Here is a 71442-nt window from a genome sequence, read left to right as displayed (position 1 = left end):
AGTCTCACGGTCTCTCCTGCCCGGGCTGGCTTTGAACTGCGATCCTCAGATCTCAGCCTCCTGAGTAGCTAGGATTACAGGTGTGAGCCACCAGCGCCCGGCTTGATCCTTGTCTTTTGTGAATATCCAGTTATGGGAAAATAAAATGACATTAAAGTTTCTGGATGCTCTTGGTTCTCATTTTATACATATGAAATAATATACCTTTTAGGTAGGACAGTATATACCAAGAGTCTTTATCAATAATGAATTTAAAAGATTGAATTCTTATCATTCTGCCCAATTCAGAAAGTGTGATGGGATAAGATGTACACTGCCCAGCTTTTTCTCTGGACCCACATAGAGTTGTACATGGTTTAATTTTGTAGTATGTAGTGAGTAGTGACCAACCTGTGATTCTTCCAATGGCTCCATTGGTTCTTCTGCCAGCCTCTCCAGCAATATGGGAGCCCAGGCTGTGGCCAATGAGGTGGACGTTGGAAGGTGAGTATCCAAATTGAGACTATTGGAAAATGAAGAAAACCAGTTTTGATCATCCAAAACTATCCCTTTAACAGAAATACTTTGAGCTAGGGACAGTAGAGGAGCAATAGCAAGGATGGTTACTTGATCTACTCTATATCAGCCACCTTAAAGCTGGAGTATTTTCTATGAAAAAAACAACATAAGGTAAAAAACCTTTGTCACTTATCCAAAGACAAATAAATCAGAACAGAGATACAGTTCCATTTTTACGTTAGGTGGAAATTTGCTCCTGATATAAAGGCATAGATAGAAGAGAATGGAATCATCTTAATTATAAACAAGTTAGCCCCTGGGTGTCATTCAAGTTACAATCATGTTTTTTTTCCTTTTTGGTCTGGGACTAAATTTTAAACTCAGAGATTCATATTTTCTAGATGAGCACTCTACCTTAAGCCATACCTCCAGCCTTTATACTTGTTTTTGGGATAAGGTCTCATTTTTATTCAGACTAGAGTAGCATGTGTGTGCCACTATGCTCAGGTTTTTATTGAGATGACTCTTGTAACCTTTTTGCCCAGACTGGCTTGTAGCTGTCATACTCCAGATCTCTGTTTCCTGAGTAACTAGGATTACAGATACAAACTCTCTGGTACTCTGGTACAAACCAACTCTTTGAGGAATTAAACACAACTGCTAATATCTTGCAAATTGTTTTCACAAAGTAAATTACTGAAATATCATGTAGCACTGTGTGACTTTGTTCAATTTTTATGTACCGGTTAAAAATGAACTTGCATAATGATTATATGTACTGTTTTCTTTTGGGAAAAGTATCTCAGGGAGCAGTGCGTATAGTTTTTAAAGTAATCCAAAAGCAGTTACCCGAAGGACATCAACAAAATAAGCTACTTCTGCGCCCACAACCCGGGTGTTCTGTGTGGCCTGAGTGTAGCCAGTTCGTGAGCCGCCTTTCCAGTCTACACAGATGCAGTTCACACTTTCCACCTGTAACATGTTCTGATGGAAGAGAAACAACACAAAGGTAAGAAAATCAGAATCTTTACTCATTTGTAGTGTAGGTCAAATTCCCTCCTTGTTCTATACAATGTAATGTCATTTCTTAATATATGTCATCAACAAAGCACTTAAGTACAAAATCCCCCCAGAAATCTGCTAGAGGCATTGAGCATCATGAGGGCAGGATTCTTGGGATGTCTAGTGAAATCGACACAGACATTTGATTCTTAGAAAAATGCTTGAGATGTGGCAGTTGATTGCCTCATAAGAGCTTCATAAAGACCATTAGACCACATTGTTCCTTACTAAAGAGCAATGGGGCAGCCTTAGTGTCTAGAATATTTTTGCCACACAGGTGCTCCATAAAATTACTGGCGGATTAGATCATTTATGTGTGAAATATATCAAAGGTTAAGGAGTAAGTTTGTTTTTTTTCAAATGATTAAGTCCAATCTATTTTAAGGGGAGAGCCAGACCATGTGCTCTGTGTTCTGCATTCGACTTGTGTCAAAGACAGGTTGGAAATGAATGGATCCAGCAGAGTCTGGGATTTTTTTTTCATGACAGCCCTGAAGAAATGAAAACAGTGTGCCATGGCAGCCACAAAACAAATGATGAAAATGTTAAGAAATACAGAAATAAATAAGTCAATAATAGTGATCTTCTAGAACCATCAGTGAATAGGACCATTTGTAACACTTGATTTTCGGTCTGTCAAATCCTCATTATCACAAGGAACAGAGTCAAATGTAAATTTAAAAAAACTAGATCACTTCTGCAGAAACAACAGCAGAAATAAAAACCCATTGGGTGATCACTGACATTACTGTATGAGGAGATCAGATTATGAAATGAAAATGGAGGGAGAAGTTTGGGACAACAAGAACTCTTAGCAGGTCTTCACATAGAAATTAAAAGTGAATGAACAAAGGAGCAATCCAAGGGCAGCTAGGATATACCTGTGCGGCAGCATATGTTCTTTTGAAATAGCAATACATTAATTTTTTTATTTTTTGATTTTATTTGTTGGTCGTGGAGCCTGAACTCTGGGCCTGGGCGCTGTCCATCAGCTCTTCAGCTCAAGGCTAGCACCCTACCACTTGAGCCACAGTACCATTTCCAGCTTTTTCTGCTTATGTGTTGCTGAGGAATCAAACCCAGGGCCTCATGTATGTGAGGTAAGCACTCTACCACTGAGCCACCTTCCCAGCCCTAATTTTTAAAATATTTTGGCAATACTGGGGTGTGAACCCAGAGCATATTGTTTATTGGCAGGCATTCAACCTCTGAACCATACTTCTAGCCCATATGAATTATTAAATAACCACTTTCAGGAGCCATCAGATGCCAACCAACCTCACTGTAATGATTGTCCCAGAGCCTCTGCATCCACCTCCTAACCCCCGCCCCCACCCCAGGGGACCTCCCAGGGGAATCCTGGGCATAGCAGGGGCCAGAAGATCCTCCAATATGATGGCGACCAGCAAGCATTTGTCCTTCTTGGTTGTTGATTTTCACTCCTAGGACCACCCCAACCTTATCTTGGGAGCTCTCACCTTGCACATATTGCTCAGCCAGTTTTCTTCCCCCTTGTCTGTAAATCCATGAATGATAAAGCGAGTTTTTCTGTTTGTCTTGAAATTGGAGTTCCTGATGCTTGATGCATCTGCAGTGACATCCTGTTTAGGGGAGAGAAGTGTTTCAGGTGAACTTCTTTGTAGTGCCTTGTAACTGACTTCATTGTTTCATAATATAATATGATATTGTAATAAATTGTATAATAGTTTCATAATGTAAGTTCATAATTATACTATTGGGACTTTTGTTGTTGTTGGTCATGGGGCTTGAACTCAGGGCCTATCCCTAAGCCTTTCTGCTTAAGGCTGGCATTCTACCACTTTGGGTTACAGTGTCACTTCTGGTTTTCTGATAGTTAATTTGAGAAAAGAGTCTCATGCCTTTCCTTCCTGGGCTGGCTTTGAATTATGATCCTCATATACCAACCTCCTGAGTTACTAGGACTACAGGCGTGAGCCACCAGCACCTGGCTAATATTGGCATTTTAAGTGTACATACATACACACAAACATACACCCATATATGTAGACTGGTTAAACAACAGGTTTATTTGACCATGACATGCTATCTTCCCATGTTGTAATTTAGACTGGCAAATCAGTACAAGAGACAGACAAACCCACTTTTTATCCAGAAGATACACTCATGATAACTATATTAGTCCATTCTGAATATTGTTTCTTAATAACATTACAATGGCAGCTAAATGTTGATGTGTGTTCATGGGGTCATCGAAACCCATTTTAGAGTATTTATTAGTGGTATGATGCATTTAATATACAATATTAGGTTAATCGAACATTTATAAAGAAGATACATAAAAGAATGCACTTATTCCCTGAAAGTCTAGAGAAATGCAATTCCATAATCTGATTAGTTCTCCTTATAAAATTTAGATACTAGCGATTTTTTCTTTTTGGTTCTGGTCCTAGGGCTTGAACGTAGGGCCTGAGCTTTGTCTCTGAGCATCTTTTGCTCAACACTAGAACGCTACCAGTTGAGCCACAGCTCTACTTCCAGCTTTTTTTTTTTTTTGGTAGTTTAGAGGAGATATGAGTTTCACAGACTTTCCTTTTCCATGACAGGCCCAGAGCCCTACAAGGGCAAGATGGTTGGGGAGAAGGGCCTAAAGTACCCTGTTTGGCTGCTGCCCAGGGCTCTAGGTCCCTGCACACCACACTGCACTTTATGGCTCCTCAGACGTCCCTGCTCTGGCACATACAGGCTCTGGTGTGGCTCAGACACCTTCTAAAGAAGACAAACACCAGGGCAGTGGAATACGCAGCTTTTATGCACTTTAAAGGTCGTTAAGGACAGTTTGGGGGTCCAGGAAGAATACTGCAAAATGAGAGGGAGGAAGCGCCACAGAGGATCCCTACAAGGTTGCTTCCTGGTGGAGTGAGGCAATCCCTGAGACCTCAAAACTGCAGAACTGTCAGCTCGCACCTGGAGGAGGTGTAGGTACAAGACCCAATCTGTGAGCTGTTGTGTGGACTGCGTTCTCTAATCAGGGCTCGGAGATTCAGATCCATCCCATGCCTTCCTTCTCGCTCTCTTTTACAGGCTCTCTCTCCATGTGATGTCTAATACTACATTATGGTGCAGTAAGACAGTGCTCTGTACGTGCATTGAGGATCCAGAGCCTTGAGCTCTGGAGATATCCTTGCCTCAAGAACCGTGAGTTGAATGAGCATCAATTTTAAAAAATAATTACCTCTCTGTGGTGTTCTCTTACAGCAGTAGCACATAGATTACAAATAGACTTCTTACATAAAAGAGATGGCATTAAGCCTGAAAACAGGTGAATATTCTTACTTTGTATTTGCTTGGATTCTCATTAGTATACAGGAGGAAGCGGGTGTTGATCACTTTGGGGGACCAGGGCAGCATTTTCAGGGGTCTCTCCACAGTGCCGCCATACGGAGCATCGTCACTGAAGCAGCCCAGTCTGTCGTAGCAGACTTGTTTTCCTGAAACGATCCAGAAGGATTTCGAGGATATTAGCTCACCAAGAATTCCTATTTCAATGATCTCTCAATCAAAATATAAGTTAAATTACACCAGATACAGATTTGTTTCCACTGTTCTCTTTCTACTGTTACTAATGAAATAGCTATGCAGAGCAATGCCGTATTACAGACAAGCTGATGCTCCTCATTCTACCTCAGGGAGCGGCCACCCTTTCTTCTTGTCCTTGCTAAGGAAAAGACAGGGACTCATTTTAGCTTCTCAAAACCGATTCATCCTTTGGCAATTGGTACCTAGGAATGGAGTAGCTGTGTGTGTCAAGCTCCATTGGTGGACGGTGTGGAGGTCTCAACTGCCAGGAGCCACCATCTGGTTTTGGAGATTGGATGGCACAAACTTTATCTCCATTCTGTATGAGCACATAGGTATCTGGCTTGTGTTTGAGGGTCACCCAGATCACTGTGGTGAAGCAGGTACTCACAAACAATTGAAGAAAACATCCAGGCTTGATATAACTACAGATGGCATGTTTCTGCCTAAAGGGACATCTCAAAGGTAATCTCCATCATAATAGCAGGGGTTAAAGCAGTAGCTTTTGTGGGGATGCCAGATGTTGGGCAAGGTGATTTCTTTATCTTACAGAAGCCTCACAGTCATCCCATGAAGGGGCTATCATTTGACCAAAAAAAGATCCTGCAGCATAGAGTTGTTAAGTATTTTGTTCAGGATTGTTAAATTGTAGGTGACTGGATTCCAAACTAGGAGTGCCAGGTTCAGAAAATAAATGTGCACATCAAAACTGAAATTAAATGTTCATTAGAATGCTTTTGGGATTTATTTCTAAAATGAATATATTGCATATTTATGTCTGTTTTAAATATTTCTTGTTTATTCAGAGCTGGAGTTGGGTGTCATAGATCTTATCTGACAATCTTATCCCAAGCCTGGTGCCTTTAATCCTGCATCTTCCTCACTTGACTACACAGACTCATCATGGCTAATCTCAATCTTTTGGAATGAACTGAATAACAAGGCTTCCTCATCTCCAAATAAGTATCTTTCCTCACCTACTACTGCTCCCAGCAGCAGTGACAGTGTCCACAGCAGCAGCATCTGCAGAAAGGGAAAAATACACTGGATTCAGGTGGGCTAATTAAGTACATAATTCCAGTTCATGCAGACCTCTGAGGAAAATGAGCAAATTCTTTCAAATTAGCCTGGAGAACATGTTCCTGACTCACCGTGGCAGATCCGCTGGGTTCTTGGACAACCAGCTACCGCTGAAAGTTCCTTTTATAGGGCAACCTTATCTTTCTTAGCAGTGCCATGGAAAAGTGGCATGAAAAGAGAGAAGGTTCCAAGGACATAGTTATAATTTTAATCACAGATAAGCCCATATTGATAGAACAGGCAAGGTTCTCCAAGTTGCTTGTGGGAAGATGCAAAATGGTAGATTGGAATGTTTAGAACGACTCATTTGAAATTAGTAAATGTGTATGCCAAAATTTGTCAAGTAACAATTCAGTCCTCAGACAACTGAAAGGTCTATAAGAGTCACATTTTTTCTGTGTGTATACAATATGGTAAAGGAAAGAAAGTAAAAGAAATGTTAAGACGGACCAAAGGAACAAGCGCAATACATTTCTTGGATGAGAGACCTATCAAATTCCCACCAGGTCCTTCATCTCCTAGCCCCTGCCCCTCCTCAGGTGGCTTCTCCAGCCCTCCTTAGGTTGGCTCACCTGGTCCTCTAACAAACTTCTCCTCAGCACTTCCCTCACTTGAGAAGTGCCGTTTGGTTCTGGGTCATAAACCGGGAGAGGACTATAATTGTCTGGGTCTTTTTGTCACAATCAGTATCTAGCTGGATGCTGGTATATAGGCCCTCAACAGGTCCCTGTGAAGGAATAACCAAACATAATGGGATAAGTAGAAAAAGAAATATTTTTGCATAATTTGTATGTATGTTACATACAAAGTCTCTAAAGGGTCTTTTAAGTCAACTAACAAAAACAATAACAGCGCTCTAGAAGCTTCTAAGAACTGAAGTGTTGCATCTTTATATTATTTATGCAGAGTAATGCTAGGTTGATACTACAATCATATTCTACCATTCTAGGTATCTCATAAAAAGTTACATTGTGGGGGAATTTATGTCACACAATATGGACTATAGAGTTAGGAGCATTTCACACAAATTCTGAAACACTGAGTCCATAAAAATTTACTCTCCAATATTTCTTAATTCAATCCTGTTGAAATCTTAGCTGAGGGGTGAACTTTTATCAGCCATGTTGTTTATTTGGATCACTCACTTTTTGGGTAAAGAAGGCTGACATATTTCCACAGGTATAAGATCCAGAATCTTTTCCTCAATAACTCCTGCAGCGTGATGGGACTTCTGGCCATGACAAACACATGTGTGGTTATGCCTGAGTTCTAGTCCTGTTCCTAAAAACCCACACACAAGGTCCTCCATATGCTTCCATCAGTTGATGAAGGCAAGCACAGCAACCTGAAGAACTCAAAGAGAAAAGAAACACCTGTTCCTCACTAGGACAAAAGCTGGTCAACGTGACACTGAGTTTCCAACTCACAGAATCAGGATATAAACCCTTATTACTTCAAGCCACTTAAATTTTCGGTTAGGGCAGTCACCATTATCTTGACAGATTTCTTGATTGTACCCCTATCCTCTCACTTTCATGAATATTCAGACACAAAGCATCCAGTTCTGGGCTGTACATTTCACCATGAGAAGAGATGGTTGCCAGGCACAGGTGGCTCACACCTGTAATCCTAGCTACTCAGGAGGCTGAGATCTGAGGATCATGGTTCAAAGCCAGCCTGGGCAGGAAAGTCCATGAGACTCTTATCTCCAATAAACCATTAGAAAACTGGAAGTGGTGCTGTGGCTCAAGTGGTAGAGAGCTTTCCTTGAGCTGAAGAACACAGGGACAGCGCTCAAGCCCAGAGTTCAAGCCCCATGACCAACCAAAATAAAAAAAAAGAGAGAGAGATGGTCTTCATGCTTAACACCAATACATTCTACAAGTTTCCCCATCAACACCTGGCTTTTAAACAATCTTTCCTGCCATCCCCTAATTTAAAAAAATAATTGGGGCTGGGAAGTTGGTTCAGTGGTAGAGTGTTTGCCTCACATGCATGAGGCCCTGGGTTTGATTCCTCAGCAACCACATAAGCAGAAAAAGCCAGAAGTTGTGCTTTGGCTCAAGAGGTGGGGCGGCAGCCTTGAGCTGAAGAGCTGGGGGACAGCACCCAGGCCCAGAGTTCAGACCCCATGACCAAAAAAATAAAAAAAAAATCACTCAGCCCTTCACCTCACTATGGAAGAATTTTAATTTAATAGACATTTTTTCATGCAGTTTCTCCTGAGGAACCATTGTTTCACAGGCAATTTGGACTATAGGTCAAGGTCAGTGAAAATTCATTTGCATTGCCATAGCTATAATTATTAATGTAGACTTGAAGCAGCTCAATGTTCTGCACACTCAGGTGCCTGAATTGGAAGTTTCTCATCACCTGCCTATATTTGCAGAGGAGATAAATATTCCTTTATGTAATATGCTGACTCTGGCAACCTTGTGAAACCAAAGTCCAGGCAAAGGAAAGAAAGGTCCTAGAGCACCTGTGGCCAGATAACAAACACATTATACAGATGAGACTCATTTACTCAGCCTTCGCGAGCCTGTGCTATTTGCCCCTTAGAGAACTTAGCCGCTGCCAGGGTGTCCTGGGAAAGGGAACATGTTTGCCTAGAATGGCAAAATTCCCCAAAAAGAAAAATACTTTGATGACAGGGGGTTGTTAGTGGTCTACACCTCCCAGAACAATCATCTTGTCAAATATGAGGGTTTTGAGTACCTAGTTACCCCAACCCAGCCATCAAATTTTAGTTATCTGTCTGATATTATTCATGAGTTAATTTCCTGAACCAAAAAACAAATCTGTTCAAATTTTACATCATTATTTTATGTTCTCATAATTTTAAATTTTTGTGTCTTATCCAAGTTTGATCTTATGCATGTGTGTAGACATTTTTCTTACGAAGTCTGTTGAAATTCAGTTTATACAGTCTGTTCAGAGACACAGAGGTAGCAGAGTTCAGCCAAGTCGCACAAATTCTTTCTACTAGCTTCAGTTGAGCCTGTTTGTGTCAATACACAGATTATCCTGCCCTGAGCTGTGTTCATCTAGATTTGATCCGAAAAAGTATTCAAGAATGTGTACAGAAGAGATATTAGTATGTGAATGTAGCCACCTGTTTAAGATGAGAAGACTTTGCTTTCCCAAATTAACACATAGTTTAGGTAATCTAGTTGTTTTTTTTTAATTTCTTTTTAGCTGTTTTCACTTCCATATAACTAGGAATAGAAGTTTCAACAAATAAAAATAAATCTCTATGATATTGAATATGATAATCTTTTATTTCCTGGGCAGTATCATTGATTTTGTAACTTCTGTTTTCTGGACTGTTTTCCCTCGTCTTTCCTCTATACACAGCCAGTCAGTACTAAAATGAAGACTGGTCAAGCCCCTATCGTTAAAATCCCAGTTTCCTTCTGCTTGTGGGTTTTTTTTTTGCTTGGCACTGATCAGCAGAGATATAAAGCAAATCACTATAAAAATGTTAGGAAGGTGCAGGAATTTTAGTGGTGAAGCACATGCCTAGTATGTATCACACAGTTAAATCCCCATTGCTGCCTGCCAAACTGAGAACATTTCAATGAATTTCATTTAAATAATTTATACAACCTAATACATCCAGATTGTTAGAATTTCCCCATGTGCTACTAGATGCATTTCAAAGGATCAGTAGCCTCCTATGATACCAGCTACTGTGTTGAAAAACGTAATTTCTAGGTGGCTTACTCTTCTAAACAACACAAATAAAGTCTTATATATACTCTTGATTGGCTTTTGTGAGATTTATAACTTGTATTAAAACCTCCTGACCATTATTGAGCACCCATGGCTCACACCTGCAATCTTAGCTACTGAGGAGGCTGAAATATGAGGACTGTAGTTTGAAGGCAGACCAGGCAGGACAGTTCATAAGACTCATATCTCAAATTAATCACAGAAAAAGCTAGATGGGGTGCTGTTGCTCAAGTGGTAGAACGAAAGAAGCCCAAGGACAGCTCAGGTACAGCATGCAGGCCGAGTTCAAGCTGTAGGAATATAAAAACAAAAAACAAGAAAACAAACCAAAAAATCAAAACCAAAAACCTCCTGCCCATTCTTCATTCACTGGGACACCTTCTAAGTATAAATTCTTGCAAGATTTGGGATGAGGTTTGACTTTTCTTGCTTTTGCTTCTTCCCTAGGTCTTTGTGGTATATTAGTATTTCTTTAATTGTGACATTTCTTCTTTTTAGTGTAGGCATTTGCTACTATGAACCACTTTCTTGGAACTGCTTCGACTGTTAAGGTTTGATTTTTCAATTTTAATTATCTGAAGAAATTTTCACTTTCCTTTTAACTTCTTCAGTGGACTATGGGGTGTTTAGGAACATGTTTTTAATTTCCATGTATGTGTAAGTTGCTAACATTTCCCCTGAATTCTCTGTTCTCTTTTTATGCCATTTTGATTAGAAAAGATAACTGCAATGATTTGAATCTTTTTAAATTTTCTGTTTGATGACGTCAGCTCTTCAGCACACATGAATCTGCCATGATTTGATGCAGCTGAGAGAAAAAAAGTCTTCACCAGAGCTGAGCTACAGTCACTTTCATGACTTTAAAGCTCCAAAACTGAGTTAAAATTTTTTTCTTTAAAGAGCTAGCTACCATAAGTATTTTACTATTTTAATGGAAAGCTGATTAGTACAGGTTGTGTGTGTGTGTGTGTGTGTGTGTGTGTGTGTGTGTGTGTGTTTGTGTTTGTTTGTGTCCTAAGACATGCTCTAGAGCATGTTTCATGTGCTGTTGGAAAAGCCACACATGAAAGAGCCACAGCTATGTGGTATTGATTAAAAAACAATTTAAAGCTTTTCACTTTGCAAAAGTGAAAGATGTCTGCTCTCACTTCTGTTTAACATAGTGCTAGAAACTCTAGACAGCTCAATTAAGCAACAGAAATAAACAACTGACATCCAAACTGGAAAGGTAGAAGTCAAATTGTCCCTTCTGGTAGACACGTGATCTTATATAGAAAACCTTAAAGAACAAGGATCCAAATTAATAATGAATTGAGTGAAGTTGCAGAATGAACATATAAATCAGTCATATTTTCATACATCAATGGTGAACTATCTGTAAAAAAACACAATAAAAGAATTCTACTCAAATAGCTATAAATTACTAGACTCCAATTATGGTGACACATGTGTGTGATTCCAGTACTTTGGTGGAGGCGGACTGTGAGCCTGAGGCCATCCTGTGCTAAACAAAGAGACTGTCACAAGCAAAACAAAAACAAAAATTTTGGTAATGACTTTGGAAGGCAGTACTGAGTTTCCTCAAAAGACTACACATAGAGCTCCCCTATGACCCAGCAATCCCACTTTTGGGCATTTACCCAAACGATCACAAACAAGACCATACTAAAGCTACCAGCACAACTATGTTTATCACAGCATTATTCACCATAGCTAAGGTATGGAATCAGCCCAGATGCCCCTCAGTAGATGAATGGATCAAAAATGTGATTATATATATATATATATATATATGTATATATATATATATTTATATATATGGTGGAATTCTATGCCTCCATCAGAAAGAATCATCCTGCCCCATTTTTTAGGAAATGGAAAGACTTGGAAAAATTATATTTAAGTGAAGTAAGCCAGGCCCAAAGAAACATAAGTCCTGTCTAAGACAAGCAGAAAAGCTCAAAAGCTATGTACATATGACCATATGAGATGATGCTAAGCAAAATGAGCCCCAAGGTAGAGACACAAGTGGTTTTTATCTTTCTTGCTGTTGTGTTTTTAATGTACTTATAATGTACCATGTGATTTTTTTGTTTCCTTTGTATGTTCTTCCATGGTATAACCCTTGTTTTCACTGTATTTGATTCCAGTGCCCTGAATCTTGTTTAAACATTTTTATAATTTGGGGAGGGGAAGGGAAATAACAAAATGCTGAATTAAGGTTACAGGATGACCCATTGTAACAACAAGATGTACAAGACACTATGTTGAAAAGAACTTTACAACTTCAGGGAGTGGGGAGGGAGAAGTTGGGAGGTGGGGAGGAAAGGGATGGTAGGGGAAAGACAAAGGAGGAGGTAACAATGCTCAATAGGAAATGTACTCATTACCTTACTCATGTAACTGTAACTCCTCTGTACAGTAGTTTTACAATAAAATATATACAAAGAAACAAAAAAATCCATGAGCTAAATAATTTTAAAAATCTGGTAATTAATGTGACCAAGAAAGCTAATTATCTCTACCATAGAAATATAAAACATGGACATAAAAAATTAAAGAAAGCCCAATAAAATGGGAAGATATCCCATGTAAGTAGATCAGAAGGATACTGCTAAAATGTTTATACTACCTGAACTAATCAGCTTTCCATTACAATGGTGAAATACTTGTGGTAGCTAGCACTTTAAAGAGAATAATTTATTTAACTCACAGTTTTGGAGCTTCAAAGTCATGAAAGTAACTGTAGCTCAATTCTGGTGAAGGCCTTTCCCCTCTCAGCTGCATCAAATCATGGCAGAGGTACATGTGCTGAAGAGCTTACATCATCCAAGAGGAAATTTGAAGGTAGAAGGAGGGAGGGAGGGGGGAGGAAGGGAAAGAGGGAGGGAGGAAGAGGGAAGAGGGAGAGAGAGAGGGATAGGGAGAGAGAGAGGGAGAGAGAGGGGGAGAGGGAGAGGGAGAGAGAAAGAGATCTAAGAAATTCATCAAAGTCCTAAGGATCTCTCATTAGATCCCACTTGCTGCTGAGAAATAAATCAGAAAAAGAACAACACTCCTACAGCCTAAAACAGATGAAATCTTTGGAATAGTTCATGTGTGTGGTGTGGGGTGTGTGTGTGTGTGACTGGGAATTGAACTGAGGCCTGAAGGAAGCTCTGTACCACTGAGCCCCACCTCCAGCATCTTTTTACATTGGCTATTTTTAAGCATTGGCTTTATGTCTGATTTTGCCTAAGCTACAGTTCTCCTACTTGCATACACCTGAGAATGACAGGTGTGTACTGTTGCATACACACTTTGCCATTGTGAATGCCCTGAATCTGGGATAACAGGTGTCCGGCACTATGTCCTATCTCAGATTGAGATGGAGTCTCACCAACTGCCTCCTCTGCCCCCATCTCCCCAGTGTCACCTCCCAAGCAGCTAGGACTACAGGTATCCACCACTGTATCCTGCTAGGAATGATTATTCTCCGTAACAATAGAGTTTAAGTAAATGTGGTTTTAATTCTTGTTTTTTTTATTGTGAAAATACTGTACAGAGGGGTTACAATTACATGGGCAAGATAATGAGTACATTTCTTATCAAGCATTGTAGCCTCCTCCTTTGTTTCCCCCTCCCATCCCTTCCAGTCCTCCCCCCACCCCACCCAATCCTCCTCCCCCCCACCAAAGTTGTGAAGTTCCTTTTCGACATAACATCTTGTACATCTCATTGTTGCAATGGGTCCACCTGTATCCCTATTTAAATGACTTGTTTTTGCCCTTCCCCTCCACAAATTATACTGACATCAAATGCAGTGAAAGCGGGGGTAATACCGTGGGGAGGGACATACAAAGCAACAAAGAAATCATCTTTAAATGTGTTAGAAACAATCGCATGAAAGAAAAAAGCATTTGAATACATATCTTAGGGTTCATTTCCCTGACATCAACTTATCTGATCTTTTCTGCTTGACTCAGACATATATTAGTTATTGCAAATAAGGGAAACCATGGGACCTATGTTTCTTTGGGCCTGGCTTACTTCACTTAATATAATTTTTTCCAAGTCTTTCCATTTCCTAACAAATGGAGCAATGTCATTCTTTCTGATGGAGGCATAGAATTCCATTGGGTATATATACGGTTTTAATTCTTTAATGATGTTAAAGTCTATTTTTCATGGTATAAGTGAGTAAATTGATAGGTAGCACCTTTATCTGCTAATTTTAGTATTCATATTTTCATTTTTAAATATTTTGTTGGCATTCTGCTATGTAGCATAGGCTGGCATAAAGAAATCTTGGTGCCTAACCTCCCAAGTGCTGTGATTGCAGGTGTTCACTACCATGCCTGCTTTATTAGTATTTTTAACTTAATAGGACATTTACATAAGGTCCTCACACAAAATATAACATTAATTCAGCATTGACCTGTATAGAGTATTGTGCTAGTCTCCTTTGAGAAAAATACAGTCTTTAAAAAATGTCAACTACATCTTGAACATACCAAAATTTTGATGTCTAATTCAGGCCTATATTCTCTACTCCCTTTGCTTACTTAATAGGGCCATTTGAGGTCTGATAAACATCTCAGATGTGACAAGATGAAAAATGACCTTCTGATCTGCTCCTGAAACATTTCTCACAGAGCATCCCCCAATCAAAACAATTCCATCTTCCAGTTGTTAAAGTGACTAAGGAGGATGGATCATTTTTTAATTTAGGTACTCATTCCTTCTCCACATGGTCCATGTACATTGGGGATTCTGGTCTCATCCCCTGTCCAAGGCTAGCCTCTGACTGGCTTTAGCCAATTACCCTATTCCATTTTATTGTCAGAGAGAATTTTTGGCGTTTTGTCAGAAAGATTGAGAAAAAAGACACTTTCTCCTTTACTAGATATGAAGGAGGAAGTCTGTGGCACAAATTGAGGAAGATGGCCATGCTCCAATTGGGAATGGAGCCAGTCATCATGGACAAGAGAACAAAGAGACAGGAAGATAATAGTTCTGGAAGGCTCAATAAGCTGTTGGACCAACAAAACCAGTGTTCTACATCTTCTGGACTTTCCAGTCACGTGATACAACATACATCCCTTTTGCGGGCACTAGTTAGGGTTGAAGGTTTTGGTTCTTCAAGAGTTATACATCCTACTTACTCTAGGTTGATTGTGCTTAGAACAAGTTTTCATATTTTATGAACTTGAATATACAGTAATTTGATGAACCATGGAACAAAGCATGTTTTGAACTTCTTATATTTTTATAGTCCTGTGTCTTTGTTGTTTTCTAACTCATAAGTACCATTCCCATCACATCATCGTTAACACAACTCATAACTCTATTGTCTTGTAAAACATAGCATAGATATCTTTCTTTCTTTTAGGTGTTTATTTTAACATAGCCTAGTTGTAAATACCTGACTTTAGTAGACTCATTTTTTCTTTCTATTAGTGGTATCATAGTTAAATCTCTCAGCAGTATTCTTAGGAATGTAACAGCCTTAATATGATAAATAGGTATGACAGATGAGGTGAGAATTTGTAATTAAAGGTGGAGACAGAGTTATTATGACAAGGGAAAAAACCAGCAGCAGTGGGAATGCAAAGAAAGATAGCTAAGTCAATCTGGGTTGAAAGGGTAAGAGGTAAAGAAAGGCTTTCTGGATAAAATGAAATCTAGAGAGATATTTAAGAACTCACAGAAGTCAAACAAATGGAGGGAAATGGAATAGACAGGCAGTAAAGGACATACAAGAAAAAAAACACAACAGTTTGTGCAAATGAGACCAAAAGCCCCCTTTGGGGGGGCAGGTCCTGAACATGGAGTTCCAGAAAGAAACAGCTGGGGGGTGAGAATGGAGTTTAAGAGGAACTGAGAAGACTAAGGAATATGGATTCTGTTTAGAGGATCACTACGGAGAATTCTGAGTTGTGCTTAGGTAAATCCAATAGCCTGCAGGGAGAGAAGAGGTCTGTGGCAACCCAACTGGGAGACCAGTTAGGAGGCCTCAGAGAGCCTTGTCCTCATTCCTCATGGTGTCATCACCTACAGAGACAGCTAGTCAGGAGCAGAACTTAATCATGGAAAAGTAACATCAGCTGGCGCTTTCCTTTTAGGCCTACAACAAAGGGTCACTTCGGGCCTAGAAGGTTGCCTCCCATGATCAGAACCGCATCCATAATTTGAGTAGTTGACACCATATCAGTATCATGTAAGCAAAATTTCCAAGATCAAATGCCATGTGGTTTGTAGTGAAATTCATCAGTCTTTTGTGTTTCAACATACCAAACACAGATTTTGGATTTTTTACATCTTACCCAGAAGTTTCATTGGAAGTAATTAATGACAAAAGACAGAATGTAATGCTTCACAGGTAGATTTTATTAGTAGTAAGAGCCAGTGGTCATGTGTCAACAGGCTCCTAACAGGGAGTAAGGGTAAGCAGAACATCCTCCCTCACGGTACCTTGGCTACAGAAGTTGAATCTGTGGAGAGAGACATCAAAAGGTCACTCCTGTCACACAAGTGGAGTGCTGGGTATGAGCCCAGCTGCTGCTCTCTCCACCCATTCTTCCCCCAACAATCTGAGAAAGAAGGGCACTCTTGGTCCAAGGAGAGACGTTGAGAACATTGACCAGATACTTCTATGTCCTCTAACTGCTCTAGCTTCTCTGATCCTTCTCTTACTGCTTGAAGTCCACCTGCCTGTGCCACCCCATGGAAATTCTCTCAAAGCAGTAGCTGGGATATTTTATGGCTTTACCTGTTTATTTTTTTTGTCTGTTAGACATCATTATCTTTTATTGCTTGAGGTTCCATGTCATGAAAACTTTTGTTTCATGTATTTTGCCCGAATTTGTACTAGATAAGTTTGGAAGTGCTGTGGTTTGTACTCTCTGTTAGATGCAAGTTTTCTTGGGTTTTAGTTGTTTTTTTTTCTTGGGTTTTAATGTGAATAAGTGCAATTTGGTGACAGAAGCAGTCTTCTTTGCCTCAAAATTTGGCTTACTAATAAAAAAAAACTCTTACATGAAACAACAGTTTTCATGACATGGAACCTCAAACAATAAAAGATACTGATGTCTAACAGGCAAACAAGACACTATGTTGAAAACGAACTTTACAATTTCGGGGGTGGGAGGGAGGAATTGGGGAGGTGGGGGGGAACGGATGCTAGGGGAAAAATAAAGGAGGAGATAACAATGCTAGATAGGAAATGTACTCATTACCCTACTCATGTAACTGGAACCCCTCTGTGCAGTATTTTTACAATAAAAATATATATAAAAACTCTTGTTACCATTATTAGTTCACTTTCCCTGAACATCATTTGGCTCTGAAACACTTCAGTGTGGACCTTTCCATCAAAACCTAGATTCTTCTTTGATAAGTTCAATAAGTCTCTGATAATCTAAGTGGTAATGTTTTGAGCCTCTAAAGTTTAGGTTCACAAATGATGCACATTATTTACACACAGGGCATAAGTTAATTCTAATGGAATACTCTTTACACTTTCAAATTATGAAGTGAGATTCTCACTCTACCGCTGAATTTCAGAAAGAACACTTACATACAAATCTATCCAAGTCAGTTCCCTAAATTTCTATACTTTCTCCTAAAGATACGAAAATCTTTAGAAATCAGCTTTGTGGGGGGAATTGGGGGGGGAGCAGAAGTGAATCATTGTAGAAGTATGTGTACTTAAGGGAGAATTTTAGTAAAGATAGAATTATAAACACTACTCAGTCCTTCTCAACCCTTCAGTTATTACTTACACTCTTCCATCATTTCTTTTCACTGTGATCCTTGATGCTCCCACTTGGGGTAAGGTTGGGTTGATCACATTGTTATACCAAATAAATTTAACCTTCTGCAGGTCTCCAACATCCACATCAGAGTCGACCTCATTGATAAGAACTGTACCAGGTTGGAGAGAGCCCCTGAGGTGGTAAGATGTTTTAAAAGTGTGTGACTATTTACAAATACTAACCAAGTAATTCACACAATAAATATATATCATATGTAGTCTATATACATGTATATGTTTCTAAAACCAGCTTAAAATGTCCATACCTAAATTGATTGGTTTTCAAGTTAATGTTTTAATTAATTTCTCACATGTATTTTAGCTCAATGGATGGTTTGCTACCAATATAATGTATGAATCAATTTTTCAATCTAAGGTATGAATTAATTTCTCACATTTGTTTTATCTGAGTGGGTGGTTTGCTACCAATGCGTCATGTTATCTTTCATTTAATATACATAAAAGATGTGTTATATGTTCAATCAGCTTTTAGTCTCAGTTCAGTAATCATTGTATCATCTTTCCCCCACAGGTTTGTGGAGAGCAATGGTTTATTCATTATGTCAGACAACAAAAGAAACATTAATAGTTTCCTAAGAAATTCTGAGAGAAGAAACTTAGGAATATAATTCGGAAATCTATGTTGATGTAAGTGGGGCAAATTTTATTTTATCACACGTGACAATATTCTCATATATAATAGGAAAAAATCCTTTTTGTCAGTAACATATATTATAGCAAACAGTATTCCAACATTTTAAAAGTGAAAAGTAGTTATTTTACTCACTTAAAAATTTCATACTGTTTAGAGTTTCCTCCATTTCCAAACAAAGAAACCAGGATGTGTCCTGTAACTTTCTGTCCAGACAGTGTGACAGATACCTGATACCTCCAACCTGAATGGGAGGCAAAATTTGCAAAATGTCAGCTTTAAGAGAAAAGATACAGGAAACAGGTCAATTCCTATTGCCATTGCTGAAGAATTTTGAATAATTTATACATGATGCTGGTGATTCTTCTAATGAAAATCGCAGTTTTTCTTTTATCCAAGTATTCACAGGACAGGCATTGAGAAAAGGGAGGTTTGTGGTATTTTTTCAAACTTAAAGATAGTTTTAAAAGCCAAGGGACAAAGAAATCTTGTTTAAAAATTTGAACCTAACCACTTATTATTGAATAGTCTAGGAAACTCTATGGTAAAAGGTAATTGATCACAAAACATTAGAGTCTTTTCACCTTTTTGTCTAAATACTTTACATGGATTTTCTCTACCTCTTGAAATGTCTCTATTTAGGTAAGCAAAAGTTCCCCTGGTGTTCATCAATAGGGAACCACCAGTACTTGCCAGTTAGTGCTAGCCTGGCCAAAGTGGGGCTTAGATCAAATTTATCTTCAGTTTTTACAAGACTGCTAACACAAATGAGTCCCCGAGAATCAATTTTCTTCCCCAGTCATCCAGAAAAGAAACCAGGAGCCTATCTTCATACCTCACACATGCTCTATATCTATTTTCACTCTCCTCTCCCCCTCTCCCTGCCACCCCCGGTCTCTTGCTCTCACCTTACATTAGTTACACAGGGGAGCATTTCACTACTCCATTTCCATACATGTTTATAATATACTAAAATCAATCTTACCCCCTCTATCCATCTCCCTAAATATCTCTTGAACTAGCCACTCCTTTCCATTCCCATCACCACTGCTACCTTTCTTGAGAGTTAATTTTCTTTTCTTCTTTGTGACTATAAGTTTGAACTGAGGGCCTTTCGCTTGCTGGGCTGGTGCTCTGCCTTTGATCTATGTCTGCAGCCATGCATTTTTGCTAGTTATTTGAAAATAGAATTTAGCAACCCTTTTCTGCCCGAGCTGGTGTCAAACCACAGTATTCCTGCTCTCAGCCTCCCAAGTAGCTGGGATCACAGGGGTGAGGACTCATGCCTGCCCCATGGAAGTGGGGTGGGATCACAGGGGTGAGGACTCATGCCTGCCCCATGGAAGTGGGGTGGGATTACAGGGGTGAGGACTCATGCCTGCCCCATGGGAGGTTACTTTTCTGTTTGTACTGAAATTTAGAATTTTGTTAAAAGTTTTGACTGAGTAAAAAGAGACTGTTGCAGAAGAAGGCTCCTAAATTCAGAACCAGAAAAAAAAAAAGAAATGTATGTGTGTCACATTGATAGTCTATGCCCCATACTGCATTCTACTATAGTGGGTGTGGCATTTGGAGAATTTTCACACTGGGTGCGATGTATAAACATGTGCATGAAAAAACAATTTTATATATTATTAGTGGGCATGGAAACATAGGATTAAAAGTTTAAAGTTATGGCTAGTGTTGTAGCTCAGTGGTAGAACACTGGTTTGCCATATATAAGACAGTGAATTTGTAAACAGCACTAAGCAGGAGGTTGGAGGTGGGGAGAATAATTTAAGGTTAATAAAATAAGAACTTACGAGCAAAATTACTCTTATCACCAGTGTTTAGATAAAATCTCTGATATACTCCATTTGTTTTCCCAGAAAATCTGTCAGCATAATGACCCATTTGTGGGCATCCTCCATGTGCACAGGGGAAGCACTTGTTCTGTGAAAACAAAGGTGTCCTGAATAAGTGCTCTTTCTGTTAACAGTGTATCATCTTTTCCTCCATGTTGCTACAAGTCAAGTAAAAAGTCAAGTAATGCTAATTCTGTTCCTGATGGTAAAAGAACGTTAATAATGTCTCAGAAAAGTTTAATGATGCAGGAGGATAAATCAGTGGTTTTGCTGTTAGAGAATTACATATAACTAGGGACATTGTGTGAATACATTTGTTTCCTTGTTTTCTCCATAAGTTGCCCTTCTTGCCCCCAAGATATTCATGGTGCTGCATGGAAGTTGGAATTTATTTTACCACAGTTGCATAAGAAAGAACAAGATGGGATAATCAGTCTCTCATATGTAAAATAGAATCCATTATGGGGACAATAAACTTGCAAGCCAGGTATTTCTCAAGTCCTTTAGCCTCCATTTAGTGTTTAGGACTGCAGACTACATCTCAGAATTCTCCCCATGTGCAGAGAAAAAGGATCCAGTTGGTTATTAAAGATTAATAATGAGGCTGATTTCTGTAGAAATTTATAATATGGGAAAATATCCTCTCTTCCTGGACTAGGGAATATACTAAGAGGAATTAAGAGTAATGAATGGAGTTGGGAAGATGAACATCCACTTCCCACTGTGGAAAGACACCTAGTTACCATTTGAATCAATGGATCTGATGATAGGTCAAATAGATACATGCCAACATCCCATAAGCTAGGGAGAGAGAGAGAACTGGACAGGAACAAATGGATTATCTAAACCCAGGGTAGACAAGCTCCAGATTTCATCTCAGAAGTCTCAGAGCATGCATATCCAAAAGACAAACAACAAGATGACTGAAAGTCCAAAGGAACTGCACATCTCTGGACCAGTGGACCTCCAAGTTACTCTTATCTACAATCAACTACTTGAAAAAGCCAGAGTGGCGCTGTGGCTCAAGTGGTAGAGTACTTGCATTGAGCAAAAGAAGCTCAAGGACAGCGCCCAGGCCCAGAGCTCAAGCCCCAGGATGGGCAAAACCAAACCAAACCCAAAAACCAAAAAAACCATATACTGGGTAGATCACCAACAGAATGAACTAAGTCAGTATTCCCTTGAAGAAACATTTAGAATGGGGTATAGAGGCAAAGAACTCTCAAGATTGAGTGATTTTACTCAGATAAGCACTGAGCATTTTTCCAAAAAGATTGTTTATATTGTTGAATCAGACTGTTTCAATTGCATGAAATATGATTTTCTCTGCTTTATTTATAAAATGATAAAAACAAAACATTATACTAAAAAAAAGTGGGAGATGTTCAGTTCTAATTATGGAATCAGTCTGTATGTGATTAAAATTGTGTACCACTTTCCCAAATAGCTAGCATTTGTTGAATACTGATTATTATGTTTTTTTTTGTTCAGGGCTAAGCAATTAATATATCATGAAAATATTAATATATCATAAAATATCATTAATTCCTTTTACATGGGCATTGAATCGACCATTATTATTTTCATCTATAGATGAAGTTACTGTCTCAGAGCAATGAAGTACTTTCCTCAGTCATTTAGCTATTTTGTTTTTTTCTTTTTACTTTTTCTCAAATAAAAATTTTAAACTACAAATTATAACAAACAACAGATATTTCATATTCAAGCTTAGATAGAAGAATTCAATACCAAGAGGCTATCAAACAAGATGGAAATTCAAAGAAATATTGATGGATATGAAGTTGTCAAGAACTGTCTCTATGTCCATAATTCTACAATTACAGAGGTTGGCATTTAAGGAAAATCTCCCATGTTCAGCAGCTTCCTTTAAACATGGCTCTCAGATAGCCATGGACTTGTATTTTACTTGTTTGTTTAGGATTATTTCCAAAATGAATTTGAACATATACCTGATGTAACAGAAGTGATAGGGAATAAGTTATACAAAAGAGATTTCCATTTACAAGCCTAATATGTAAATTGTTCGTGTTTTTCTGCTACTAAAATGCATATCTACAATTTAGTATACATCCAACACTATAAATATTCACTGAATGATGTCTTCATAGTGAGCCATGCTAATATTAAGAACCAGTAGCCACAAAATACAAATAGAGTAACTGGAGATAGAGCTCAGTGGTATAATGCACCTTTAGTATGCACAAGGCCCTAAGTTCCATCCTCAGCACTACAAAAATAAAATTCAAAATTAAAATTCACATGGAAGGGGAAATATACTTACTGCAGAGAAAACACTATAAGAGGAGCAAGAGAATCCAGCAAAACCAGTAGGGTTGAGGATGCTATCTGAGTAGTACTTGTAGCTTCTTAAGTGATTACAGGCTGCAAAGTCACGAGTTCCTATGAAATCAAATATGATTATACATCAGTGACACATTTTTATTTTTCCAAGTCAACATTGTAATGAAAACATAGGTATTGAAGCTTTCTCTAATTAATGTGAACTCATGAAGTCATAGCATAAAATCATTTATGAAGTGTATTTGTGATTAAAGGTTCAACTAGAATTTAAGTACTGTTTAAAATGATAATATTTAACATCATTGTTACATGAAACAAAAATAACTTGATAAGGGAAGAATTGTCCCATATTGTTATAAGGGCAACTTGGTAATGCAGTCACTGAATTAGGTCCTTGGAAAGCTTATCATAAATATGATTCTATTCCCAAAGACCTCATTCCTACATGTGTTGATGTGGATCTGTATCTCAAGAGTACAATTAGAGATTCGTTGTTATATACAAACCTAAATTATTCTAAATTATCCAGTGAGTTTATCAACATTATACAAACTTTCCCTAAAAAAAAAAACATGTCTGCACAAGGATGGTTTTACCTTCCCAGATCCCATCAATGTCAACAATCTGAGAGAGAATATTCTTCTGACATCCAGGCATCTCTACTCCACCATTTGGAAAGAAGTCAAGGTGACCTGAAGGTTGGCTCATTCCAAACCCTGAATAAGTTAAAAAGTAAGAGTAGTTTTATGATATGATAGAGATTCGAGACACTATACATACATTAAAACTGTAGACTCAAAATCCTCTAGGAGGACAAGTTGAGGAACTCACCTAAGTTGGGGACGATTGGGGCAGCATCTGTATGAATGACATCCACAAACTGAGCATCACTGGGGTCCAATCGGATTAGCTCAGGTGCACCCTCAAAGCAAGGCTCAGCAGGATCCAACCCTAAAACATATATGTGTCATTAATTATGTCCTTGTTCATGCATCTCCACCTTTCTTCATAAGTTACAGACCTGAGTGCAAGTCTTGGCTACAGTCATGAGTTACAGATAGAAAGAAAGAAAAAAGGTCAGATAATGTGATGTCAGGAAAATGAACCCTTAGATATGTATTTTAATGTTTTTTTCTTTCATGCATGTGTTTCTAACGCATTTATAAGATTATCTCTTTGTTGCTTTGTATGTCCCTCCCCCACAGTATAACCCCTGCTTTCTCTATATTTGATGTCAGTATAACTTGTGGAGGAGATGGGGAAAAACCAGTTGTTTAAGGATACAGGTGGATCTGTTGCAACAATGAGAAGTACAAGTTGTCATGTCCAAAACGAGCTTTACAACGTCGGTGCAGGGAGGGGGGGAAGGAGAAGGATTGGGATTGGGGGGGGAGGGGGAGGCTGGGAAGGGATGGGAAGGGTAAACCAAAGGAAGAGGCTGCAATGCTTGGTAAGAAATGTACGCATTATCCTGCCCATGTAATTGTAACCCCTCTGTACAGTATGTTCACAAATAAAATAAAATAAAATTAAAAAAGAAATGAGTTCTTCCTGATATAACCATTTTGAAGGGAAATCTGCTCTGAGTTAGCTATTTGATTGAAAGTGGATTTTTCCAAATGATAGCACTGACCCTATTTATGGATGCATACTCTTTGAGAGAATCTTGGTTATTAGAAGCAGTTATCAGAAAAGATAAGAATTGAAGTGCTCCAATAATAATACAGTCTCCCAAGAGGACAAGGACCTTGGCTCTCCTTACTGAGTCTATAGCCTGGCATGGCCCAGTATCTGGTTGAACAGACTGTGGTAAACAGAGTAGAAACTGAGAGAAAAGACTCTGGAAGAACTTCTTTTCAGCAAATTAAGAGAAAGTCTAGATGCCTCCACTAATCCAAATACAAACAACTTATCTGGGTATTTCTGGGTCAGCACAGAAAGGTGGAAGATGGAGGAGGGCCATGGTCATTCCTTGAAGCAGTCAGGTCTCAGATCCAAGATAACAACTTCTTTGTTAAAGGTTACAGGATTGTTGAACAACTGTGACCCTATTAGTTCAATGCAGCCATTTTGAGTTTAGTAAAAATGGCATTTGATATCAAATTAGTAATGTCCAGAACAGAATTACCAGTCCAGTGCAATCTCGCCATCTTTTCCCTTCTCTTGTCTCTGGGATTCTGGTTGATGACACATGTGCTAATTAGCAGCTGCTGTTGAAGCAGGATTTCAATTAACTGTACACACTTAAGCTCTGTTGGTTAAATTCTATGCTTTATGGTATTTATTTCCTGAAAATGGGGAAACAGTCATGTTTCTGGGGCTTCTCAATTTGCATTTTAGTCACATGCAATATATTCAAATGTTAAATGGAATGGTGAAAAACAAAGATTTATGGCAATAAAACAATCTACCAGGACATGGAACATTCTGATTTCTAATTGAGGCACAATTTAGAAAATGTGAGAAGGTTACGAGGCTGCACCAGATTTTTCTCCTGTATCTCCTTTTGATCCCCATAGAGGATACATCTAATCTAATATTGCAGCCACTGTTGTGACCAACCTGTGATTCTTCCAATGGCTCCATTGGTTCTTCTTCCAGCCTCTCCAGCAATATGGGAGCCCAGGCTGTGGCCAATGAGGTGGACGTTGGAAGGTGAGTATCCTAATTGATTCTGTTGGAAAGCAAACCTCTTTAAAATGTTTTCAAGAGTTCAGAATTCCAGGTGGACACTGAAGAGGGCTCTCACACTCTTGATTTTCAGGAAGACATGCTGTCTCCTCAAAAAAATTGTTTTCAGAGGTTTTTTTTTTTGAAGTTATAATGATCAAAATGGGAATGGGTTTAACTTTTGAACTAGTGGGCATAAAACTCTATAACACTGTTTACTTTGTAAAATCTATCTTTGAACAATGTGATTTGTTAGGTAGAAATGATTAAGTGACAAGTTGGAGTTGAAACCCTAACGGAAGAAGTTATTTAAATACATTCAAGTTTCATTTTTTAATTAAAAGGTTTCCCAATTGGTTAGCATTTTGCCATTGTATTAAGTAGGTATCATCTACCTAGTTTCTTTTTTCTTTCTTTCTTTTTTTTGGGGGGGATCTGGTCATGGGGCCTGAACTCTGGGCCTGGGCGCTGTCCCTTAGCTCTTCAGCTTAAAGCTAGCGCTCTACCACTTGAGCCACAGAACCACTTCCAGCTTTTTTCTTTTTGTTTATGTGGTGCTGAGGAACCCAACCCAGGGCCTCAGACATGCCAGGCAAGCGCTCTACCACGGAGCCACCTTCCCAGCCCCTAGTTTCTTTTTTTCTTTTCTTTTCTTTTTTTTTTTTTTTTGTCGGTCGTGGGTCCTGAACTCTGGGCCTGGGCACTGTCCTTCAGCTCAAGGTAGCACTCTACCACTTGAGCCACAGTGCCACTTCTGGCTTTTTCTGCTTATGTGGCACTGAGGAATCAAACCAGGGCCTCATGCATGCAAGGCAAGCACTCTACCATTGAGCCACCTTCCCAGCCCCTAGTTTCTTGATTAAGTCCATTTAATTAACAATAAAAATTAAGTTCTTGAAATAAATAGATTGATGATGCCCAAATCTAGATTATTCTTTTGCATTTTTATCTGAAGGGAAGGGAAAGCCTATTTCAGTAGAGAAATGTCTTGATTAATTATCATACCTAGAACTTTTGTTTTCAAAACAGAATCCAGAAAACAAAGTATATGAGCTTTTTATATAACTTGGAAGGTATTACCTTAAGGACATCAACAAAATATGCTATTTCTGCACCCACAACGCGAGTGTTCTGTGAGGCCTGGGTGTAGCCAGTTCGGGAGCCACCTTTCCAATCCACACAGACGCAGTTCACACTTTCCACCTTAAACATGTTCTGAAGGAAGAGACACAAGAAATAGATGAGTAATGAACACATTTGAAGACTAGGATAAATTCCCTCCTCGACCTAAACAATATCATGTCACTTTTAATCCCAAAGCTATGAACAAAACTGTACTAGGTATAGGATATCTCCTGAAGTTTACCATTGGCTCCAAACCAGAGGTGTGGGCATTGTAGAAACAGGATTATTAGGATTTCTATTGTAAAAGATGCATTTGATCCAGAGAAAAACATATGAGTTGTGACATTAGTCTTTGTCTTATTAGAGTTTCTTGAAGGCCATCAAACTAGAATGTACTAAGACATTATGTGTCTCTTTCACTGTTCTCTGCTCAGTGTCTAGAACACTTCCTGGTTCACAAATGCTCAATAAAAAATTACTAAATGAGTGAATGAATGAAAGACTGTTAGAATCCCTTACATAGGAAAATATACTGATGTTACAAGGAATAAGCTCTTTTTGATGAATTCCTAATCATGTTTTACTCTACATCACTGTTATTTCACATAAAAGTATATCTAAGCCTCGCGCTGGTGGCTCCACCTGTAATCCTAGCTACTCAGGAGGTTGAGATCTGAGGATCGTGGTTCAAAGCCAGCTGGGGCAGGAAAGTCCATGAGACTCTTATCTCCAGTTAACCACCAGAAGACCAGGAGTGGCACTGGGGCTCAAGTTGTAGAGCACTAGCCTTGAGATGAAGAGCTCAGGGACAGGGTCCAGGCCCAGAGTTCAAGCCCCACAACCAACAACATAACAACAAAAGCATATCTGACAATGTAAACTGGTAACTTTGCTTGCTAGGGTCAAGCAAGGCTTGTAGAAGAGCAGCTCTGGTAGAAATTATTTGCTTGAGCATATATTTTACATACTCTCATCTTTTTACATAAAATTAAAAATATTAAAGAAATCATCTTTAACTTTTTTTCTATTACAGAAGAATAAAATCCAAACAACAGAAATAATTGTTCTAAGTAAGTAAAAGTGAATCCAGTTTGATTAGTCTTAGATGAGAGCACGAAGTTGCTGCTATAGAGCACAATTTAGGCTATACCTTTTCAAATATTATAGTTAGCTAAGAATAGATCAGGATTGTAAACTAGGATCTTCATCCTTCTGGTTTAATCCCTCCTTTCTTCATCACAACATATTAATGGTATTGTAACACTGTTGGCAAGGCCCAATCAAATATACCTAAAACACCTGCTTTTGGGATATTAGAAATAAATTCTATATTCTTACCTAAAATAATTATATTCTTTTGAATCACATTTTTCCTTCACTGCTATACAGCAAGCTATTATTACTGTCCACAATATTACTACCACCTACAATAACTATAAAATTTAAACTCTGCTTTTACTAATTTTCCTAAACTCATGAAGGGAATGAACTCTAGTGTGCTTCTCTATTGTCAGAATTGGTCAGGATCAGTCCATGTGCTCTACAGTTAACTGGTTCTGTCTTTGGTTCCAGTCAAACACAGGATAGAAATTAATGGGTTAAGCAGAGCCTGGGATTCTTTTCATGACAGCCCTGTAAAAACAAGTACAATCCAGTGCCATAGCAGTTGCAAAAGTTTGATAAAAATGTGAATAAATATACAAATAAATGAATCAATAATAATGTTCTTAAGTACTAGCAGTTACAAGGACAACTTATTCTACTTGATTTTCTATCTTTTAAATCTTTGTTATCACTGGGAGCAGAGCCAAAGGCAAATAAAAGAAAATGAGATCACTTTTGTAGGAAAAACAGAAGCCAGAAATGAAAACCATCCAGTGATCATAAATATTCCTACCAGAGGATATAAGAGTTATCAACTGAAAATCAATAGGCGCTTCTACGGCTACAGTTTTGAAATGTCTATACTAGCCCTTAAATCATAGCTGGCTACAGCCCCCAAATGCCTGCTGTCCTGTCTGTCCCAGGATCCCACTCCCACCGGTACCCCTGGAGCCTTCCTACAACTAGAGAATCCTCCAGTGTGGCAGTACTAACATTTGTTCTCCTTGGTTGGGGCCCTCCCTGCCTTACAGGTTGTTGATTTTTCTGCACGTGAGACAACTTTAACTTCTCTTGGGAGATCACCAGGTCTCACCTTGCACATATCGGACAGCCAGTTTTCTTCTCCCTTGTCTATGAACCCATGAATGATGAAGCGAGTTTTTCTATTTGTGTTGAAGTTGGAGCTCCTGATGCTTGATGTGTCTGCAGTGACTCTCTGTGTAGGGGAGAAAAGTGTTTCAGGTTAAGTGTGTATAGTGTCTTCTAGAATCACTAATATATGTCAGGTGGTAGGAAGATGAAAACTAGTGGGATTTGGGATCCCTGAAAGGATTTTTCCGTTACAGTCAAGCTATTCACCAACATCACTGTGCTTCTAGTTTCTATCATCACAAGATTTTTGTGGTTGTCTTACTCAGATGATATGTATTTTATAATATTTGTCAGTGAAATCTTATCTATTTCAAGTCTCATCTACTTCAAGTCTTCATATATACATGTATACATATACATATGCTCAACTGTGTATAGCTGTAACCTAATCTATATATTTACAATTGAAATTATCTATCTATCTATCTATCTATCTATCTATCTATCTATCTATCTATCTATGTGTATAGATTTTTCTCTAGTTATGATAGAGCTATGTCTCAATAAATCTGGTGTAATTTGAAAGTACTGTAGGCTGAAAATACATTGAAAACACCCAAACTACTAAATATCATACCTTAGTAACACATCACACTCCAATGCATCAGTCACCAACATTCATTATTAGTGGCTGACGGGGATTGTGGACCACTACTACTGTCTATTGCTAGTCCAAAAAAGACCAGAATTTAAAATTGAAAGATGATGTCTACAAAACACATAAAACCTTTCTACCACTGCAAGGTCAAAGAAACCTTAATTCATACCACTTTAAATATGCATTCTCTGTGTATGTATTGCAAGAAGTTATGTATATCTGAATGAATCTGAATATGTACAAATATTTATATACATATATACATTATATACACATATACACACATATATATATACATATATTTGTATACACACATGTACATTGGAAGGGTCAAAAAATAAATTTCATTGCCCTAGAAATTTTTTTCCCTCTTAAGAAGATTTAGATATTTAGTGAACAAATTACATAGAACAGCTTGGACTACATCCTGGAAAGAGGGCTTCTTACTTGATAGTTGTTTTGGTTCTCATTGGTGTAGAGCAGGAAGCGGGTGTTGATGTCCGCTGGGCTCCAGGGCAGTATTTTCAGGGGTCTTTCCACAATTCCTGCCCAGGGAGCATCATCAGTGAAGCATCCCAGTCTGTCGTAGCAGACTTCTCTTCCTGAAATCACCCAGAAGGGTTTCAAGGATATTAGTGTAACCAGAATGCATTTTCAATGGTCTCTCAGGCATAATATAAGTTAAAGTACATCTTCTACAGATTTTCTTCCTTTACGTTCCCAAATACCCTTTTATCACACTCATAAAGCACCTTCATAAAGAGCAATGGCAATTACAGACAGGCTCTGGTTCCTCACTTTTACCTCAGGGAAGCACCTCTCTCTCCTCTTGTTTCTGCTCAGAAAAAGGCAGGGAATCATTTTAGCTTCTCAAAATAGATATTATAGTTAAGCAGTTGGTGCCCAAGAATTGAGTTGCATTGTGCGTTAGGCCGTGGTGTGGATGTGTGGAGGATTGGACTACCACTAGCCCCTCTGGCTTTGGAATTCAGGTGGGGTGGTTAGTTTGTTTCATGCAGGGACCCAGTCTTCTTATCTCCACTATGGGTGAGCACATAGGTATCTGACAAATACGTGAGGACCATCCTAGATTCCTGTGATAACGTAGGTACTCAATCAATCAAAGAAAACATTCACAATTTAACACAACCTAGGGTGGCATGGTACTGCATAACGGGAAACCTCAAAGGAAAAGTTGTAGAGCAAGGTTAAGCCCACCATGATAGCAGCACTAAAAATACTAGCTGCTATGGTGGCTGCATTGCCTAGATTTTACCATGTGCCAGACACTAGGCAAGGTGATTTCTTTGCCATTTCTAAGCCGCACAGTCACCCCATAATGGGGATGTCATTATCCTCATTTGACCAAAAAATACCCTGAAACATAAGAGGTTAAAGATATTCCATAGAGTGATTGAGTTGTAGGTGACTAAGGAAGGCTTCAAAGGACTCCATTAATTGAAGCGAGAGGTGCTAGGTTCAGAATATAAATATTGATGATGAATCTGAACTTCAAATAACGGAGTATTTTTTCATGTAGCATCACATATGTTGGAATTCTTGTTTATTCAAAATTCAAATGGCACTGGGTGCCACTGATCTTATCTGACAACCCTACCCCAGGTCCTGTGCTCTTAATCCTACATCTTCATCACTTTACTCCTTGTACTTATCATGTCTTTATCCAGCCATTCCAGAATTCTGGAAAGGACTAAGCAGTGAGGCTTCCCCACTGTCAAATAAATACCATTCCTCACCTACTGCTGCCCCAAGCAGCAGTGACAGTGTCCACAGCAGCAGCATCTGCAGAAAGGGAAAAACATGGTTGATTCGGGTGAACTAACATGTTAAAAGATGGCTGTAATTCAAGTTCATGCAGACCTTTGGGGAAAATGAATTCTAGCAAATTAACCTAGAAAAGATGTTCCTGACTCACCATGGCGGATCCGTTGGGTTCTCGGACAACCAGCTACTACTGAAAGTTCCTTTTATAGGGAAGCCTTATCTTTTTGAGCATGGAAAAGTGGCATGAAAACAGAGGAGGTTCCAAGGACACATTTCTAATTTTATTCACAGATAAGCCCATATTGATAGTGCTGGTAAGGTTCTGCAAGGTGTACGTGGGAAGATGAGAAAGTGGGAACTATGGCAAGTTCTCTTCCAATGTGCTTATGCAATGCTCAGAATCACGAGGGAAGGTTGTTGTCTCTTTCCTTAAAGTTCTCTGAGCAGGTCCATTGACATCTCTTTTCACAGATTTGACCATAACCATCTTGCATTCAGTTATATGTAGCTTTTCTACAAGTTTTGCCCTCCGCTCAAACATAGAACTAATTCTTCAAGAGAGCTCATTCCCTCCAGAAAACCAGCTAGCATGTTGAGAGGCTACAAGACTTATTTCTCAACAGTAACAAAGAAGAAAGAATAAGTGAAGGAACAATTACAATTAGAGTGTCTGTGAGGGTAGCTCATACCTATTTCATGGGTTTTTGAAAGCAGAGGTGGGATGATTGTGAGTTCAAAGTTTGCCTGACCACATAGGGATACCATGTGTCAAAGTAACAAGCAAAAAAAATTAAAAAGAAAAAAAGAAAGAGAAGAAGGAAAAAGAGGACCACAAGGAAAAGAAGTAAAGGAAAAGAGAGGTCATTTATGATCTCACCAAAATCAGCTGAAATAATGAATAAGAGAAAAGATACACAATTCAGCTTGGAAAGTAATGGTATGGGAATCGTGTACAAAAAGAAGTGCTGGGTAAAAACAACTGTGATGTTTTAATTGTTGATATAGTACTCAAAGTAAATATTTAGAAACTCTAATAGGAGATGATCATTTTAAGGAACCAGAGCCATCTAGCCTGATAATGTACACATTTTTAATGGATCATTAAAATTTTTATACTTTTAAGTTAAAGCTGGTCATTTGCAGTCCCATGACAAAAATTAAACGTACAGAAAGGAACAACAGGTCTGTGTGTGTGTGTGTGTGTGTGTGTGTGTGTGTGTGTGTGTGTACAAAGGTCAAGAAAATTTGGCAAAAGATGTTCAAACAAGAACATAAGGCACTACCAAGGATTTCCTTGGGTGGGGGCCCTGGAAAATTCCTACCAGGCCCCTTATCTCTCAGCCACTGATCTCCTTAGGTGGCTACCTTAGCCTTTGCCTCACTTGAGACTCAACACATTCAGTTCCAAGTCCTAAGCAGAGAGGGCTGGGGTTCTCTGGGTCTCCCCATCACAAGTGAGCATCTAGCCCATTGTCGATGCATAGTTAGCAGGACCCTGTGAATGAAGAAGCTAACAAAAAGAGTTTGTTCTACATATCTGCTAAAGTTACAACTACTCATACCATCTCTCATAGTTTTGGATGTGAATACTCTTTTATTCAATTAAATAAAGGGAAAACAAAACTCTCTTGAAGCTTGTAAGAACTAAAGTCTTTCATCTTTCTGTTATTTACTGTGTTAATGCTGTATTGAACCCAGGATCATGTCCTATGGGAACCAACATTCATTCTGGCCATATCATGGAGAAGTTTATAGTCTTTATACCTTAAAAATTTATTTATATGACATTTGAAATGATACAAAATCTAACCAATAATTGGGTAAATTGTCATTTTTTTTTTTGGGTCCGGTCATGGGGCCTGAACTCTGGGCCTGGGCGCTGTCCCTCAGCTCTTCAACTCAAGGTTAGCGCTCTACCACTTGAGCCACAGCGCCACTTCCGGCTTTTTTTTCTTTTTGCTTATGCAGTGCTGAGGAATCGAACCCAGGTCCTTGAGCATGCAAGGCAAGAGTTCTACCACTGAGCCACCTTCTCAGCCCCAAATTGTCATTTTCTATAGGCTATTGGATTAGAATCAAAAGTCATTATATTTTGAATTATAGACCAGAGTCAATGGAGGTTATTCTATACATCAAAGTAAGTTCAGATTTTAAAATGTTTCAGAAAGACTCAATATTTCAGACCTACAAAGGCTAGGCACACAATCAGCCATCTATCATGCCAGTTTTCCAATCATGTCAGCTGATCCAGTCTAGATGAAGTCCTTAGCTGAGGGGTGAACTTTGATCAAATCTATTGTTTTCTTCAGACCACCTGCTAACTAGAGTGTCTGTGTGTATGCTATGGCTAACTCTTCATGCAGGAATAAAATCTAGGTCCTCTTCCCCAAGGTCCCTTTCAGGGAGATGAGACACGTGTCTCTTGCTAGTCCTGGCATATATTGTGAATGAATTCCAGTCCTGTTTCTAAAAACCCACATAAGGTCCTCCATATGCGGCTGTGGTTCTATGTCTTCATACAGGCAAGCACGGTGACCTAGAAGTCAGGTGCCTAAGGAAAGGAACCTAGGTTCCTTACTAGGTGGAAAGCTACTCAACAGTCACAGATACTCTGTTTACATCTCACAGAACAAAAAAGATACTCCCATTATTTTAGGTCACTGAGATTTCAGGGTAGAACAGTTACCACTGCTTTGACAAATACAGATTTCTTGGTTGTCCACTGGTTTTCTGTCTTCATGAATAGTTCAGACACCAAGTATCCAGTCATGAGTTAAGCTTTGCACCATGAGATGTGACTGGTTCTCATGCAGAATGCCAATACTTTAACAAGTTTTCCCATCAACATCTGACTTTGTAAAATCATCTTTCCTTCTATCATCCTCTAATTATAAAAAATAACTGCTCAGATCTTTATCCCAATGTGGAGGAATTTCAATTGGATGGGCAGTTTTTAGTTTCATGGGCAATCTGGAACCATATATATATACTTCTGGGTTAATGTGAAAATTCACCCCATTCTGCATGGTGCCCCAGCAAGCCGCAATTAATATGTAGTTGAAGCAGTAAAATGTTCCCCATACCTTGAGTGCACTTGGTAATTGGAGCTACCACAAAAATCTTGCTCTCTACCAGTCTCTGGAGCTTGTTGCTCACACCTCAGGATAGTAATCTTGATGGACAGGCTTGTGAAGGACAATAGAGCACCTCCATTCGATAGGAATCTCCATCCAGCTAACCAAAGGCACTGAAGAATGAGGGGCTTCCACTGAAAAATCATGCCAGTCTTCTGCACTCAACTGAAGGTTACATAATTCAACTATGACACAGAAACCTTAGACATTTAAACATAAAAATACCTGACTTTGAAGTGTCTCAACTGCCTATATTTGCAGAGGAGATAAACATTTCCTTAGGTACTACTCTGATTCTGGGGGCCCTGTGAAACCCACATCCTGGCGAAGGGAAGAATGGCTCTGGAACACCTGTGTGGCCAGATAACTAGTAGATTAAATAAACAGGGTCTCATTTACTTAGCCGTCAAAGAGCCTGGGTTATCCTCCACTTATCTTGCTCGATCATTGCCAGGACTGTCCTTGGAAGGAGGACACATTTGCCTAGAATCCCAAAGTTCCCCCAGTAGCAAATGTTGAGAAGGCCCTTTGCACCTTCTAGCATAACTACCGGTTTACCAAGTATGAAGGCCTCTGTGACCCAAGGAGTCATCCCACCATTGCTACCCATGATTTACTTTTTGGGAAAGACAAACCAGCACATTTACACTTCATGGCATTAGTTAGGTGTCCACACATTTATTGTACTTATATTTCAACTCCCACCAACCCTGTGAAAGAGTTAGCTATTTTTGTTTTGAAGGCAGTGAAGCCCAGATTGTTTAGCAAATCTGCCCAGCAACATACAATTGGCAAGTTGTGGAGCTTAGTCTAAAGCACAAGTTCTTTGCTCTAGCCTCAGTTGCCCTGCTTGTAGCAATCCATAAAAGGCCACATTCTCCCTCATTTGTGTTACTCCAGATTGATGCAAAAATAATAAAAAATGAGTACAGAGGAGATGCTAGTGTGAATATGGGGATACCTGTTTATGGCTGGGTATTTGCTTTCCAGAGAAAGTTCACAAACACATTTTCAATAACCTATTATTTTGTTTTAGTCATTAGTTCTTCTTTATAACTATTGCAGCAAATGGCAATTTGTGCAGAAATAATACTTCTGTGGTTTTGAATAGGACAATCTTTTCTTTCCTGAGCTACCAAAGTTATCATCTAATTGATGTCCATCTCCAAATTGCTCTCTCTTATGTCTGTCTCTAAACATGGCCTGGATGCCAGCTCTAAAATACAGGCTGGCCATACACTGATCTTATTAACACACTACTTGCCTTTTCTTGCCTAAGCTTTCTTGCTTGGCAACACTAAGTATAGATATAATGCAAATGGTGCTAAACATAATAAGGAAAATTTGATATTAATTTTGATAATTTTCAGAATTCAATACTTTGGAAATTCTATTATTTTTACATGTGGAAGTAGCTTCATTTCAAGTGTTCAGTAGTCACCCATAGCTTTTGTCTCCTGTGTTGGGTAGCAAAAGTCAAGTTCGTTCTTCTAAATATCGCAAATAATACTGCAGAGTTCTTGGTGTCTTATATTAGGTTTATAAGCTGATCAACTTAGTTGGATATTGACTTAGCCCATTTTCTCTTAAACTTTAAAATATAAACTCTGTTCAAAGAATAGGATCCAATATAGAGTACTTAAAGTGAAAACAAGGGTTCTTAGATGAAATTGTTGGAGAAGGGAGAAGGCAGGTAGGAATTCCAACTTCAATAGAGCAGAGGAAAATGAAAAAGAAAACACAAAGGAAAAATGAAAGAAGCTGAGCCAATAATCTATTCTTGTTTCCTTATAGTTTTGGCTGTCATCTTTTCTTGCTTCAAGGATGTATGTTTCCAGGGAAGATTGGTTTGTGGCTTAGGACAATGACTGGGGAAGATGTACCTTGAATATAGGTGGCACTCCCCAATATACCTAGGCCCTGAATGGAATGCAAACACAGAAGAGGAGCTAGCTTGACTCTTCCTGAGGGGTTTTCTCTGTTGTTGTCACCTGTGGACATCAGATTCCAGGTTCTTTAGCCTTTAAACCTAGATCTCCAAGGGATTTTCAGACTTTAGGCATCCGGCTGGGGCTGCTTCGTTGACCTCTCTCCTCTTCTGAAGCTTCTAACTTCTAACACTTAGCAGAAATGGTGAGACATGTCCAGATTTTAGATATATTTTGAAGATAATACTGACAGGATTTGTATGAGAATACGGGAAATGGAGACAATTTCATTCAGGATAACTCCAAAGTTTTGACTTGAGCAGCTAGAAACCTAGTTTGTTAAACTAGAATGGAGAAGGCTGCAAGGCAGTGGAGCAGGACTGGGTTGGAGTTTGGGGCATGTTGAGAATGAAATGCCTTGTAGAGTCTAAATGGTGGTAGAGAGTAGGCAGTTATTGTTGAGGTCCTAAGAGGGGTTGAGGTTAGAAGTATAAATTTGGGGTTTTATCACCTTTACATAAAGATACCGGTCTAAATGAGACCATTTAGAGAAATATTAGCACAAGCCTTGAAGCACTTGAATGTTAAAAAGTACTGTGAAATGAGGAAGACAATGAGAAAGGTGATTGGGAAGGGGAAGAATGAAGGAAAAGGGATATTACTGAGATTGGTAAGAAAATATTACAGTCACATGAGGAGATCAGCACCTTCTTAGATAATAACCCCTATTTTCACTGTATTTGATGTCAGGGGCCTGCATCTTGTATATACACTTCTCTGATTTGGGGAGGGGAAGGGAAAAAACAAAATGCTTAAATAGGATACAGGTTGACCCACTGTAGCAATGAGATGTACAAGACACTGTGTTGAAAATGAACTTTACGACTTCACCGGTGGGGTGGGGGAAGGGATGGCAGGGGAAAAACAAAGGAGGAGGCAACAATGCTCGATAGGAAATGTACTCATTACCTTGCTCATGTAACTGTAACCCCTCTGTACAGTGTTTTTACAATAAAAAATGTACAAAAAGAATGAGTCAAACATACGAATGAAGAACATGAATTACAATGGACCTTTGTTTAGGAATGTACAGTTTAGGAAAGCTTCTCTAGTTAATATTTTCACTTTCTCCTTCAGCAATCAGTAAGAATAGGAAGCATTTAACTGACCATGAATGGTGTTTGAGATTTAGAATTCATTGCTACTTTTTAGCTTGATAACCACACTCTTCTCTGTTGCAAACACAGTAGGTGTTTGGTCTCTATGATCACCAAACACCTACTGTGTTTGCAGCACATAGTGATCACAGCACATATTTTTCAGTGCATATTTGGGCTCATAATAATCACAAATTGTGGGAATTCAGTTATCAACTAGACAAGTGGGCTGTGTGTGCCAATTCCTATAGTAAACATGAATGGGGCCATCCATCTACATAGTCAGACAGCGCTGTAGAACCCTCCAAATAATTTAATACACTACACCAATGATACCAAATAACATCCAACAGCATCATCTGATAAGGGGATTTTGCTGATAGCTTCTTCTTCATTTTCTCTCCAAAAATAATGTGTATCATTATCATTGTAGCTGGCTTTATGTGAAAGCACGATTTGAAATGGTTTTCAGTACAAGGAATGCAACTTGGAATAATGTCTATATAGTACTGGGTTGAATTCTACAATAGTAACAAAATGAATGGATTTAGTCCTGGAAAGCGTTAATTTTGCTTCTACTAGGGGGAAAGCCTTTATTTATTTGAGACAACTGGATTATTATTTGGAAGTATGATGAAGGCAACAACATCCTCAGCTCCACTTTGGACAACTATTAATGACAAAAATTGCTACAGACTGGGGGTAGTGTCTAAGAAAGGGGCATGAAAATCTAAGTTCACCTGGTCACCATATTTTACACTTGCTTTGAGACATAAGGACTCACGCATGGGCTGCTCAGTGGGGCCGTGTCCATTGTCTAGCTAGTCTAAGCTAAGGTAGACAGAGTGGGGCCGTGTCCATTGTCTAGCTAGTCTAAGCTAAGGTAGACAGGCCACTATTTTCACCACAGCTTTTCACTACCCCGTCTCAAGTCATGGGGCCTTTCATGGTTTCCTTTCCCCAAATGAGAAAATAACCAAACAGAAAAAGAAGAATGGGCAAATGCAAATTTAACAAGTAGGAGTAAACAACTACATACAAACAAGGAACAGTACTTCAGTCCACAAGATCTTATTTTTGGTAAGGCAATGGTGCTAAGGTACCATCTGTGTCATGAATGGCTACCATTATTAAGACGGGTAAGGAATTTGTGTCGACATCCTTATAATTTTTGCATTTCAAATGGTTTTCTCACTTGCTTACTAGAACTGACAGTCCACCTAGATCAATTGCAAGAATAAGTCCAGTTACTTCCTTTTTCTCTACCCATGCCTTTGCAACATGACTTTTTAATTTCTTCGATCAAGAAGTAGCTTTATTCATACTTGAATTGGGCCTTCTGTCCTCCATGATTTGTTTTGTTTAACAGAACATGGTAAAATTCTCTCAGAACTTTGTTAGTTCTTAGCCTAGGCCTCAATTAGTCTTCTGGATTGCATTCAGCTATTTGGATTCCCTGGGAACACAAGATCAGATCAGGCTGGCCTGCTGAAAGATTACACAGCAGAGAGGCAAGCCAGATAAGGCTATTCAAAAGCAGCCTTCCACCAACCAACGTGCCTGCTCACCACAGACACATGACTGAGCCCAAGAAAGATTAGCAAAATGGTGTAGATCAGCAGAACAGTCCAATTGTCCCCTAAGCACTACTACATGCTCACTATTTCAAATAAATACATTTTGAATTGATTTGCTATGTAGCACTAAGTGATTAATCATCTATGTCCTATTTGATGAATAAAGAAAAAATTCCAGGAGTGACCCATTTTAAGTTTATTCTTCAAGGCCAACACTAGGGCCTAACTCATCATAAAAGCCTTGGCTAAATGTTGATTGGACTAACAAATCCATTAACTCCCTCCAGAATATTTACATTTATATATTCTTGAACATCTACTACCAGACTCTGAGGCAATACAGGAGAGATACACATATACAACTCTCATTGCTGCTCTGTCAACATAAATGACATTAGCCATAACAGTAATAACAGGTACTAAAGCCAAGAACAGCAAGTAAACTTTCATTGGTGTGTCTATTTTACTCATTTGGTAGTGACTTCCAGGAGCTCTGGAGTGAGGAAGATGTGGAGCTAGATAAGAAATCTTGAGTTATTCCTGGGTGGATGAGAGACAGCAAATCTTTTTCTGTGGTTTTCAATTCCACCTTGCAACAATAGAACCTAAAGGGTGCTGTTAGTTTACTGCTGTTGCAACAAATCACCAGGAACTTAGTCACTCAAAGGGAGACAAAATTTCTTATCTTTATAGTTCTGATGATTAGAAGTCTGAAAGGGTCTTACCAGATGAAACTCAAGGTGTCAGCAGGCCTGCATTCATTCTCAAGTTTCTAGGGAAAACCTAGTTCTTGGGCATTTCCTTCCAGAAGCCACTCACATCCACGGCAGGTGACTCTTTCCCCCTTCTAAGTCAGCCATGTTGGACCAAGCTGCAGGATGCTGCCATCTTTCTCTGCTATGACTTCTTTCACTTTTAAGGACTTTTGTGACTACATTGGGCCTGTAATACAAAGCGGTTCTTTGTTCCTTGGTGGCTCTGAGTTCTGGCACCATTTCGTTCCTGTGGAACCTTTACCTGTTCATTGTCCTTTTTTGAATATTGGTCTTAAACAAGTATATTCAAGTGATTAATTCATGATGGTTTTCCCATTTTATCTCTTCCTTTCTTTCCTGACTGACCAGTTACATTCAAACTATACAACCAATGACCCTCCACAAAGCCCCACAATCCTTGCTCTACCCTTCCTTGTCTACTATAAATAAATTTTGGGCTTTAGGCTGTCTGACTGTCTGTCTGTCTGCCTCTCTCTCTCCTTCTATCTCTCCCTCTCCCTGTCTCTCTCTATTTCTGTCTGTCTTTCTGTCTCTGTCTGTCTGTCTGTCTCTCTCTCTCTCTTTGTCTCCTCTCCACCTCCCATCCTTGTGGTGTAAGTGTTAGGTCTGCTTAGCCAAGATACCTCCATCTGAATGCCCCTGCCCAGGAATTTTTCTTAAATATCAGTTCAAAACAGAAAATTTCCCCTTTTCCTCACTCTCCCCTAGGAGATACTTAACACTCAGTCAGACCACAAGTAACACCTTGCACCCCAGATGATTCCAGGCAACATCCTGTGTCCCAGAGGACCTCAAACTACATTTTTAGTTACCCCCATAGCAACTCAGAACCTTTCTTTCCCTTCTTACTACCTGGCACCCAAGGGTAGCTAGACCCGTTCTTCTTCATGACCTGCTTGCCTGCCCCTATAAAACTCCAGTCTGTAAGTGGCTGTGGGGCCAGTCTGAATCCTTGCTGGAGACCCCTCTCTACAGGCTTTCCCCCTAAAGAAACCTGGGCTGGCACTGAACCATCTTCTTGCCTATTTTCTGTACTTTTTGGGTTCTAATTGTGTGTGTGTGTGTGTGTGTGTGTGTGTGTGCATGCACGCACATGTGCATGCTGTCTCTTCCTCTCTAGAAATGGTGAGTAATCAGGCTTTTAAATTTATAGGCCTCTCCTGATTATAATCCTGATTATAATTTATATAGTCTTGTTAAGAGTAGGTAACTGGGATTACAGGCATGAACCACAATGCCTGGCAAAATGTGGTCTTAGTAATGGTTAAAAACATCATGCTTGGAAATACCATTTTCCAGGAAAAGTACATAGAGAATGAACAGCTTTCAGCAAATGCTGACACTTTAATAAAGGCACATCTAGGCACAAACAGACTTCGAAACCTCCCTCCCACAGTGCCTAGGTAACTGCACTATTGCTCCATTCAGGGAAATTCACAGCCCACCTCCAATCCCTCTCCCCTGACCCAGAAGAGCTCTGTAGATCTCTAATCAAAATCTCTTACAGATCATGATGACAAGGGTAGAAAAGAGGAGGGTTGGGAATGTTACCAACATCAATGGAGTAAATAGCACCAGTGTCCTGTACCCAGAAGCTTGGGACATCATCCTGTCCTTTCCTTTCTGGTCGCTCAGAGCCTCCCATGGTTTATTCCTAGGAAGAGCAAGCTAAGCACCTAAGCAACTATTTCTCTGACTGCTGTCTACTTAATTGGATGTAGTTTTGCTTTTTCTGCATTATACTGTCATTTTATAAGATGAAGCCATGTTGCCAAGTAATCTTGCCTGCCTCATACTAAGGCCATTTTATAACCTCTAAGGTATCTGATGGAGTCCCATGTTCTTCACTCCCTTCACCCCTGTGCTCTACCATAGGATTGGGAAATTCTTCCATGACAGACCAGATAGCAAATATCTTAAAATTTGGAGACCATATGCTCTCTGTTGCTGCCGGTTAACTTGGCTGTCATTACACGAAAACAACCACAGACAATATATAAACAAAAAAAATGACTGTACCACAAAGCACTAATTTATGAACAAAGTTTCAGAATTACAATTTCAGCAAATCTTCACACTTTACAAAAACATTATTTTTCTTTCCATTGTTTAAAAAAAGTATAAACGACTTCGCTAGTTTTGAAGTGGCAGGCCTGTGGATCACAGTATGTAGTAAAGAATGTCAAGCCTTCTACAGTTCTGTTCAATGCTACAGTTCCCCAAACTTTCTGCAGTTATGTTACCTGAGAAACCAGATTTTCTGGGCTTGAATTCCAATTCCATCCCACAATAAAAGGACCCAACCTTGCTGCTTATGCTCTTTGTATCTCCATCGCCATGTTACATTTTCCCATATAACATGCTAGTACTATAGAATCCCGTGTTCCTCTAATGAATAAACCATATAGGAGAGGCATGTAGAATAAGGCTGAGCATACAGTAGGCGTTTAATAAGTATTACTATTGCTATTAATGTCATTAATCTATTCTGTTGTTAATCCTTCCAAATTTGGGACCTCATTTTTTTTTCTTTTAGTCAAGCTCAAGATCTTTCCCTCATCCCAGCTAATAGATTGCACTCCCAATTAACACTACACACGTAATTCATAATGTGACATTTTTAATTTAATTGAGAAATTATGTATACTTCCAGGTCTGCATTAAATAAATATTTTTTAAAGTTTTTATTTAAATTGTGAAAATACCATACAGAGGAGTTACAATTACATGGGCAAGATAATGGTTCCTTTTTTATCAAGCATTGTTGCCTCCTCCTTTGTTTCCCCTTCCCATCCCCTCCCATCTCCCCCCTCACCCCCCATTACCCTCCCTCTGCCCCCCCACCAAAGTTGTAAAGTTTGTTTTTGACATAAGGACTTGTACATCTCATTGTTGCAATGGGTCTACCTGTATTCCTATTTAAACAATTTGTTTTTTCCCTTCCCCTCCACAAATTATATCAACATCAAATACAGTGAAAGCAAGGGTTATACTGTGGGGGAGGGACTACAATGCAACAAAGAAATCATCTTATTAATATGTTAGAAATATTTTAAAATTTTAACTGTAAGAAATAACTGACAATTAAGATGATTGCATAATAAAAATAATTAATAGGATAAATAAAAATACATTCTCTCCTCCCCCCCCCACTTTCTCTTTCTCTTTCTCTCTTGTTGGTTGTGGGGCTTGAACTCAGGGCCTGGGTACTGTCCCGGGCCTCTTTGTGCTCAAGGCTAGTGCTCTACCACCCAAGCCACAGCACCACTTCCAGCTTTTGACTGGTTAATTGGAGTTAAGAGTCTCATGGGGACTTTTATTTTGGGCTGATTTTGAACTGCTATCCTCAAATCTCAGCCTCTATAGTAGCTAGGATTACAGGTGAGCCACCAGTGCCTGGCTCATTTTTTCTTTTGTATGGTGACTATAAACTTATCTAGAAAATATCAGCCATGTAGATGAAAAGTAAATATTTCAGATGAGGCAACCATTTAGATAATTGAGTTTCAATTCAATTTAATTTAAAGTTAAAGCGAATTTTCTCTAAAATACTTCTTAGATAAGTAGTTACGTAAAGTATTTCTTAAATACATAGTGTGAAGAAAATTATATGAGTCATAAAAATTACTGGAAACACTATTCAATTCCCTTTAATTCCTCCCTATAGCTTTATGAGTGATACTCTCTCTGGTCACTGCCAAGACATGACAAATACTTTTCCCAATTAAGCATTACAGGAAAGGCAAGGACATCCTGCAGAGATATCTGTTGTAGAAGATGACTGAATACTTCTTACGTGTTTACATAACACAAATTCTACACTAATGCTAGTTACTTTTGTCAATTACGATCCTGTTCAGGATATAACAAGGGATATATTTATGGTCCATTGGCTCAGAATCATGCTGAGTAACATTATAACTAGGAAAGATAATTTGTGTCCTATGATTCATTTTGTGGCTTACAAGAGCTGCTCCAAATATGTACAGCACAAATGGACGTGGGAAACAAACTTAGAGAAAATATTGGTTATGTTAAATGCATCTGATGCCATTCATGAATAATCTAGATCAGTTCAGTGGTCTAGATTATTTAGATAAGTATATTTTCTCCAACAGTTTTCTAATTTCCCCTTGCCCTAGAAAAATACAGAACACTGCAGTCTTTGAAACAATATTTGAAATCCTTTTAAATTAAAGAAAAGAAGAATTAGATAATATCAAGTTCATTAGCAGTTTGGCAAAACACAGCATTTTCCTGGGACATCTCTCTATACATGTGGTTCTATGGTTTTACACTCAAGTCTCTGCCTACAGTGGGAGAATTCTTTTTACATAGGACATTTCTTTCCTTCCACTTGGAAGAATCTAGACTCCTAATACTCAGAGCACTGTCCATGGACCTACCCTCTAGGGCCACTTGGGTGCTGATATGAGGCTACTGGACCTGTTAAATCAACACCTTCATTTTACAAAATCTCTAGAGAACTTTTTTCATAGTGAAGATTGAGAGATGTTAATCTGGATGCCTCCAATTTGACTCATTAAAAAACGGAATGTAATTTATAAAGAATAAAGTGAAGTTAATAAAATATTTATACAAAGAATGATAGCTGGTGTCCTTTGAGGTAGAGGAGGAATACATGCAGGAATTATTGGACAAGCATGTACATGACTTGCATCTACTACAAATACAGCAGCAGTAGCATCTTCAGGCTTCTTCAACCTAATACAACACTTATACCAGTGGATAAGTTGTAAAGCATCTTGTCCCTTTTTGGGTTTGCTCAGCTGGTTCCCTTTATATGATGGCTGGGGGTGGAGCTATTGCCTGATTCCAGATGCTTCTTCCTTCTCTGGGTACACAGAAAACTCACTGAATTGCTTGAGTGTGTGTGTGTGTGTCTGTTTGTGTGTGTGTGTGTGTGTGTGTGTGTGTGTGTGTGACAAATGGCACCTACCCATTTCCACAATATAACTTCTACCTCCCATCTGTGAGTCTTAGTCAGAAGCACAAGAGAGGTGTGTGTGGTCCTTTGCTCTGCCTGGGCTCCTCTGGTTCTGATTATGGGAGCTGGGTGCACCTGCAGGGCACTGATCATGCTGATCTCTTCTTTCCTATGAATATGGTGTTGCTATAACTCACGATTCATGTGTTAAGTCCTCCTTGGGGCAGGGTGTGGGACTTCATACTCATAAGGGAGCAGTGATTGTGTGTGTGTGTGTGTGTGTGTGAGAGAGAGAGAGAGAGAGAGAGAGAGAAAGAGAGAGAGCTGCTTCTATCTGTGGGTTGGTATTATGAGCTTTGCTAACCTCACATACAACATGTGTGGAGCAAGAAGATCCAGCATAAGCACATGCCAGCAGAGGCACATTGCCTGGGTAAGTGTGACTATGCCTGTAAATAGCAGCTTTATACTTGGGTCTTTGTACAGGATGAGACTCCCTTAGTATTTTCTGAAGTAAACACTATTCTGTCATTTATTGATACAGAAAAATCCGCATAAATTTGTTGGTACTTGTTTAGGAAGAAGGAAGAGAAAGAAGAATGATGAAGAGGGGTGGGGGTGATTCTGACAAATATATTGTACCCCAAATCAACAAGGTAAAGTGAAACTTCTTTGTACAACTAATTTATGCAGATAATTTTAAAAGTCCCACATAGTCATTGTAAGGAAAATCAAATTGACATGACAGATGAGAACTCCACTAGATATCTTTGAAAATGATTCGCTTGAATGTTAAAAACAAACAAACAAAAAACAAACAAGTTTGATTTGCCACTAACCTTTCAACACTGGTTTTAGAATCATGTGGTCTAGAATAGAAGATATACAAGAGCCCACTTTCCTGAGCTAACATGTAACCACCAAAACTTCACCACTATGTGATCTGTCCTAGGCCAGACTTCAGGATGGACAGGGTGGGACTCATCTGATGGCCCCATTTGACCTTCCCAGGGCCCTAGAAGAGTGAGACTGACTCCTCAGTGTATGATGGTTCTAACCTGAGAAACCAGGGAACATCTACCTATAAAACAGGTAAATTATCAGGACCAACATGTATTCTATCGTAATACAACTCAGGGGAATAAGATGAACTTTTCTTATTTTTAGACATTTTCACCCACATGGTCAATCTAGTAACAACTGGGATAGAAAGTATTTATTACCATTATGTTCAGTCTCATCATATAGTTTAATATTGAATCCAAACTTTGAGTTTTAACCTGAGCGAACACTTGAATTTTGAGAATTTTACTGTAATATAGATAGAGGTAATATAGTTTTCATGAATAAAATGTAGTATTCACAGGCAGTCAAAGCAGGAAGCAGCTCCTGTCCTGTTATACACAGATTCTTCCACCAGAGGGCCCCTCAGCTAAATATATTGAAGTGAAAAGATTTTTTTTTTTTCTCTTGAAAAAACTCAGTAGTTTGTTGGTGTTTTTTTGTTGTTGTTTTGTTTTGTTTTGTTTAAATTAGAAAGGTTGTTGAATTCTTATTACCATGTATCATGGGAAAGTCATTTCACCTGAAAACATGCAGATCAGCAATTACAGTTTCATAAAGCAGGCTTACTATGATCAAACGAGAGGGTCAAGAACACAATAAAAACAGAATCATCAGTGGTAGTACTGGATGTAAACATCTAAAGAAATAACAGAATAATGAATTTAGAACTATTGCCAACATTATTTTGAGCTAAGCATCAGCTATTACAGCTGTTCCCACTCACCAATAGGTGAAGTCCTGCTTCAGCGTCTCCATAATGTCCATCAGAAGGCGACTGAATTAACGCAATGTTATATATCTTTAGATACATTAATCCTCATCAACGTAAAAAAGTGCTTTCTGCCGATGAACACAATAATGGGATATATCTTGAAATCATCAGGCAGAATGCAAAAAAAAGTCAGGTATGCCTGGATACATTTTGACTTACTCAATTTATCTAAAATTCTAGGAAATGATTAAAAGACAATTTGAGGTTGTCTGGACCCAAGAAAAAGGGAAGAATGAATCTCTGCTCACAAAGAAACTGAGTTTCAGGAAGAGAAAGGGACAAGGGTCAAGAGAAAAATTTTAGGAGTGTTTCTTGGCTCTGGCAATGGCTTGCTAAGTTTATACACTTGTCAGAACTCATCAGACAGCACAGCTTCAATAACTGATGAAAATTCATAAATGTACACATATAATTTATCTTTGAATCTGGGAATTAATGCTTAAGTTACTTTTTCAGCTGATTTTTTAAATTCCACAATGCTGAATATATAGGTGCTTCTTATTGAAAGGACTTTGTTACCATAGACCCAATTAGGGCAGCCTAGAAAGGAAATATAAAAAAATTACCTGCCCACATGCATTTTCTATGAACAGCTTATCTAATCCACAGGAGAGTCAGAAACAAAAAATTACTAATTCTTTTTTTTTCTTTGATGTTGTTGCTTTTAATGTACTGTGTGATTTTTTTTGTTTCTTTTTTTATTGTGAAAATACTGTACAGAGGAGTTACAATTACATGGACAAGATAATGAGTACATTTCTTATCAAGCATTGTAGCCTCTTCCTTTGTTTCCCCTTTCCATCCCTTCCCATCCTCCCCCCTGCCCCCCACCCAATCCTCCAATCCTCCCCGCCCCCCCCACCAAAGTTGTAAAGTTCGTTTTTGATGTAATGACTTGTACATCTCATTGTTGCAATGGGTCCACCTGTATCCCTATTTGTTTTTCCCCTTCCCCTCCACAAATTATAACAACATCAAATACAGTGAAAGCAGGGGTTATACTGTGGGGGAGGGACATACAAAGCAACCAAGAAATAATCTTATAAATGTGTTAGAAACAAATGCATGAAAAAAACAAAACATTTGAATACATATCTTAGGGTTCATTTCTCTAACATCACCTTATCTGACCTTTTCTGCTTGACTCAGACATATACTAGATATTGCAAATAAGGGAAACCATGGGACCTATGTTTCTTTGGGCCTGGCTTACTTCACTTAATATAAATTTTTTCCAAGCCTTTCCATTTCCTAACAAATGGGGAAATGTCATTCTTTCTGATGGAAGCATAGAATTCCATTGTGTATATATACATTTTCTTGATCCATTCATCTACTGAGGGGCATCTGGATTGGTTCCATATCTTAGCTATAGTAAATTATGCTGCAATAAACATAGTCATTCTGGTAGCTTTAGTGTGGTCTTGTTTGTAAACATTTGGGTAAATGCCCAAAAGTGGGATTGCTGGGTCATAGGGGAGCTCTATGTGAAGTCTTTTGAGGAACCTCCATACTGCTTTTCAAAGTGGTTGAACAAGTTTACACTCCCACCAACAATGCAGTAAGGTTCTCTTCTGTCCACATCCCCTCCAGCATCTGTTGTTTTTAGAGTTCTTGATTTTAGCCATTCTAACTGGGGTGAGGTGGTATCTCAAGGTTGTTTGATTTACATTTCTTTTATGGCTAGGGAGGTTGAGCATTTCTTCGTGTGTCTATTAGCTATCCTTCTTTCTTCTTCAGAGAAGTTTCTCTTTAAGTCTTTAGCCCACTTATTTATTGGGCAGTTGTTCAAAAATTACTAATTCTTTACTGCTACTCCACCAAGATCATTTAGTCATTCTAAATGCTTATTTTTTTTAATTTGGAAAAACAACAGCCTGGTTAATTTACCTCTTTTTTTTGAAATTTTATTTACTTTATTGTTATTGTAAAGGTGATATACAAAGGGGTTACAATTAGTTGAGTCAGGAAATGAGTAAATTTCATTTCATACAGTATCTTCCCCTCCCTTACTCCCTCCCAGTCCCCCCCCCCCCGTGTCCACCCATGATTTATATAGTTCACTGTCCTCTGCATCCAGTGAACCCAATGCTGTACTTTTTAATCCATTTTTTCCTTGAGTTCTGTCCCCTCCCCCCACCATACACAAATAAAAGAAGATAGAGTCATCAAAACATTAAGATTAAAAAGAGATCTTTTGTTTCCATATCTTGGAGTTCCTTTCAATATGTACATTTATCTGATTTGGGGAGGGGACAGAGAAGCAACAGAAATAGTGGTACAAAGGGCAAACCAATTCAGCAGTGAAACCCAATAGACACTATGTTGGAAATGCACTGGACAACTTTGGAGGAAAAGAAATTGGGAGGGGGAAAACTGGGAATGAGGAAGGGGGTGACACTGTTGAAAAAGAAATGTACTCATTTCCTGACTCCATGTAACTACAAACCCCTCTGTACATCACCTTTACAATAATTTTTTTAAAAGAATTATGAAGAGGCACAACTTACCTCTTAGCTGTAATGTAAAAGAAACGTGAGCTAATAAAGGATACAGCATCAAGGAACACTAAGTTACAGGCCACCAGATGAAGTGATGAGGAGAGAAGAGAGATTCAACCCAGAAAAGCCAATGAGGAAAAAGGTCTGTCATGCTGACCGACTTATCAGCTCCATGCAGACAGGAGTAGGGCCTCAGGATACATCTTGAAGAAAAGGTCAGTGCCACTGAAACCAGCTACCTATTTGCCTCTCTGTAGAGGAGACATCTAGTGCTCAGATAAGATAGAAGGTGCAAAGAGAAGAAAGAAGGACAAGTAAGAGGGCAGAGACCTTAGCATGTCATGACTGATCAAGGCGTTGGTGAGTGATGGGACTGTAATCATACCACACAGGAGACAAGAGCTGGCTCTGATATAAATCAGATTAGTAATGGACAGAGAAGAGTAAATTATCTGATCCAAGGGGCCTTGTCACATCCGTTGCCTGTGAAATTTTACACAGGGATTTTAATGAGCTCTCATTATCTCAAAACTGGGCAAAAACATCAGAGAATAGAAACATCTAAGAACCAGAGTCTTCTTTTTCAAGACATTTGATCCTGTAAGTGTCAGGTCAACCCTTGGATGGCAGAGACTAAATCTGCACAGCAGCTCCTTACAGCTTTTTGCAAAGATAACACTGAAGTCCTAATTGCTGTAGCCCTTGCTAATTATAGTTGTTCTCTAAACTTATTTACTAAGCAAGATATTCCAGTTGCATCTTCACTCATTTCCTTCTTTATAAACCCATGGGAATAAAGCAGGAAGTAGGGGAAGTAGGAGGAAAAAAACATTTTAGGCTCTAAACAGCAATTTAAGAAATCATATTAAATTGTCAGGAAAATATACTTGTCTTGGTCTATTTGGACTAGCATAATAAGAAAATCTCATGGAGTTGGTGGCTTAGAAACAGCGAAATTGATTACAGTTCTGAAAGCAGAGAAGCACAAGGTGAAGGTGTCAATAGATTTCTGGTTCATAGGGAGTCTTCTCTTCATATGTCCTCCCTTGGTAGAGGGTGCAGGGTCTCTCTAGGGCCTCTTTCATGATGGCTCTAATTCATTCATGAGGAATATTCCTCCATGGTACAATCATCTCCAAAAGGCTCCACTACCTGATACCATTACCTTGAGGGTTAGGATTCAATGTAGCAACTTTACAGGGCCACAAACACCAGACCATAGCAAATTACAAGGTATGCTTAAGGCATAAACAATCATAATGCAATGCACATTCCTTTTTTATGCTCAAAATCTTCCTGAGGAGAGCCATGGGTATAGCTCAAGGGGCAGAGAACTATCCCAGCATGGGAAAGACCCTAGATTCAATACCCAATATAATTTTTTAAAACTTCAAAGCCAACATGATGGCACATACCCATAATCCTAGCTACTCAGGAAGCAGAGATAGGGTGCACACACATTTTAGTCTAGTCTCTATAGAGAGCCTACCTCAAAAACAAGTCCTCCTCAGAGTTAAGGCCAAAATCTTCATCAATATATATTCCCCTCCCCCTCAATATCTTCAACCTGGATTTCTGCTACCTTTATATATTTTAAAAGAAATCCTTCTCAATTCAAAAAATTTAAAGGTGTTTAATGGTCTCTAATTGTTCCTTTCTTTTCTTTTTAGTATATATTTTTTATTGTAAAGATACTGTACAGAGGAGTTACAGTTACATGAGTAAGGTAATGAGTACATTTCACATCGAGAATTATTACCTCCTCCTTTATTTTTCCCCTACCATCCCTTCCCTTCTCCCCTCCAAAGTTGTAAAGTTCATTTTCAACATAGTGGCTTGGGGAGGGGAAGGGAAATAACAAAATGCTGAAATAAGGATACAGGTTGACCCACTGTAACAATGAGATGTTCCTTTCTTTTTAAGTCCCTAATTTACAGAGAGTTAACCTTTTCATATAGTATATGTTAAGTGTCCAACTTGAAATGTATAACCAGTTTTCCGAAATATTTGTTAGGAAGTTCAATCTATTCCTACTGATGCGCACCTGCCTATCCCATCATGCAACATCTCTATTTGTGTCTCCGTCTTGCCTCTGTTTTAAGTATTCTCTCACTTGTTATTCATGCCTGTTTAAAAATTACTGTGGCAAGAAAACTTAACAGGAAAGCTACCATCTTCACTGATTTTAAGTGTACAGCACAGTATTATTATCTATAGCACAATATTGTACCACAGAACTCTAGAAAAATACCTTGCACAAAAGAGATGTCACATCATTTGATCTGCAGCTCTCCATTCCCTCCTTCAGCCTCCAGAAACTGCCAATATTGTTGATTTAAAAACAGATCAACAATACTTTAGAAAATCAGGGTAGGAGACTTTCTCTCCAACATGACAATAATACTCCACAAGAATAAAGGCTTACTGGTGAAAAGTAGAAACATTTTCATTGACACTAGTTGTAATAAAGATGTTTGTTTTTATTATAGATCAATTTTTCTGGAAGGGCTAAATTATATAATGCACAAATATAGCAAGCTATATGCCACAAGAGAAGAAGGGAATATTCCCTACTTTCAGATGCCTTCTACATTAATGAAAAAAAAAAACCTGAAAACAGTAACAGAATTTTGTAAGATTTTGAATTGTTGATTTTGTTTTTGTTTTTGTTTTCTTGGCTGGTCACGGTACCTGAACTCTGGGTCTGGGTGCTGTCCTTCAGTTCTTCAGCTCAAGGCTAGCACTCTACCACTTGAGCCACAGCACCACTTCTGGCTTTTTCTGCTTATGTGGTGGTGAGGAATCAAACCCAGGGTTTCATGCATGTGAGACAAGCACTCTACCACTGAGCCACCTCCCCAGCCTTGAACTGTTGATTTTATATATAAAAATTAACAGATTTAATTCTATGCAAATACTGGTAATGATAAAAAGAGCATCTACTTACAAAAAGTGACACAAAATGCCTACAAATAAGAAATGACAGTTAATAACAACCACATATTGAGGCTAGAGTATTTTCTAACAGCATTACTTAATTGTCAAGGTGAACTATAGGTTGGGGTATTATTACAGTAATGTTTGTTATAACTGAGAAAATGGCTTCAGGGAGGTTCCCCAGCTCACTGAAGTCATTTGAAGAACATGGCAGAATCAGGATTGGAACCAAAGTTCCTGTTCTTCATCACTAGAGACTTTCATTCTACCTTTACAATAAAAAAAAAACCACAGGCCTCATTGCAGGATGTGGAGACACCTGGTTGATGGAGATCAACTGGAAGAGGGTGGCTGTGTAGTGTGAAGGGTAGTATTCTGGTCAAGTTACATTTGAAATAAATGAAACCCTCCAAAATTCTGAATGGATTTTTTTCTTTTCTTTTTTATTTCAGTACTAGAACTTGAACTCAAAGGCTTGTGCTTGTCAGGCAGGTGCTGTACCACTTGAACCACACCCCTGGCCCTTTTTGCTTTAGTTATTTTTCAGATAAGTTATTGTATTTTGCTCAGGCTGGCTAGGTTTTGTTTTCCTGTTTACACATCCTGTGTAGATGTGATGACAGGCACACACCACTACTGTGCCCAGCTTTTTACTGGTAACATGAAGTCTAAGAAACTTTCAGCTCAGGCTGTCTTCAAACTGCAATCTTTCTAAATTTAGCCTCCTGAGTAACTAGGATATAATTTGAAAAAGAAAGTAAAGCTAATCTTAAACTTATCTCTTACACAATGAGTAAATAAAAATTGTAAATAAAAATTAAAAACATATCCACAGTATAAAAACAAAGACAAAGCCAGGCGCCCGGTGGCTCACGCCTATAATCCTAGCTACTCAGGAGGCTGAGATCTGAGGATCATGGCTCAAAGCCAGCCCAATAAACCACTAGAAAACTGGACATGGCACTGTGGCTCAAGTGGTAGAGCACTCGCCTTGAGCCGAAGAGCTCAGGGACATTGCCCAAGCCCAGAATTCAAGCCCCAACCAACCAAAAAACAAAAAAAACCCAAAGACAATATATGAGCCATAAGTGGGAGAATATTTACCATGTCTAGGTCAAAGAAAGAAATTAATATCTCTGATATACAAAAAGTTTTTACAAATCAATAAAAAAGATAAGCCATAAAATAGGTGGATAAAATAGGTGAAACACACAAAAACAAAACTTAGAATTTGAATATATACATATATAAAACAATAAAAATGAAAATTCCACTGAAAATGTAATTAAATATAGGAATGGAAAATGCAAGTTAAATTAGACATCGTTTTGATTAGAAATGAAACCAAAGCCTTCAATGACTGAAGACATAAATGAATCAAATAGCCAAGGATTGGATCGTGTAGTTTTTGCTCTCTAGCAATAATAAGTATTATCAGCAACATAAGCCTTCTATTCTCCAACCTCATGGGAAAACTACAAAGGGCACGCACAGCAGGTGTGCTTACATAATGAATAGTCGAAATTTATGTTGCCCAAGTGCTGGATAAACAGCTTTCCTTTATATAGACTGACCTTGTTTGACTGTATAAATCTGTAGAAATTCAATCCTGGTGCAAATTCACTAGAGGCAATATCAGGAAATTTTATTAGCTGTAATGATTTATTCAGGTCTCTAGAGTGTCATTTATTTCCCAGTAGAAAAACAGTTTAGAATATGTCAGTATTTCATTATTCACTGATTTCCCCCAAAAGTCCATTAAAAGTTCAAGTCAAAGCATCTACTAGGCTACAAACATCCTTTGTGGCTTGCACAGTCCTCATGGATATTTCTGCAGAAATAGTCTTTGTACATATTGCTAATATCCCAAAAGGAACTTGTCTATATTAAAAACATAAAAGCCTTTCCCTTCCATTTGCTACTCCTAAATTACTCTAAATTCATGATTTGGTGGAGTACTTGAAGACTTAGGGGAATTGGGATTCTCAGGCAGCCTGAGGTCAAGTGCAACCCAGAACCCCAGAGCAGATCCGCGCATTGCCACCTGACCCCAGACACGGGGAACTGATGCACTCAGAGTCTGCATTCATACAGTGGCTGGGCCACTTATATTTGCCAGGAAAACACATTCTCTTCCAGTTTCTGCTACACAACACGTCTCAAGAGAGATGGCCATGTCACCCTTGTCCCACTCTTGCCTCTGCTAGACACAGATAAGCACAAGAAGGAAGGCGGGTCTCAGGAATCTGTCCTTTCTGAGCACAGAGGTTCTGCTAAGCCTGTGAACTAAGAAGTTTCAGGGAGGTCATTCCTCAGAAGAACTGGTTTGTTAAATACAAATCCCAACAGATATTCCAAGAAAAAGCCATAGGAGATAACCAGGGCTATCATGCAGTCTGACGTTAGTCTTTTCACAAAAATGGGGACACAGCTTTGTCCAACAGCTCTGCAGGAGAAAACAGCTAAGTTGTGACTCTTAGGAGTTAAGTTAAAGGACGCAGTCAGAACTTTGCACCGAGTTCCACCCTTCCTGGTGCATGCTCCAAGTTACCACCTCTTCTGGCAGGCCACTTCCACAAAGGTGGTCTCCATGCTCCCTGCAGCCCTTTTCGCTTCCTGCTTGCCTCACTCTGGCTTATCTGTACTGGCGATTCTTCAAAACAGAAGACAAGAAGGCTTCTACCCCCGGTAACTATTTTCTGAATAAACAAACAAGCATTTGTTGAAAAGTCTATGAAACAAAGACTCCAGAGAAGAGTCTTGTATTTTCCCATCTGGACTCCATGCAGCAGTGAGGAGATTTCAGCACTAACCATGAAAGGTCCCAAGGGCCCAGGGACTCAGTGTGGACATTGTCTCATGCCTCTTTTATGCTTAAGTATCATTTTTAGCCCCCACCACATACCAGGCAACCCTGGTGGTATGTAAATCCCCCCCCCCATATATAATTTGTCTGTCTATCTGTCTATCTGTCCATCTCTACAGTAATTCCCTGCTGGACATGCAACCTCTGCACTCCCATTGGTGCTGCTCTCAAGTCCAACTCCTTGTGCTCTCTTTCCCCCCTCCACCTTCTCTTAAGTTGTCCCTGTGTGCTAGGTGGGCTATGGTAGCATCTGGACGTGCCGACACCTTTAGACTTGCATGGGTATGGGATGGAGAGAGGGAAGGGATTTCCTTTCACAAGATCTAGTCAGGTCCTGTTACATGAGGCCATGTGCTAAATCTCTACATGGTAATAATATGACTTTGCTAATGACACAATCTAGTGGAAAGGGACCCAGAAGGGAAAGAGGTAAAATTCCTCAGAGCCAGTGAAGATAACCTGAAGAGGAGGAAGTAAAGGAGAAGGAGGAAGTAGAGGAGAATTAAGTCATCCAAGCTAAAAATTGGTGCTTGTCTGTTTCTCCTGTTGTATACTAAGGAGCTCTAGACTATTTCTTTTTGTTCCATTCTAAGAGAGCTCTGTGACCAATTCTTAGTTTCTCAACCTAGGGTGCACTTTGGACATTTTTGGATTAAATACCAATACTGAGATCCGATCCCCAAGGATAGTGATGTCATTGGGCTGGAAGGTTGCCCAGACACAGGGAGTTATAAAGTTTCCTAAGAGGTTCTGGGATCTATCTTTATATCATCAGCTGATGTAATGTTTGATTACATTATATACCTGGATTAACAAGGACAACAGACAAGTAAGTGTGGGAATGAACAGAATGGACATGGTGAGTCATGGTTGAGTCACTGTGCTATGAACATCAGTTGGTGTTTTACATACAAGATGAAGACTGGGTGAGTATCTGGTCATTCTTAGCATCCTACTTTGAGGACATTAAGGAAATTTCCTCTGTATTCTTTTTTATTTTTATTTTTTGGGGTCCGGTCGTGGGGCCTGAACTCTGGACCTGGGCGCTGTCCCTCAGCTCTTCAGCTCAAGGCTAGCACTCTACCACTTGAGCCACAGCGCCACTTCTGGCTTTTTTCCTTTTTGCTTATGTGGTGCTGAGGAATCGAACCCAGGGCCTCGAGCATGCAAGGCAAGCGCTCTACCACTGAGCCACCTTCCCAGCCCCTCCTCTGTATTCTTTGATGTGTGCCTTGGTGGTGGGGGGAGGTGCGGAGAGTGTAGGGAGCATTATCAAGTGATAGGATAGTGAGGATCAAATTGTTTTCACCAGCTCCATCTTTCTTAACAGTTCTAAGATTTAATCATAGCCATTTAAAGTTGTGGTTATTTTTACCCTAAGAAGTGAGATGTTCTGGCTATTCAAAAAGCTGTGCATCGTGCTGGAGTGCCTCACCTCAACGCAGGATGGGATGTGATCAAGGGCACTGGCCTTGGGCAGTGACTCACATCTGCCTCTTTCTCCACGAACACATTTTCCCTTGGAAAAGAGCCTTGGAGCTCTTTTCTTCCTTCATTTGGTATTCAGGATATATATTCTGCGGCTATGATATTGTCATAGACAAAATGTCACAATTTGTCTCATACCGTGTCAGGCTCAGAAGGCATTTTGTGGACCAACTGTTCTTTGTGAAGCCAGCCATGCATTAACAGGCACTCTGGTGTCCTGCTGCTCCCTTGGGTCCTCACAGCCTCTGCTGCAAACACAGCTGGTACTGTCTGTACTCATCCCAGTACACCTTTGTCAGTTTATGGCATGACAAACAAACCAATTAGTTAACTGGATGCAAAGGCTGCAGCAGAGGCTTTCTGCAGTAAAAAGGACAGAAAATCATCAGCTACTCTCTCACACTGCTTTCCATATCTATGCTTATGTACGGTTATATAAGCTCACTGGCAAGCACAAGTGCTGATAATTCCACATGGTATACTGCTGATACGATGCAACATCCAACAGTTTAACTGATAGATTATTCTGTGTTTTCTTAAAAATCTGTCCCTGACTTTGGGGCTACCTTTACAAGCTTCTCTGTGATATTCTGCCTTGCACCTGTTTTTGTTCCAAGGAACCCAATACTGAATGGTGCTAATGTGTTCTTGAGCTCATTTCCTATAAGTAAATGGTATACTAGACAACACTGTCTTTAAAAATATCCAATATAATTCAAGTCACTGCTGTTTCCTTACAAATGTCCTGAGAATAGCAAAAAAAAATGTTACTTTAAAAAATGTTTATTGTACTAGGGATCTGAAGGAAGGTGGAAAAAGTTTTGCTATGTAACTTCTTCCCTGTGTACTTTCAGATGTGTTTGACCCAGGGCTGAGGTCAGTTTTATTTTACAATTCTGTGCTGTGATATTTACGCTGCTATTGTCATCTCCGATTTCCCAGTTCAGTGAACAACTTTGGAACCATTGATCCTTTTAAGTGCAATTGGGAATGCAGCAAACATGAGAGTAACAACCAAATCGCTCAGATTAATAAGCTCAATTGAAGAATAAACCCTCATGAGAGTGTGTGCGCATGCCTCGGTGGAGAAAGATTGCTCTTGGTAAGTAAAATGCTTGTTGAAGCCCAAATCAGGTCTCATCCTCATGGCAGCTCCTACCATTGTTAAGAAGGGGAAAAGAGTCCCATGCAAATCACAATGACCATTACATTTCATTTTTGTCGAGTGCACCTAAACAAACATTGTTTCATCCTTTCACTCCTCAAAAACTGTCAATCTACATGCTCACCTCTTGACAGAAACCCCTCAAAGCCTGGAGCAGAAAACCCCATGAGCTGTGGCTATGTCAGCACCTGGTTCTACTTCCATTTGTTCCCTGCTGTCCATCCTGCAAGCTGGCCATGAGCCATTCTAGAAGTACTTGCTGAAGGAATGGATACCTCCATCCCTGTCAGCTTCAGCTAGGGAAGGCTCAAGAGGTCCCTCACTTTATCATCGTCTTCCACACTCAAGCCCTAGGTGCATGTTAAGAAGCAGGAACAAACACATCATATTTCCTGCCTACTCCAAGTGCACAAGGTGTAGCAGAGATGCCAGAGCCAAGGATGACAAATGGTTTTTGATTTGTGTGTCAACAATAATTAACGGGTAGTGACTGCCTGGAGCACTGGAGTGGGAAGGATTCTGAGGTCACATTTGATCTCAGCTGGAAAGAGGATAGTGATCAATTAGCAGTGGGGCTTTGGGCTGGGAGTGAAAAATGGCAGCACATTGACTATGCATTTTCCATTCCCATCTCTAGTTAGTTATTTTGACAGTAAAAAGCTAAATGCTTTAAGTGCTGGTGGTGAAATTGAAGGCACCAGTAATAAAGTAGCTGAGTGACTGTAGGCACAGCCTTTTGATAGATTCTCCAAGATATCCCAAGGCTTCACCAGCTGATAGCCGGGTAGCCTGCTCCGTATAGGGTACCATGAGGCTTTGGGGACAATAAGAGATGAGTCGATGGCTTCTGTACCTTGCTGGACTGCACAAGTACCTGGAACTATATGCAATTAATTCCTCAACTGGGACCAATTAGTTCATATGCTCTAGGGTAGTGAGCATATGGTTCAGCATTTTTTAACCATGCATCCTTCGATATGTGGATGCACACATAGGCTTGGAAAATGCAGCAACGTCAAGGTAGTTTATTTCTAGACTCTCTTGTTGCTTCTTTGTGTGTGTATGTGTGTGTGATGTTACAAGCTCTTGAGAATCATTACTAAGATGCCTTAATTCTTTAGAATTTAAAAGCATGGTATTATAATCATATCATTTTTCATATATTAGCGAAAGTGTTTCTGGAAAGAAAATTTGCCTCTGCTATTTTTTTAAATAACTAATGACCTTGAGTTACAATTCATATAGGAAACACAGAATCAATAAATGATTTCCCACTTATTTGTCAACTTTCAAAGTAATGGGATTAGCATCCTTCAAAGGTGATCAATGTGGTTTTTGTTGTTTTTAAGTAGCATTTTGAAGTCATGGGTACGAACATAATTAAAATGTTTCAATGCAGTGCCAAAAACCACTATTCTTTGATGCATAGTGCCTGATACCCAATAAGGAGGAGTTTTGAAAAGTCAGCTTCTTAGTCCTTTGGACAAGGATTACTGTAGTAATCCTTGACTGTCTCCTTGCTTTCAGGTCTGACACAATGCATCAGTCCTATGTTTTAGCCTGGAACTAGCAGTTCTCCATGCAGCTTTAGTGATCTTTAGGAAGAAGGGCATTTAGAGGTCATATTTCTAGTGCTAGGATGCTCAACATTACTGAGTTGGTCCTGTCTTTAGGCTATTTAAAAACAGCTTTGAAAAACAGCATTTAAGAAAAAGATAAAACGTAATGTAACATACTTACATGTTTCCAAAGTTAAATCCACAGAGCAAAGTACATTCAGAAAAGTCACTTTGTCTCTGCCTTTTCCACTCTGTTGCTCTCTTCACCATTGGCTACCACTAAAAAGCAAACAAAATATGAAAATTCATCTATTTTCTAAGTGCAGTTACATGTATATGTTAATAATGTTTTAGAAATATTAAACTACAAACTTAAAATACAAAAGGAATATTATTTAGGCAATGAATGTACATAAATAGTGGTTTTTCTCTCCCAGCAAATATTGCTTTTGGTCACCTAGAGAAAACAGTGCCATTTAAAGGAGAACCAGGGCTTTACACTCACTACCTAGTCCCTAGCCAATCTGGATAGGGTTCCTAGATTAGAGCTCTGCAGTCATCTAGCGATGTAAATGACAGGTAGAAAAAGGAGACTTTCTTTTTAACTCTTTTTATGGATATATGGACTGTGTTGATCAAATTAATATAAGAAATAATCTATCTATCTATCTATCTATCTATCTATCTATCTATCTATCTATCTATCTATCTATCTATCTAGTGGGACATCACAGTTCCTTTTAGTCCATTATATAAAATCCAGATGCTTCTCTATAAGCTGTTGTGCCAAATCAGATGCACAGATTTTCCCAAATGGCTCCACATCTCCCTCTCCTCCACTCCCCCAGTGAAGTTTACTTTCTGTTTCTCTGTTCTACTGCTATTTACTTAATTTGTGTATCATCTCCCTTCCCCCATCGGGCTCATGGCCATTAAAGTCGTTCTTTACTAGGATGACTGGAGTAGTAAAGATATATTTTCTATTCAATGTGACCTTATGCTTTATTTTGTTAAGCTCTAAATATTTTCTCTGTTCCTGTCACTCTGTGATTCAGAATGGGTGAAGCGCTTGCCTTGTAATGCTGCAGCCTGTAGGCAGACTGCTTAGACTCTGAATCCCTCAATTTCCATCAATGACCCCACGGTCTGATGATTGGTCACTTACTTAACCTCTCTGTGCCTCATCTCTAACTAGAATCTACCTCACAGAGTTATTGTAAAGCTGAAACAGATTCAGATTGAGTGGCATATGATACACACCCAATGAATTCTTAGTAAGGATATAAATTTTTTGCCAGTTATGGAGCTTGAACTCAGGGCTTGGACACGTGTGTGTGTGTGTGTGTGTGTGTGTGTGTGTGTGTAGTATTATGTGACCATAAACATCTAATTTTAAGAGCAGTTGTCCTAAAACTTTCTATTGTCTTTTTGCTACCAGGAATGACCTAAAGTTTAGAAGAAAGAGACATTAAAGAAACGAATTACATCAAGTGTTGTCTTATAAAATACTAATCAAAGTAATTATTTTACTCCATTATATTTGGGTTGCCCACCCCTTTCTAGTTTTTCTATTTACTTCATAATATGCTCCATAACATAACCAATGTGGTATTTGGAATGGATTTGTGTACTGCTCTATTAAAACTGAAATCAATAACTGGTGAATTTCTGTTTAAAAAAATCAGCTTTGATGGTCGACTGAAATGCCTTTGTCACTTTTTAAAAACAAACTTGACCAGTTAATAGTGTTAAATTGGTTTGCAGACATAACTTAAATGTTACCCTCACATGCTTTCAGTTGCTGTTCAGCCAAGGGGAAAGTTCAATCTCGGGAGAGAAACATCTTCATTGATTACTACACCAGGAGCAATTACACTGAAACAGAGGCTGGTGGAACAGTTACTTCTTACATAGCCTGATGACTCCCACAATTGTGTGCCTTCTATTCTCATGGCCCAGGTACCTTGTGAGGCTTGTGTAGGTCTATTATAGTTAGGGTTCCTCATTCTCTGTTACACAGGTGCCACCTCGGTCCCAAACATGCAGGGAAAATGCAAGGGCTCAGTACCCCAGGGTCTTTTCTTTCTTGATTGCAAGTAATTCATGTGTTCAGCAAGCACAATAAGGTATCCTCCATGTTCTATATAGCTCAATGCACACAGCTGCTCCAAGAACAACAATCAATAACCAGGGTAGGGTTGTTGGTTTGAAATGATGTTCTATTTTTATGCATGTTGTTATTTTTATATTTCAGGATTGGTACAAATCAGAATTTTAGCATGCGTGGGATATTAAGAATTAAAACATTCACTGCAAGAAACATACAGGCTTGATTCATTAAAAAATGTGTGAAATGTACAGTGTTTTGATTATAAATCATTCCATGGGTGACACAATGAGCTCATTCTTCCACTAGAGGGCCCCTTAATATATTAAATTTGAGCAAGGCTTTCCACATGAAAAATACTAATCAAACTTGGAAACCATGAATTGGTACTTGTTTTCTTTGTGTGTGTGTGGGGGGGGTTACAAATATAAAAGTATAGAAATGCCTAGTTAAGACTGTCTATAGTTAGGGACAACAAAAGAAAATACAAAGCTCATTTTGTATTGATTCTTTTATTTGCCCAGTCATTTGTGAATATACTCCTGTGCTTAATTCCACTAAAGAATTATATTTTTTCTTTCTCTCTTCCTCCCTTCCTTTTCTTTTTCTCTTTCCTTCCTTTTTCCTTCCTTCCTTCCTTCCTCCCTCCCTTCCTTTCTTTCTTCCTCCCTCTCTCCCTCCCTCCCTCCCTGCCTACCTACCAACCTACCTACCTGCCTACCTATAGATATTATATCAGTCCAAGATGAAATAAGCATCTGTTTCTGAGATTCCAGAAAACATCATCTTTACTATTGGTATAAAATAGTATAGTATGAGGGTAGGTAGGCACAGTAGCTCATGCCTATAATTTCAGCTACTCAGAAGTTGGAGATCAGGAAGATCAAAGTTCAAGTCCAGACCAAGACTTCCCACAAAAGAAAAGCCTTAGCAGGACCTCCAACAGGGAGGGATAGTGTGAACGTCTTTGGTCCTAGGTACATAGGAGACAGGTAGGCGGACAGTAGTCCAGTGCTGGTACCAGCAAAGCTGTGAGACCTGACCTGATAAAAATCTCATATAAAACGAAACAAAACAAAAAAAAAACAGCATAGGTATATGCCTAGCTGCCTAGCAAGTGTGCAGACCTGAATTTAAATCCTAGTACAACGTAGATTATAGGTAGATAGATACGTAAAATAGAATGGTATGAGTTGGCCCCATGCACCATGTTCCATTTTCCAAATCTTCTCTGTATTTCCCACTTTCTAATCTTTGAGCCTGGCTCTGTATGTCTGGGATAACTGATGCAATTCCAGTTTTTGGCCTTGCAGATCCACAAACCTTTGTAAATGCTGGTAAAACTTTTATTAAGAAGACAGAAAAAGTGCTGAATTTCCCTTCTGCAGCTCCAGGGGGAAAGCACACAGCACTATGCATAATAAAAATGCTGCTACAAATGCTATTTCTAAATGCTAAAAAGAGTTTGGCAAAGCATCTGGACTTCAGCTCATGATGTCATATTCTACATTTCATTGTTAAGCCAGAAGGGGCTCACTAACAGTTTCCTCTTCTCATTCTTGCACATGGTGTAGTAACTCTGACAGAGCTGGTATTTACACAAAGGGCTTGAGAGTCTTCTCAAGCAAATGGAAGAGTATCCACAGCGTTGCCTGTAGCCCACATGGTTTTTGAGCTGAGTCAGGAAATTAGGTTTTTGTTTGCTTTTGTCTTGTTTTACTTTTAAGTGATGTTGTTGTCTCCTCACATCTCTAGCCTTGTTATTTTATATGTTAAATTTTCTGTGGTTATTCTTAAATAATGGATTGAAGTTTGGTAATTACATCTATCTTTATGCTCAGTGGGCATTGTTCAGCAATTGACTCAGAACCACTGGACTGTCAGAGAGGAGCCTGAAGTGAGTAGATCAGTCATGCTCTGGTGGGCTTCATTCTGAATTTATCGGGATAGTCTTTGCTCCCTCAGTCTAGGACTCTCAAGGAAATTGCTGCTTCTCTGGCCACAGATGATTGCCAATGTAATCTTGATGGAGATATGTAGTTACCAATTCTAGTACTCTTAGGCTGTGGTTACTGAAAATCAATAGTCTCCAGAATTCTAATATGCGATTGCTTATGACAATATATATGTACCAACCAAGAATTTAGAAATAAAAACCTGCTGACTTCTCTTTTTAGTAACTGCTTCCATAGCAAATCAGTGAGTTGGGGAGAAGGAAGGAGGAGAGGTGGAATTAGCTGTGTTAGTTCTTCTCTCTGCCCCTCTTACCCTGGGCCTGTTTATGTTACAAGTCATGTCATGCTGTATTAAAATTAAAGATTCCCTTTCTCTTGCTACCTCAGCACAGTGCACACCTCAAGCACAGGGACTGCATCTTGCTGTTCATATAACTTCATTTCATATGACTTCATTTCCTATGACCTCATTACTTTGCACCATGCCTGGCATGTAAGAATAAATTGAACTTTGTTAAATGAATGACATTTTAAAAGCTATAAAACCAAAAATATATGACTGTGTGGAGGCTAAATATTTGCCAAATTAAAACTCTATAAGGACAAAAATCTTTGCCAAAAACGTTTGACCCAATCTGTACAGACTTTGAGTGTCCTTTGTTGAAATGAAATTTAGAAGAGAGATGACTCTGAGTGTAACACTTAAATCCATTTGAGCAGAACAAAAAAGGCATTCATAAAATAAAGAACCCATCTGGTATTATAATATAAACATGTATTTAGGGGAAAAAGGTAATAAGATAACACAACAAAAACTACACCTGTCCTTTTATTACACAATCTACAGAAAGTAAAAATACAAAATTTTCTTGGCCAGAGGGTCTGATTTTCTCATGAAGAGGAGTGAAGTCCCCAGGAGGGATATGAGATTTATATGTTGATACTAACTTGAGCTTTGGTTTGAAAAGCCTGGGAAACAATAACTTGGCATAAGTTATTCTGTTCTTGAGGCCCCCTGCTTCTTCTGGAGAGATGTAGAATCAACAAAACCTAGGGGCTCCACTAAGCATGGGAGTTTCTATTGTTCACTCAAATTACAGGAGCCTGGGGAAGGTGGTACAAATGGATACTTCACCAGTGTCTGGGTTTTCCTTTAGAGTTCATAGGGGAGATTGTTCTTTGTTCCTCCAATCCTGGGCAGAGCACAGAGGCCAGCGGCTCAATGACTAGATTTCTACCCAACTCTTACCCCTTAGCTGCACTGTGGTCACAGCAAATCTTCCAGGCATCTTTCTCCTAGCCTGTCATTCTGCCATGAGGTTCCAGACCAATCAGTATTCTCTGCCACCTAGGATTCTATTTGGGATAGACCTTTCCAATTTAAAATTAGTATTGCAGACATGATCCTCTAAGAAAAAAGCCAGCAGCTAATTTGAGAGCTTTACACAAGGTGTGGAAATTTCCCAAGCTGTAGTCTACCACATATATAGGAGGCATCTGACTTTTGTTAGGTCTGGCAGCCTAACTAGGAGTGACAGTGAATGCAGAAGGTAGAGAAACACACGAGGTGGAGCCACAGGAATCCCAACAGCTGACTGTGAGCACGTTTACAGGGCAAGTGACTCATTCAAGTAACAATTGGTGTGGAAGAAGGGGAGGGTTAGCCATTACCGATAAAATTAGACTTAAGCCACGGCAATGGTTCTGTATAAACTTGGTTCTTGGTTTAAACTAGCTGCCAAGAGACTTTTTTGAGATTTTCTGGGACACTGAAATACAACTTGAAGAGTTAGAATACAGCTAGAAGTATCTCAAGCCTGCGTTAATAGTTACTTGAGAGGCAGAGATCGGGAATTGCAGTTCAAGGGAGTAACCTAGACAAAACTTGTGAGACTCTGTCTCAACCGGTGGTTGGGTACAGTGGCACAGGTCTGTCAGATCTAGAGAGATGGAGAAGCACAAGTAGGACGATCACCTGAGGAAAAAGTGAGACTATAAATGATCAACACACAAAGGGGCAAGAGTATGAATGATTCAAGAGGCTCAGTGACTTCTTAGCAAACATATGCTGTGTCCAATCACAAGTACTGCAAATAAGGAATGGTTGTTATTTTTTCATTCAAACTTCTTATTGCTAATTTTCATATCATTGATTTTTTTCTGATTATGAATTTTGTTTATGGATACCTACTGATGTATAAGAGGAAGAAATAGTCTAGAATAGACTAGAATTAGAATAGAAATAGTCGAGAATTTTGCTTAAAATACTGCACCAAAAACACATACAATAAAAACAGTGTTTGTGTGTATGTTCATAAAATTCATCTGGCTTCCAGGTACATGGGAGTATGCTATTTTGTTAATTTCTCTACTATTCTAAGTACCTGAAAATTTCTAAAGATTAAAAGTAAAGAGAATATTCACTTTCATTCAGGATGTGAACCATCCAAAGCCCTGCGAATCTCAGAGCATGGGCATCATGTTGGGCTGAATTGCTGTCACAGGCACATTCAGTGGAGCCAGGAAGAATAAGCAGGAACTAGATATGCTACATAAGACATGGAAGCATTCTTTGGAAGAAAGGAAGATGGCACAGGAAGAAGTGGTAGGATCTACTCAATGTCAATAGTGTAACCTTGAACATGACATGAACAAAGCCAAGTGGTGAAAGACACAGTGGAAAGGTGGACTGGAGCTTGCATATCAACCAATTGCACCATGGCAAGATGATGGCAGAGACACTGCCAGAGTGATTACAATGATGCAGGTCTCAAGTGACAGAATAACCACAGCATCCTTGCTTTGCATGCCTGTACCAGTATTGAAGATGACAGAAATCACAGAGATGAAACATCTAATCCTTTCATCTGCTCATAAGAAAGGTGCCATCTAATTAGATGTATAAAGTTTGTTTCTGAAATGAAGCACAGATCAAATCATGGAAACTAAGTAAAAATATATGAAGACAGCATGAGAAATCTCACTGAAAGCTGTTGAACAATAGGAGGTTGGGGTGGAGAAAAAGAGAGCAATGGGAGGGGGCTACAGTGATTGAAATATAATATATGCACATGTGAAATATCATAGTGGATCCCTTGGTACAAGTAATGTACACTAAAACAATGAGTAACAGGAGAGTATAACAGGTTCTTCTAGGGGGCACATATCAGCTGGAGGGGAGCGCAAAAGGAGGAAAGCATGAATGAAGGTTAACATGATCAAAGAGTTATATATGTCTATATGCAAATAGAACGGTGAAACCAGTTGAAATCTTTTGAAGAAGAGAGTATAAGACAATGGAGAGTGGTAGAAAGGAGTAAGTTGAGCAGAATACACTTATGGACATGATGCAATTAAACTTCCTAGTGTTAGTAATGTATGCTAACATAAAAAAGCCTTAATAAAAATGCCAAGGCTAGTAATAAACAAGACTAAGGAAAACTTAAGACAAAGGGGGACTTTAACAAAATGTATACAGTGAACACTTTTACTAATGATTCCTAGCTTTGACTTCTTAATACAAATGGATACTACTTAGCCTATTAGAAATTTAGCAATTGTTATACATGCCATATACATAATTTGTGACTTATGCCAACAGAATAACAATTTAATTATATATAATACTCAATGAATTAAAAATAGTCCTGTGTTTCTACTGTCATTTTTTTCTTTATCATCTAGATCTCTATTTTCAGTCATCAGTCCCCACCACAAGCCAAAAGATACCTCAAACCTAATGTTAGAAACATAATTCATCAGCCTACTCCAAACTGTTACTGAACTCCACTAAAAACAATCATCCATAGCCAAAATGGTCCTGAGTCCTTGCTTTTCTGGATCTTTTGTATATACTCACCAAATTCTGTTTTGCGCCTATCTTCTAACTACCCCTGCAATCTTTCCATTTCTGTCTTGGCTGTTAGAACAATTATCTAACAAGTGTCCTGCTTCCAACCCTCTCCTTTTCCACCTCTTCTTTACTCTTCCTTCAGGAATCAACTTAAAGAATCACTTTCTTTCAGAAGACTCCTGGGCTGTGAAGTGTCTCCTATATGCTCTGCACTTACCCTTGCACATGTAATAATAAGCTTACTAGTGGAGATGTTAACTGGGATATTATTTGCTGTCTTCCTCACTACTCTAAATTCAAGGAAGGGACTCACAACATTGGTCTTCACTACATTCCCAGCCTGGCCAACACTCAAAAATTCAGTAGATAATAAAAAACTGCTGAATATTTATAGTAAATACCTTAAACCATTACTATAAAACATAGTTATCCTACTATGAACCACCAAGGAGAAAAGAGACCTTGTGTTTGAAAAATAGCTTGATTTCCTACTACTCATAATTTTTTAGGTAAAATCTATTAGAAGATAGATTTGCAAATCTTATGGTAGAAAATCTTTTTTGAGACAAGAGGGACAACTTCTCTATAGTTACAAAAAATAAGAGGTAGTTAAATGTCGCCCTTCAATAAGCCCATGATATATATCATGAAATTATTAATGCATCTTCAAAATTTCAATAAAATAAATGCATTTAAAATGACTAAGTTATTTAACATGATTTTAGGCCCATGCTTGTTTTCAAAGTCAAACAAAAGTAACTGAGGATAAAGAAAAAACCAATTAGTAGAACAATGGGTCTAGAGGGTCTAGGCATGTTGGTACATATGTGTACTCCCAGCTACTTAAAAGGTGGAGATAGGAGATTTGTACTTCAAAGTCTGCCCTGGCAAATTTGCAATAGACTCTACCTGGAAAACAAACTAAAAGTAAAAAGACCAGGGGTGTGGCTCAACTCAACAAATATTAGGCCCTGGTTCAGACCTCAGTACTGGAAAAATAAAAAAGAGAAAGAAAACAGAAGAGGATATGAACAGATAATCCACAGAGGAGGAAATCAATCTACAATTTGATGAAAACAGATAATTATTCATATAATTGTCAGGAATATGTTCATTAAAACATGGTACAACTTCATAATCAGATTTTTAGAACTTTCAAAGACATGGAATAGTAGAATTCTCATTGGCTTCTGATGCTAGTACATATATATATACATATATACATATATGTACATATATACATCTATATACTGTACATAGATATCTATATCTATATATAAAGAGAGAAAGTATGTGTCAAAAGCAAAGTACACATATAAAACAACAAAAAACAATTCTCAAACCAGGAGACCTTCAACTGAAGGTGGTAAGAAGGCCCCTTTACAGCAGTTCCAGTCCAGCTTACAAAGCAGAAAGGAGGAAATACTTCCTTGTGATTGGTTATTTCTACCACTCTTGGGGGGAAGGGAGAAGCAGAGCTGACTTGTCTGTAGCTGATTGGTTTAATTCATTAATCTGGTTGACAAGGAGGAAAAGCTTTCATTTGTGGACATTTTATGATTAGAAATAACATACAATGAATTCAAGATGACTTAAGATTTTGGGTGTATGGTTGGCCTTGGATTATATCCAAGCATGCCTTTCCTTTTTATTAACAATTGGCAGACATGTTAGACAGTCATTTGGTTATGTCTGATAAAAGCATATATATATGCTTTGATAATTTATTCTTTGTTATATGCCATAAATTTCTACTAAGGCACACAAGGAGACTTTTAAAAAGTGTTTATGTCAGAAATGATTCTTAAAGCAAAAAAAAATGGAAATAAGCAACCTCATGTAGGTAGAGGGGTAAATTGTGACTGATTTCTACAAAATAGATACATTAATTTACACTCATTAATTTGTATCTCAAGTGTGTAAATCAAGAAAGATACACATACTAGATATATATGAAATTCCTTTTCAAACTGCTCTACGAAAGGAAGTAAATTCTTTAATTTTACTTGTGTTTTAAAATCTAAAGTAAAATGCTCAAAATGTTAACTTAAGAACCACAACCACTTTAACAAATGGTGCTTGCAGAATTGGCTATACATGTGAAGAAAAATTGAAGCTAGATCCTTATATATCACCCTGTACCAGAATCAATTCCAAATGAATCAAAGACCTCAATGTAAGACCAGATACCCTGAAAATATGACAGGAAGGGATAGGGGACACACTAAGGCTTCTTGGCATGGCTAGAAACTTCCTAAGTAAAGATCCAGAATCATAACAAATCAAAGAAAAACTGGATAAATGGGACTGCATTAAATTGAAGAGTTTCTCCATGGCAAAGTACAAAGTTAGCAAGATAAATAGAAATAGACCTTTTCTAGCTAGGCGTTAGGCAAAGGCCTCATATCTAAAATATACTTAGAGCTAAAAAATTTAACCCCCTCCCAAACCAAATCCTCAATGAAACAACCCAATTAATAAATGGGCTAGAGACTTAAAGAGAGACTTCTCAGAAGAAATAAGAATGGCCAATAGATAGTCAACATCTTTACCACAAAAGAAACATAAATCAAGACAACACTGAGATTCCACCTCACCCCACTTTGAATGGCCATAATCAAGAAAACCAACAATAATTAATGCTAATGGGGATATAGCGAAAAGGGAACTCTACTACACTGTTGGAAATGTAAACTTGTTCAACTACTCTGGAAAGCATTTTGGAGGGTCCTCAAAAGATTAAACATAGAGCTTCCCTATGACCCAGCAATCCCACTCCATATGACTATAAACCAGGCCACACTAAAGTCATCAGCACAACTATGTTCATTGCAGCATTATTCATCATAGCTGAGATATGGAATCAATCCAGATGACCCTCAGTGGATGAATGAAGAAAATGTGGTATATATACACAATGGAATTCCATCCTTCCATCAGAAAGTGTCATTGCCCCATTTGTAAGATAATGGAAAGACTAGGAAGAAATTATATTAAATGAAATAAGCCAGACCCAAAGAAACATAGGTTACATGGTTTCCCTCATTTATACTAATTAGAATGTTCCTATAAATCTACAAGTAAACCCAATGGATAGTAAAAGACAAAGAAATCACACCAGGACATGATAAATTACACAGCATTCTAAATATTCACAGAGTGAGACCAAAGGAAAATATTCTTTGGAGAAGATCACAAGGACTCAATAGCTAGGTGCTTATGATTAAATAAAATGAACTCCAAGAACAGAAACAGGAGTTTATTTTTTGTTTGTGTTGTTGTTTTTTTTTTTTGTCAGTTGTGGGGCTTGAATTATGGGCCTGGGCACCGTCCCTCAGCTCTTCAGCTCAAAGCTAGTGCTCTACCACTTGAGCCACAGTGCCACTTCCAGTTTTCTGGTGGTTTACTGGAGATAAGAGTCTCACAGACTTTCCTGCGGAGGCTAGCTTTGAACTGTGATCCTCAGACCTCAGCCTCCTGAGTAGCTAGGATTCAGGCATGAGCCCATCAGCGCCCGGCTAACAAGAGTTTTTTTTTTTTTTTTTATAGTACAGTTTACGGTTCTTCTTTTTTTTTTTCTATTTTTTCCCTTTGTTGTTACTTTTGATTTTGTACCCTTTGCTTGTATGTAAATTTATCTAATTTGGACAGAGGAAGGGTAAACACAGAAATGGTGGGACAAAAGGTAAACTAATTTAGCAGTGATACTCACTAGATATTATGTTGGAAATGAACTATACAACTTGGTGGGTTGGGTGGCTCTGGAGGGGAAAGAACTGCAAAAATGAGGGAGGGGTGACACTATGCAAAAAGAAATGTACTCATTACCTGTAACCCCTCTGTAAATCACATTTACAATAAAACTTTTAAACAAGAAATGCTTGAGAATTTACTATTTTAGGTTTTAAACCTTTATTATCTATGGACTAGTTGTAATACAACTCATCTAAACATTGAATTTAATGAAGACTTTTAGTTCTAATAAAATACAAAGGGCTTGTAGGTACTTATTGAGGACATTATGTGCTGCATACTGTTCTGTACACTTTATGCAGACTCACAATTGTTCCTATTGTTACACTTTTATTCTCCATATTTTAAAGATAAGAGAGCTGAGTCCAGACAAATCCAAAAAAAATTTCTAGGGTTTTTCATCTACTGAGTGATGCAAAAATGGAACTTCAAGCGGGCTAGCACACCAACAATTATTTGGGTAAAGTGCAATATGATTTTTAACCAGAATTAGCATGTGTGTGGCCTCAGAGACAACTCCTTAGGGCTCTCTCTCCATCCAGCAGATTAACTTCTTTTACCACCTAATATATCTGTATGTCCAGTTTTCCATACAGTAAATACTGTGACCCCTGATGATCAGATAGTACCTGTGGCAGGCAGAGAAGACAAAGACTTTATTTGGCAAATGCCAGGGTTTGGCTGTCACACTGTCTAAGACTACTAGTTGTCCAGGACACATTATAAATAAGGACAGAAACCCAGAGAAGAGCATGACTGCATGTGCCTGCCATGCTTTGCAGCAAGAGGGAAGTGTTTATGCCTGTCCGTCCACCCACCACACTTACCCACAAAGTGCTATTAAAATAAACTTCAGTAGGGAAATCCATGCTTTGTACTCTGATCAAGCAGGAGGTTAGATCTTTAGAGCACAAGAATGAAAAT

General features: G+C 38.8%; 2 protein-coding genes across 2 annotated transcripts in view; both read right to left on the bottom strand.

Annotated features, from left to right (window-relative positions):
• The window catches only part of LOC105986719 (pancreatic triacylglycerol lipase-like), a 17575-nt gene extending 11273 nt beyond the window's left edge, over positions 1-6302 (bottom strand). The window contains exons 1-6 of the mRNA XM_013017774.1: positions 6270-6302; positions 6096-6141; positions 4876-5030; positions 3039-3161; positions 1348-1482; positions 391-502 (exon numbers count right to left, since the gene is read on the bottom strand). Of these exons, the coding sequence (XP_012873228.1) occupies positions 391-502; positions 1348-1482; positions 3039-3161; positions 4876-5030; positions 6096-6141 (571 nt within the window). The 5' untranslated portion in view covers positions 6270-6302. The remainder of the gene's footprint in view (positions 1-390; positions 503-1347; positions 1483-3038; positions 3162-4875; positions 5031-6095; positions 6142-6269) is intronic.
• A 9976-nt stretch (positions 6303-16278) lies between these two features.
• LOC105986718 (pancreatic triacylglycerol lipase) lies at positions 16279-31174 on the bottom strand. The gene is made up of 13 exons (XM_013017773.1): positions 31129-31174; positions 30950-30995; positions 29640-29794; positions 28536-28658; positions 26294-26428; positions 25106-25217; positions 23375-23494; positions 23140-23259; positions 22524-22642; positions 20180-20309; positions 18513-18621; positions 17694-17858; positions 16279-16403 (listed from the first exon to the last, which is right to left on the bottom strand). Exons 1-13 carry the CDS (start codon positions 31129-31131, stop codon positions 16340-16342), a joined length of 1401 nt encoding a protein of 466 aa, XP_012873227.1. The 5' UTR covers positions 31132-31174; the 3' UTR covers positions 16279-16339.
• Positions 31175-71442: the final 40268 nt, after the last annotated feature.

The sequence above is a fragment of the Dipodomys ordii genome, unplaced genomic scaffold (genome assembly GCF_000151885.1).
Source record: "Dipodomys ordii isolate 6190 unplaced genomic scaffold, Dord_2.0 Scaffold36, whole genome shotgun sequence".
Taxonomy (NCBI): domain Eukaryota; kingdom Metazoa; phylum Chordata; class Mammalia; order Rodentia; family Heteromyidae; genus Dipodomys; species Dipodomys ordii.
The sequence above is the reverse complement of the archived record's forward strand: the minus strand, read 5'-3'. Positions and strand labels throughout refer to the sequence as shown.

Excerpts from the sequence above, each read along its gene's own strand:
- LOC105986718 (XM_013017773.1), bottom strand. Across the intron at positions 23,495-25,105 it reads AGCCATTGGAAGAATCACAG|GGTTGGATCCTGCTGAGCCT; the intron begins GTTGGTCACAAC and ends TATATGTTTTAG. Across the intron at positions 20,310-22,523 it reads CTTATAGTGTTTTCTCTGCA|AACAAGTGCTTCCCCTGTGC; the intron begins GTAAGTATATTT and ends TTGTTTTCACAG.